This window comes from Panthera uncia, assembly GCF_023721935.1.
Source record: "Panthera uncia isolate 11264 chromosome C1 unlocalized genomic scaffold, Puncia_PCG_1.0 HiC_scaffold_4, whole genome shotgun sequence".
NCBI lineage: Eukaryota > Metazoa > Chordata > Mammalia > Carnivora > Felidae > Panthera > Panthera uncia.
This window is the reverse complement of record NW_026057585.1, coordinates 12,034,069-12,106,157: the sequence shown is the minus strand read 5'-3', so window position 1 is coordinate 12,106,157 and position 72,089 is coordinate 12,034,069. Positions and strand designations below refer to the sequence as shown.

General features: G+C 45.2%; 1 protein-coding gene across 1 annotated transcript; it reads right to left on the bottom strand.

The window, feature by feature from the left end:
- Positions 1-40,660: 40,660 nt before the first annotated feature.
- On the bottom strand, positions 40,661-61,956 carry KCNA3 (potassium voltage-gated channel subfamily A member 3). The gene is made up of 2 exons (XM_049616605.1): positions 58,443-61,956; positions 40,661-45,852 (listed from the first exon to the last, which is right to left on the bottom strand). Exon 1 carries the CDS (start codon positions 61,790-61,792, stop codon positions 60,047-60,049), a length of 1,746 nt encoding a protein of 581 aa, XP_049472562.1. The 5' UTR covers positions 61,793-61,956; the 3' UTR covers positions 40,661-45,852; positions 58,443-60,046.
- Between the last annotated feature and the right edge of the window lie 10,133 nt (positions 61,957-72,089).

Here is a 72,089-nt window from a genome sequence, read left to right as displayed (position 1 = left end):
CACTTCCTGGTCTTAGGGGCAGGGATCCCACCCAGCAGACCTTCTAGACCCTTAGGACATAGCCATGTATTCTGCGGAGGTTGCCCAACCTGCCAGGATGTCTGTTTTGGAAGCTTGTTGGTGGAGCCAAGACAGCAGTACAAGATTCAGGACCTGAAGTTTCCCCTCTGCACCTTTGCCTGGAGCAGCTCGACTCATGGCTGTCACATCTGCAGGGCACAGGGCTAAGCCTCCCTCACCCCAGAGCTTTAGTCTTAGCATGCAGAGCTGTGTGACCCAAAGTCACTGGCTTGACCTTTCTGTGCTGTGGTTTACTCGTAAGATAGGAAGGGTAGCATTTGTCCCTGGCTCCCCTTGCTTTGTAGGGTTTAAAGAGAGAGTGGAAGGAAGGAAAAAAAGAAGGAAGGAAATTAGCATTCATTTTTAGTGTGTATTAAAAATCTCAATTGTTAGCATCAGAGGAGAGTTGATGTGAATGTGCTTGGAAAAGCAGAAAGCCTGGTCTGTGTGGAAGAGGACACTGGTCCCGTCACCATTGCTGCTGTTGTCATGATTGTGCCCTGCCCGTGTGCATTATGTCTGACGTCCGAGGACTTCCCCTGGAAAGTAGAAGGAGCATCGTTCCAGTGCCCTACTTACCTAAGCGCTGCCTCCTGCAGGAAGCCTTCTGTGATTAACTCCCCGCTGCCTCCAAGGAACTCCTGTAAGGAGGCCTGGGCCTTGGCTCCTGTACTGCGAAGTTTGGCCACATAAAAGAGTATACTAAGGAATGGGTGAAGGGGGTGGACCTTCCTTCCCCTTTTGGGGCCACTCCTCTGGGTCAGGCATCATGCTGGTGGTCTCACCCTCTCGTCCGTGCCGTTAGCACCCAAAGGCAGAATGGCGTCACGCTTGAGGTACAACCGCTCGTGCCAGCAGGTGTAGGACCCAATCCCCGGCCTGCCATGTTTTAGCCCTGTGACTCAGCTCCTCACCTGTAAACTTTCATTGTGTGGTAGGGATGTAAAACAGAACAGTGCCTATCCCGTAGCACACACTAAGTGATACTTTTGGCAGACCACCCTCAGCATTGCAATCACCTTTTTCCTCTCTGTTTGGAATAGAAGTGGGCGAGGTTGATGGGGGGCCGTGACATGGATGCCTTGGGTGTTCCAAACCACATCCCCTGGACCATCTGTGATTTCAGCTGCCTGTGGAGCTCTTTCTTTCTTTCTTTCTATGCTTTTTTTTTAATGTTTATTCATTTTTGAGAGAGAGAGAGAGAGAGAGAGAGAGAGAGATGGAGTGTGAGCAGGAGAGGGACAGAGAGAGGGAGACAGAATCCGAAGCAGGCTCCAGGCTCTCAGCTGTCAGCACAGAGCCTGACGTGGGGCTCGAACCCACGAACCGCGAGATCATGACCTGAGCTGAAGTCGGATGCTTACCCGACGAGCCCCCCAGGCGCCCCTGGAGCTGCCTATTTCTGAGCACGCTGGCGGTGTCCCCATCAGTCACTGTGTCTCTTGGCTTTTCTGGCTCCAGACTCTTTCTGAGGCCGTGGTGGCCTGCCCAGGTGGCCTGGGGTGGCCCGGATATTGGTGGGTGGGGGTGGGGGTGCAGCTCTGAATGTCCCAGCCTCCCATGTGTTCAGAGCCCCGATGGCTCACAGAGGTAATCAGCTCCATCACGTGAGCCAGCTGGCCTGGGTTAGGTCAAGGTCCTGACCACCCACCTCCTTGGGCCTGTGCTCCAGGCAGCCCTGCCCACAGCTGGCTCCCTGTGCGTTCTGTCATCAGCCCAGGCCTGTCTCCGAAGCCTCACTTCCCAGGACTGCGTCTCCCTCGCACTCCCCTGATTTGGAGAAAGCCCACCTTTTACTCCGTCGCCCAAACCAGAAACCTGGGAGCCTTATTGGCTCTCTTTGCTTCCCCCACCCCAATATCCCCTGCACGCAGTCCCTCACTTGGCCTTGGTAGCTCTTCACTTCTCTCCGATTCCCTCTCCGTCTCCTGCTACCCTGGTCTCAGCCACCAGCAGGGGGGTCTGAGCCACTATGGTTCAGGCTAGCTCTCCCTGGTCCCTTCTCCCCACAGTCGCCACAGTGATCTTCTGAAAGAGCAAATCCCGTCATGTCACTTACCTCTTAACCCGTCTTTGGCTGCCTATTGCTGTGACCCAGACAACGTGTTCTTTTTTTTTTTTAATTTTTTAAATGTTTTTATTTATTTTTGAAGGAGAGAGAGAGAGAGAGAGACAGAGCATGAGCAGGGGAGGGGCAGAGAGAGAGGGAGACACAGAATCCGAAGCAGGCTCCAGGCTCTGAGATGTTCGCACAGAGCCCGATGTGGGGCTCGAACCCACAAACTGTGAGATCATGACCTGAGCCAAAGCCGGACGCTCAACCGACTGAGCCCCCCAGGCGCCCCCCAGACTACGTGTTCTGAAAGACAAGCAGAGCCCTTCGTGATCTGGTGTTCCCCCACCCTTCCTCTGTGCCCATCTTAAAAGTCTATGCTGGCATTAGGCCAAACGGTCTTGATAGCTCTACCTGGCTTAATACAGACACATTAAATGAAGTCCTACAGTCAGACAGACTTGGCGTCGAGTCTTGGCTCTGCTGCTTGCCGCTCACGTGACCTCAGCTGGGGTATTTTCCCTCTCTGAGTTCCAATCTGTAAAATGGGACTAACGCCTAATGCTTATTCTGAGGACCTAAGGAGATAATGTGCACAGGGTGTTTATCTCGGTCGCTCCCCTGCAGGATGGGCTCAAAAATACGAACTTCCAGATGGTTCCAGGTCTTCCTGCTTTGGCTTGCAGCCTCTCACCCAGAACACCCTGCCCCCCGCCCCTCATTCCCCCAGTGACTCCTAACATTCAACTCATGTCACATCCTCCACGAAGCCTTTCTGGACCCTCTCCCTGGTCTCCACTCATCCATGCAATGCCTGTACGCTGCCCAGGAAACAGGCCCATCACACTGAGTTCTGGGAGTCTGTCTCTGTCCCCATGCTCTCTTCCCCTGGGCAGGGGGCATCCTGAGGGCAGGTGCTGGTGTCTCCCACCTGCAACTGCATGTCTGGTCCAGGCCAGGCCCAGAGCTGTATTTGTGAGCTGGCAGATGTTGGCAGATGTGTGGAAGGCTCCTGCTTCTGAAGAACCCTCAGTCACCCCAGGACCGGCTAGGACCTGTTCCCGACTCTTGCCTAATCCACAGAGAGGGTCCAAGAAGGACGGCCGGTCACACAGCAGCCACTACCCCGGGGGGAACACACCTGGGCAGCCCCTGTGCCAGAGGATGACAGAGGGGGTAGAATGGTTCCCCCTAGGGGGGTGGCTCCCTGTCTATTTCACAGAGAAGCTAGATAGCTTGCTCAAGGTCACACAGCTAAACCAAGTAAGAGCCAGGGTTTGAACTCAGGCTCCAGGATTCATGCCCTTTGCCCTTCTGCTGTGCTGTCTCACAGCTTGAGCGTCCGGGCATCCTGTGGGCTGGACTAGATCTTGTCCCCCGGTCACTCTGTGCGTTAAGCTCTGCAAGGATTCCTAAGGACCCTTTGGCTCATGCTTCCCCACCTATGGCTGTTACACGCCATCAGGGACCGGGGCTTACTGCACCGGGACACCGTGAGTCCCACCACGGTCATTCCAACGTTTTCACTGCCTTGTGTCCACCCCTGAACCTTCCTTCCTGAAGTCTTAACTCAGAGGTCTCCATTCCACCTGTGGCCATAGAGCACGATGCCCCACCCCCACGCCCAGCACACTCCAGCATTTCACACAGTTGCAGAGAGAAGCCAGGAACCCTACAACCTCTCTTCTTTGAGGCCATCATCCCCAGGCCCTCTGTTCTCCTTAACACCTCATGCCATTCTCTGAAAATTTCTCCAACTTCTTTTTAAACTTATTTATTTTTTGAGAGACAGAGAGAGAGGAGGGGAGGGGCGGGGGGGGGGGAGAGAAAGAATCCCAAGCAGGCTCCACACTGTTAGTGCAGACAGAGCCCGACACGGGGCTCGAATCCATGAACCGTGAGATCATGACCTGAGCCAAAACCAAGAGTCGGATGCTTAACTGACTGAGCCACCCAGGTGCCCCAATTACTCCAACTTTTAAGTGTGTCTCACTCGGAGGTCCCCAGAGAAGAGCCCTTTGGCCCGGGTGTGGCCCAATCAGCCCAGAGGTAGGGGCACCAGCACGGCTCTTATCACATGAACACAGCACACACTGACCCTTCGTGTCCATGTCCTGTGACTGTTTGGTCTGGGCCTGATTGTTACTCTGACCCCTGTGTCCTCCTTTTCACCTCTTTACTGCCTAGTCCATACGCAAGTGGACTAGAGCAGACAAACGAGTGGAAACCTGATATGGAAAGTCCGCCAGCCTGGCAGTTGCGGCCCCGGCTTTGCCACTGCCTGGGTGACCTTGAGGTGTGTGACCTTGGGTAAACCACGTGTCTTCTTTGTGCCTCAGCCCCTTCATCTGTAAAATGGGAAAGCTGGACAACACGATCTATATGACCTCATCTTGCTCTAGGACTAGTTCTTTGACTTCACCGAGCCAAGGAATGGGAGCCCCGTGCAAACAAATGCATGTATCTCATTAGCTCGTATCATCAGTGCTCCTATTAGAACTACTTTGCTTTGAGGACCCTGAGCCTCAGAGAGGCGTGTGACCTGCTCAAGGTCACAAGGCTCACTCTAGGGAGTGGCAGAACTGGGACTCGGGCCCAGGCCCCTCTGACCCCCAAGTCAGCAGCCCCCATCACATATCAGTGCCTGTTTTAAAAAGGGAGGAAGGAATTTTGGAGATGCTAAATCACTGTGAAATGAGTCCTGAAAAAAATTCAAAACAGTGCAAACTTGATGCTCAGCGCATCTTAATGATGTTCTCTGAATCCAAGAAGGGTCATTACAAGGGGAACTCTGGGATTCTTCAGCTCTGAGACCCTACGGAGAGAAGACAGGCTGATACCTCAGCAAGAGAGCTCGCGTAGATGGTGGGGCAGGGGGGTGGGGAGTGGCAGAGGGATAATGATGGAAACTATGGGACATTTGATGAACTATGAGACCCAAGGACATCTTAAAGAACACGGCCTGACTGTCACACACCTCTTAGGTATGGCCTTCCCCAGAATGCTAAGAGTCAGGTGAGTCAGGTGAGTTCAAGACTGGGTAGGGAAGTATCAGGTGGCAGATAATGTGTTTGTGGAACGGAATGAGCTGTGGTCTGGAGAGGCAGCAGGGCCTTGTCTGGGGAGCTCAGATCTGAGGTTCTGGATGACTCAGCCTCTCTGACCCAACTTTGAATTAGGGAAAAGGGAAGACAGAGAATGGAGGTGATGGAGCCATCTTGGCAACTTTCCCTGTGTTGCAGAGCCAAGATGCGCCCGGAAAAATGAAGGGAAGCCGACAAAGGCCCAGGGAGATGAGGGAGGGCCAGACAGAGGGACAGAGAGTTGGAACCGGTGTTTTTCCCTGCCCCTGCACACTCCCAGCGGCGACTTGGCTTGCCTGATGGTCCCCAGCTTAAAATTCCGGGATCATTCAACAGTGCCACCCAGTGGCCATGTGGGAGAGGTGCAGAGAGGTGCCCAGGGAAGCTGAAATTAGATGGAAGAGGAAAAGAACCCAGCCGTGCAGAAAAAGAGAAAGCTCTGCGTTTCTTCCTGCCTTGAGGATATGGTGCAGGGCTCCCCACAGGTCTCTGGGTCTAGGAAGAGCTGTAGTGGTCCACACCCCCCAAAGGACTGCCTGTCTCCTATCAGCCGGGGCACTTGGAATCTGCTGGGTTCAGCCCACATTCCTCTAATCTGGAGGCCCCAGGACCTGAAGAGACAGGGATGTCTGTAGCCCTTCCCCCAGCCCCACTTTCTTGGATGAGGAAGGGCCAGCTGGCCCTCCCCTTGGGTTGATCTGGTCATGGTCAAGGTCATAGTCGCAGTGAGGTTAGCACAGTGCGATCTCTAGGGCAGCAGGGGAGGGGGCTGCAAATCACTTCCCAGCAGACTGCATTCCACTTCTCTTCTCGTGCACCCTCCCTGGGGTCCTGAGCTTTTAAGAAAGAGACAGAAGCTCTTCCTCTAAGAAACGTGGGACCCCAGAGTTGGGTTGTGAAGAAGGTGGCACAATTCCTGAGAAAAACACAATAGAATCTGGGAATGAGGGTCTCCTTGAAACTCTCCTGCCCAAGAGTATGTGATAAGGACAATACCTAACGGAGGCAGGTCCTATTTTCATTCTCATTCTACAGATACAGAAACCAAACCAAAGCTTAGTGAGGGTGAGTAACGCTGGTGGCCGCATGGCCAGTAAGCAGGTGCGAGGGGCAGGAGCTGGACTGTGGTCTGTCCGACTCAGCAGCCCCAGCTCCAGACGGGGCCCGAGTCCAGCCAGGAGGAGGTTCTCAACAAAGTGGATCCTTCCCTGGAGCTGGAGAGGGAAGCAAGTTGTCAGTAACTGACTCTGACTCGAGGCAGAATGAAATGGCTTCAGCTGACGAATAAAGTACAAAAGTGCATGAGACAAGGGAAGCCTTCATAAAAGACGGGGTGTTTGAGAGGTGGCGTTAAGAAGAATGTCCAAAGGCCGTAAAAGGTCTGTGGAGGGTTGGGGCTTTCTGCATGGGGTCTCTGCATACCTGCATTCACTCCCTGCATCCCAAGCAGCGACCCCCTCCCTGCACCTTATCCTGCTGTATTTCTCTTTAGAGCACTTATCTCTACCTGTCACTTTGCTATTTACATATTTGTTCGTTCTCTTATTCCCTGTTGCTAGAATACAAATTCCATGGGGAAGGATTTTGAGGATTTTACTCTTTCTTATACCCCCAGTGCCTGGGGTGTTAAGGGTAGTCAACACATATTTGTAAAATAGATGTCTAAATGCATGAGTGGATTCCAGGATACGGGGACAAGAGGGACAGGGCACAGAAGCAGTGTCGCCTGCCCCAGGAATACCGAGTCATACAGCAGGACTGGAGCGGGCTGCCTGGAAGGACACAGTGAGACAGGAAAGGTTGTTCAGGAAGATTGGGGAAGGCCTCGAATGCCATGCGGAAGAGTTCGATTTATTTTGTCCTATAGATGAGAGTGAACCTTTGAGGGTTTTGTGGAAGAGAGAGACAGGATCCAACTAGATTTTAGAAAGATAACTTAGGAAGGTAATATGATTTGTAATGAAATTTGTCATGAAAACGTAGCGTGAGGGATGATCTGAGGTGGCTCCTCCTGGTGAGAGGTGACAGGCAGGAAGAGACCAAGAGATGGTCCCGGTAGTAAGAAGAAAAGATCAACAGGGAGCCGCAAAGGGGGAGTCAACAGGACTCAGTGGTCAGTGAGATGGGCAAGGGGGAGAAAGGACCGCGGTGCCTTTGGCCAAGCAAGGGATTCAGGAAGGTGTCAGGTGGGTGTGCGCCTGCATATGTGAGCCTATGTGGGTGTTGGGGGATTGAGCCCACGGGAGGGCAGTTCTGGCAGAGAGGGGGGTTGTGGGGCTGCTACGGCCAGGCTGTCCTTGTCATCTAGGCAGGTGACAATGCTGGCCTGATGCTCAGGAGAGAGGCCAGGGGCTGGGGCTGGGGTATTTGGAGCCACGGGGGAGAACGAGATCCTCCAAGATGAGAGTTAGATGGAATGACAAGAGAACAACCCACTTTATGGGGAAAGGAAGACAGTGGAGCGGAAGGAGCCAGTGGAGTCATGGTCAGAGGGGCCGGAGGGCCTGAGAGCAGTGTCCCAGACAGCCGCATCTGGGCCAGGGCCTCGCTGACACATTCACGTCCCCCACTGATGGGACTTCCATGGCATCTGAGCCCCATGGCCCCCTCCCTCGTTCCCACACAGAAGCACAGGGCATGGCAGGGTCTGATATCCCAGGGTCCCTACTTAGGGTCAATGTTCGCGCTACATTGGGGCCAACAATTCTTCAGAAGGAAGAAATACTTTATTAGTGGTATCTGTGGAGCTAAACGTAAGATAGTTTTGGTTTTTTTTTTAATTTTTTTAACGTTTATTTATTTTTGAGACAGACAGAGCATGAACAGGGGAGGGTCAGAAAGAGAGGGAGACACAGAATCCGAAACAGGCTCCAGGCTTTGCTGTCAGCACAGAGCCCGATGCGGGGCTCGAACTCATGGACCGCGAGATCGTGACCTGAGCCGAAGTCAGACGCTCAACCGACTGAGCCACCCAGGCACCCCAAGACAGTTTTTTAAAAACACTGGCAAAGCTCATTAGAGTTTTCTCCAAAGTAGCCTTGTCCTTCCCATTCATTTGTTGGGAAAGGTAGACTGCGGTCTAGAGATAGGACCCAGTGCCCAGATGTGGGCTCTGGGGAAGGGGAGCCAGAGGAGTTTGGAGCAGGCTTTGTGACCTGGAAATACCTGGGGGGCAGGGTCGGGCACTGTGCCTTCTAGGAGACGCGGTGGCCGCCTCCTTCATGTGGCTCACTGATTGCAGGGGAGACAGACTTGCAGATGTCGGGTGATGGGAGCCATGGGACCCACGGGAGACCACTCTGCCAGGTGGCTGTAGGGGTGGGGACTTGGGACAGAGAGGATTTGGGACTTGGCCCTGGAACCCAGGGTCCCACCTGCTCCCTGCTGGGGTGCACAGATCCACACTCCCGTAGTAGGATGAGCCCAGCCACCCCAAGAGAGACCTGTCAGCTAATTATTTTTTGGCGGATCCGAGGAGCCCAGAATCCCAAGCTTTTCTCTGACTTTGCCATTTAGTTGAGACGTGGCCCCGGAAGATCGGCAATGCCTGTTGTTCTTTCTGTTTGGAATAACTGCTCTGGGTGGACTTTCCTTCTGGGAGGAGGCGAGGGGGATGTGTGACCCTCCGGTGAGAAAGAGACCCAGGAGGGTGATGGAAGAAACATAAGGAGAGGACAAGAAGGATAGAGAGCCTTGCTCAGGTAACCTGACATCGTTACTTAGACGTCCAACAGGCAGCTCAAACTTAGTATGTCCAAACGGACTTCTCCTTTCTGCTCCCCTCACCCCCAAACCTGGTCCTGAACCACGTCAGCGCTCACCCAATTGTTCAGGCCCAAACCCTGGGAGACAGCCTTCTACGAAGCCATCAGCGAATCCTATTGTCTTACCTTCAAAATGTATTCTAAATCTGGCTCAGATTCCTCCAAGGAGCAAGGCAGGTACTGGATACTCGCATCTCTCACCTGGGCTCCCAACAGGTCTCTCTGCTCTTCCCCATGGTCCCAGAGAAGCCAGAGTGATTTTTTTTTTAATGTGAATCAGGTTGTATCATGCCCTTGTTCAAACTCCAATAGCTGTTTACCGGCCTTAGAACTAAACCTCCAGCTCTTCTGTGGCCTGGAAGGCTCCGCACCATCTGTGCCCCCGATACCTTTCTGACCTCATTTCCAACCACCCCCCACCCCCGCCCGTGCTCACTCAGCTGGGCCAGCTGCCTCCTCGCCTGTCCCCAAACCCAGCAAGCCCATCCCTGCTGCAGGGCCTGTGCGTTGACTGTCGCCACCCCCTGGAAGACTGACCCGGAGCATTCTCAATATTCGCTTCCTTTCTGGGGTCTCTGCTTACACATGGTCTCCTAGGAGGTGCCTGGCACGTAGGAAGAACTTAATAACCAGCATGGAATAATAGCCTGGCCAAAGCTCTCTTGTCTTGGCCATGAAATCCGCCCCCACCCTCGGCGGTTCCACTGGACCTACGCTGAGAAGATGCGATCAGCCCCGCGGAAAGCACCAGATGCATGCACTGTCCATGGCCGCCAGAGGGCGCCACAGGCAGCTTCAAGGGCACACTGCGGCACACGCTGCCACTGCAGCAGCCTGGGGACGTTGGAGCCACCCTGCCCCAGTCCCCCAGGCCCCTAACCCTCCCCCAGCACGGGAGAGATGGGAAGTAGGCATTCCGAACCAGCACCTGGCTCCCCGCATACCTGCTAACTGAGGCCTTCTTAGAAAACAGGCAGGTGAGACCTTGCCGATTAAAAATGGGTTTTCCCTCCACTTATTTGTCAAACGCCAAGCCCCACCGTCTCCTGTTACCGGAGGTCATGTTGCTGACAGCAGTGCCCCCCCCCCCCAATCTCCCTTCTGCAAATACAGAACCCAGAAACTGGAGCTTTAGTGTGGTTAAGGAACACAAACCCCTCTGCCCAACCAACCCGTTTAAGCAGCCAGGCCTCTGGGGACAGCATTTGCAGCTTTTCCAGGCTGACTCGGGCCTAATCTTCTCCCAGGAGGTCACCGGTCCCTGTGGACATCTCCCACTGCAAGTGCTGCTCTGAACTGTAGTTGTGGGAGCTTCCTGAGAAAGAGAGAGAGAGAGAGAGAGAGAGAGAGAGAGAGAGAAAGGGAGAGGGGGGTAGACAGAAAAAGAGAGAGACAGGAAGAGGGAGAGAGGGATTAAGCACTCACTTGGTGAGGACCCAGAGCCAGTAGGCTACCAGACTTCTCAGCCCCCAGACCGAATTTGACATCTGTAGCATCCAGACCCACGCCTTGTCCTCACGCATCACGGTCTCTCCTCCAGACCCTCCCGTCCCCTCCGGGCCAATCCCGTGCGGGCAGGTGAGCCCTCAGTGTAACGGTGTCTTGGAGGTTACCTCACCACCTCACCACTTCTTGGGCACCTCCAGCATGCTGGGAACCCACCGCTTACTACCCCCATCCCCATTTCCAGGTCCTCAGGTGTGGTTGGGCCCACGGGGACCGATGGAATGTCTTCTGGATGGTAAGCAAACTCTCTCTCCCGGGCACGGCCGCTCATGGGGCTTGCCCGTCTGTCCCGAGGCTCCTTCTCAGGGGCTGGATGTGATGCCATTGACAATGGGGCTTTCGCTCGGCAGAGGGCCAGCGAGTGGGAGTGGGAAGGCAGGACAGGGAGGGAGGGAGGCGGTGAGCTGCTGGTCTAACCAAATGACGTCCCGAGGACAGGATGTGGGTGGAAGCTGAGTACAGGATCAGGGCTGAGCTGCACCTGAGGTGGGAATGGTCAGCCTGTCTTCCACGCGGCTCCTCTTTGTGGTCATTCCCACCGAAAATTCCTTTTAAAATATCCTCCCCACTCCCCACCCCCCCAGGAGCCCCGTGTGTGAGATCATTTTGCCTGAGAAACAAACTGCCTGTATTATGTAACGATGAGTGTGAGTATCCACTGTTAGCAACGTGAACATTTGTAACAGCCAGCATAGCTCCTGGCCCGCATGGGAGGCTGCCGACTGCCTCGCTCAAGGGTGAGGATTCAGCCCAAAGTAAAGCCACGTGACATTCTGCTTTGCTTGGGCAGCCCTGTTACAGGGAAAGGTGTGACTTTTCCTCAGGCTTTTTGCAGTTCTAACTAGAGTGCCACAGTCTTGCCCCTGGGACGCCAAGTCTCTGGAGAGTCCTGAATGTGGACACTGGCTTCGGTTTTGTCCTTCACATGAACGGACTGCACCGTTCAGAGTCCCACTCCTTAGAATGCTGTTCTTTCCTGGATGAAGAAGGCTGCATTAGCTAGTTTTTTTTTTATAAGTTTCCATGAAAAAAAATGGGCTACTAGGCTAATTTTGACTATAGCCCTTCCAGGTAGCAAAATGCTTTAGCCCGATAAAATAAAAGTGTCTCTGGAACATAAAATTATAACTTCGTTTAAAAAAAAAACCAAAACTGGTGAGATTTCCAGCTCTGGCAGAGTGAGGACTCTGGCAAATCCTCTCATCCAAAAATAATGCTCAACTGGACAGAATTGTCAAAATCACTCCAGGGCTCTGAAAATCAATCAAATACGAACTAACACACTGAGAAATGTTTACTCATTAAAAAATTGTTGGGGTGCCTGGGTGGCTTGGTCGGTTAAGTGGCCAACTTCGGCTCAGGTCATGATCTCGCGGTCCGTGAGTTTGAGCCCCGTGTCCAGCTCAGAGCCTGGAGCCTGTTTCAGATTCTGTGTCTCCTTCTCTCTGACCCTCCCCCATTCATGCTTTGTCTCTCTCTGTCTCAAAAATAAATAAACATTAAAAAAAATTTAAAAAAAATAAAAATAAAAAATTGTCGAACTTCTGGCCTGCACAATGGGAATCTGTGGAGTTAGTGCACAGAGCTTCCCTCTTACCCCCCAAGCTTGGGAGAGGGAGAGCTACCAGAGGGTGTCTGGCTATGAAAACCAACAGCTTCACTGCTGGAGAAGGCTCTCTTGTTTTGGAGAGTAGGACAAAAGGCCCACGTTCAGGAGAGTTTTCAGTAAAAGTAGCAAACATGGAATGAAACAAATGGGAAAGCCCACAGCCCTGCTTGCTTGATGCTTCATGTCGCTTGGGGTGGACAGCAGACCAGTAGCGTATTCAGAAATGTAACAGAAACATCTGGAAATAAGATAGTCATAGAAGGACTAGATAAGTTCTCCACACATTTCTGTTTGACTGGGAGGCTGAGCTCATGCAGAGGCAAGTTCCGGGTGGAAAATACAAGCTGACTTTAAAACTTGCCCGAACTTGGAATGCACTCCCTGCCTACACTCAGATCCATGGGTAGAGGGTGGATGCTTTACTGGCTCAAGGTGCTTGGGTACAATCTCCGGCCAATCATTGGCTGATCATTAAGCTATCAGACCAGAGGCAACCCCTCTAAAGACAGGCTGAAAAAGAAAAAGGGAGTAAGGGGGTAAGAATAAGCAGGCACATCAGTGAGGCACGTTGCAGAGAGACAAATAACCACAGATTAAACCCAGGCAAGAGGGGCGCCTGGGTGGCTCAGTCGGTTAAGCGGCCGACTTGGGCTCAGGTCATGATCTCGCGGTCCGTGAGTTCGAGCCCCGCGTCGGGCTCTGTGCTGACAGCTCAGAGCCTGGAGCCCGTTTCAGATTCTGTGTCTCCCTCTCTCTGACCCTCCCCTGTTCATGCTCTGTCTCTCTCTGTCTCAAAAATAAATAAACGTTAAAAAAAAAAAATTAAAAAAAAAAAAAACCCAGGCAAGTTACTCAAAAGACAAAACCCAACCAAACAAGAGCAGCAAAAAATTTCAGAGGGGAAAAAAAAATCAGAACCTAGAGTTGCTACAAAATATTATCTAAAAATTTCCAATTTTCAACAAATTATAAGACATTCAAAGAAATAGGAAAATGTACTCCATACTCAGAAAAACAGCAGTTAAAAATGGTCCTCAGTGGGCCCAGATTTTGGATTTAGCAGAAAAAGATTTCAAAGTAGTTATTATAAATGTTTAAAGAAATAAGCATGTTTAAGGAATTAAAGAAAAGTATTAGGAAAATGGCTCAACAAGTAGGGAATCTAAAAGAATGAATGGAAACTCTAAAAAGAGGACCACATGTCAATTCTAGAATTGAGAAGTATAATAGCTGAAATGGAAAATTCACTAAATGGGCTTAACAGCATGTTTGAGATGTCAGAAAAAAAGAAAAGAATTGGTTAACTTGAATGCAAATCAATAGAAACCATAAGCTATGAAGATCAAAGAGAAAAAAAATGGAAGAAAAATGAACAGGCTCTGATATCTTTCGTATTATGCCAAATGTGCCCCACAAATGTGTCATGAGACTCTCAGAAGGAAAGGAGAGAAAAGAGCAGAAAAAAATATTTGAACAAAAAGTGGCTGAAAACCTCTCAAATTTGATTAAAAAACCCATGAATCTGTGTATCTGACAAGCCCAACGAACCCAAAATAAGGTGAACACAGAGAGATCTGCACCTAGACACGCCATAGTCAAACTGTTGAAAGCTAAAATGAAGAGAAAATCTTGAGAGCAGCAAGAGAAAAATACCTCATCACACACAGGGGAAGAAGCATGTGGTTAAGAGCTGACTCCTCCTGAGAAAAAAAATGGAGGCCCCAAGGCAGTAAAATGATGTAAAGTGAAAAAAAAAAAAAAAAAAAAAGCAAGGGGAAAACAGCATATTTAGTATGCTACCTTTTGAATACCGAAGTCAAGGGAATACAAATACACATGTGTGTGTGTTCATATCTGCACAAAGAAATACTGGAAGGATACAGAAGAAATTAAACTCAGTGGTTACCTCTAGGGCTTATAAAATGGGGCGGTCAGGGCAGAATGAGAAGAGACATATCAATGTGTATCTTTATTATTTTGATTTTTGATCTATACAAAACATTGCCCTTCAAAACAACAAGAACAACAACAACAAAACCCTATTTTCAAAGGTTGCTATTAGTGGATATTAAAGATCCTAAGCCTGAACTTAAGAGACTCAGTTTTCCGGCTTTATCTCCCCCTCAGCACTGCCCAGGGCTCAGGCTCCAGCCAAACCAGGTTCTCTGGAACCTGAATCTTGTTCTTTCACCTCCTTGCATGGAATGCCATTTCCTTTCAATCAATAATGTCTAGGGCCCTCTCCCACTTCCCTGGGAGGCTTTAATAAGAAGAAGAATGTAACAGGATAAGGATGATGATGATCATCATCATGGTGACGATGATGATGATGGTGACGATGATGGTGATGATGAGGATGATGGTAAGTGAGGGTGATGATGATGGTGACGATGATGGTGACAATCATGGTGATGATGATGGTGACAATCATGGTGATGATGATGGTGATGATGATGATGGTGAGGATGATGGTGAGGATGATGGTGATGATGATGATGATGGTGGTGATAATGATGATGGTGTGATGGTGAGGATGGTGATGATGATGGTGATGATGATGGTGACGATGATGGTGATGATGATGAGGATGATAGGGTGATGATGGTGACAATGATGGTGACAATGATGGTGACGATGATGGTGACGATGATGGTGATGATGATGGTGGTGATAATGATGATGGTGATGATGGTGAGGATGATGATGATGATGATAATGGTGATGATGATGATGGTGATAATGACGATGGTGGTGATGATGATGGTGATGATGGTGAGGATGGTGATGATGATGGTGACGATGATGGTGATGATGTTGAGGATGATAGGGTGATGATGATGGTGATGATGATGGTGATGATGTTGGTGATGATGATGATGATGATGGTGACGGTGATGAGGATAGTGATGATGATGGTGATGATGATGGTGTTGACCACTGTTTACCAGGAGCCTTCTGTGTTGGCACTGCAGTAGGTGGTTGGTTGCATGTCTTTTAATCTTCCCGCCAACTGTGTGAAGGAGGAATTGCTATGTCACACACAGGAAACCCTTCCCAGAGATGGCTCAGCTCAGTGACCCAACCTTGATGTCTGGGGTCACATAGGTCCAGGCTTAGACTCCCAACTAAGCTCCTTCCCAGTTCTGTGATTTTGGAAAGCTACCTTATCTACAGAAGCCTTAATGTATTCATTAGTAAAATGGGAATAATAAAAATTCCTACTTCAAGAAGTTACTAAGGATTAAATGAGACACTGGGAAGGAGACACTCCACACATAGCTCGGCACATAGTAAGTGTTTAGTTAATGTCCAGGCACAAAGTCTTTGTAGTTCCAGATTCTATCCACTCCCCCATGTACAGTCTCTGTCCCTTGAAATGTGAAGTCCCAGCCCCCTGAGCTTCTTGGTGTTACCAGCAGCACTATGCCAGCTAATGCCATGTTATCTCTATCCACCTCCATGTGTCCTTAGTTAGACGGCAAGGGCTCAGGACCAGGACTAGCTTTGCCTTTCTCTGTATGGATACCCCATGATTGAACCTGGCACTTAATGGATTCTCAATAAAAATTTAATGATTAATTAAGTCTGAAGGAAGACAGTGGGGAAGGGGAAGAAAGGTAGAAGAAGAAAACTAAAATAAAATTAGGGACATCTTAAAGACTAGTTTAAGGGGTGCCTGGCCAGCTCCATTGGTTGAGTGTCAGACTCTTGGTTTTGGCTCAGGTCATGATCTCATGGTTTCATGGGTTTGAGCTCTGCGTCGGACTCAGCACTGCTTGGGATTCTCTCTCTCTCTCTCCTTCTCCCTCTTCCCCTTCCCCTCTCATGCTGTATCTCTCTCTCAAAATAAATAAACTTAAGAAAAAAGGGATGAGTTCAATTAAAGGAAACGTTAGTGCCAGACTTGATTTCAGGAGGAAGTGAGAGAGGCAGGAACCTCTATGGGGTGGACAGGAAGTGAAATATCAAGGATAGGAATGGGAAACGAGGTATTGAAAGTAGTGCCGTGCATTGAGGAAACATTTATATTAGAGAGGTTGCTATTGGGCAATGATGAGTTCCCCTTTTCTTGAATTCAATAAGATATAGATGATTGAAGTGCAATGCAAAAGCCACTGCTAGTTCCCAAGTGCCTTACCCAATAAAGCCTTGTTGTTTCCAGATGATGGTGGTGGTTGACAAGGCTTTTCAGCGATCACAGGCTGCTGGTGTGCCCTGATGTGGGGAGAAGGTGGTGTGCCCCTGGGAGCATTAGTGAGCATGGGTCATGCGAGGCCCAGAAGCAAGCCTCAACTCTATCCTCCACCCTGGGCATGTCCTGAGTCGAGCAGAATAAGTGAGGACTGAGACATTTTCCCCTTCTTCCATGTTCACCCTCAGAAATCCTACCCATGTTTTAAGGTTGGCTGTGAAGGATCCTTCTAGATGTCAGAGCTGACCTGACCACCCTCCGTGTTCCACAGCACTGGTTTCTACTCAGTGACGGGTCCACCCCAAGCTGTTTCATATGAGAGGAAGAAGAGGGGAAGACTGTTCACCCCAGCCTGTGAGCTCCTTGAGGGCAGGTATTTATCTTATTCATCCCTGTCCTGTCTCAGGGGCCACATACACTGCCTGGCACCTGCTGTCTGATAATATAACAGATGCCCCGGACATTTTTATTGGGCAAGTTCTCTCTGCAGAGGGTTGGAAAAGAGCAGATGACATAAAGGGCGGGAGTCCGGATTAGATACCCCATCAAAGTGCCCCCATGGTGCCCTGGACATCCTGCACCTTAGCAACCATACATGAGTCTCTCGTATGTTTTAGACCCATCTCCCCTCAGCCAGATCCTTGGGAGCAGAGATGGACTGACTTGTGCTCAAAGCAGGTACAAAGTGAGCATGAAATGATTGTGAAATGGTGGACACAACCTCACAATGTTGTTCGTTGACTTAGAGCCCAGCAGAGCCATCTCCTCTGGGAGTCATGGCTGTGCCCTTCAAACCCAGGAGCTGGTCCCTGGCTCCCAAATGTGGCGGCACATTAGAATCTCCTGGGGGAGTTAAAAAAAATTCCTGGTGTCCAGGCTGCCTTTCAGAATGTCTGGGATGGGTAAAAGCCTGGCATCAGTGATTTGCAAAGATCCCCAGGCGATCCCAAGGGCCACTAAGTTTTGGAACCACTTGTTTGGGAGGTATTCCAATAAACTAGTAAATTAAAGTAAGGAGGGCACCCATACCTTTGACACAACATAAATGGGTTTTAACCATCATAGGACTTTTTCAAAGTGCAAAGGATCTGCTGGGACAGCCAGAATTTGGCCAGATGCTGCTTACATTTACAGATCACCCCAAGAAAGAGGCTCAGTTAAGTACCTCAGCCTTGTTGCCCTCTCTTTCCTCTGTGTGCTTATTCAGTATTGTGATTATTTGTTGCCATGTTTTTGTCCCCACTAGCCTGTGAGCAACCCGAGAACAGGAACCGTGTTTTCATAAGCACACTAAGTGTCTGACCCACAGTGGATGGGTGACACATGTTTGTGCAATACTTGTGTCCATGAATTCTTTCTTTCTTTCTTTCTTTCTTTCTTTCTTTCTTTCTTTCATTTATGCAGGGATGCATTCAACAAATGATAATAAGGATAGAAGGGATAATATTGGCAGAAAAGAAGAATAAATTAGGAAGAGAGAGGAAAAAAAATATGGATTCCATGAGGAGACAGAATCCAAAGTAGGGGAGTAAAAACCAAAGAAGAAAAGAGTATTCATTCACGTCATGCAGAAGAATGTGAGTCAGGCTGGAAGAGGCATATGTATTTTTTATTAAAAGCACTCGAAAGTTAGTTAATATCTGTAAGTATTCTGTATCTCTTCTCCTTTTTAGTGTATGAATCACAATAAAATCAATTAATTACTAAGGTACTATATGCACAATGTCTTTTTTCCTCTTCCAGGCCTTTAGCTCTAGGAAGGCAGACCTTACCCCTGGCATTCACCTCCACATCCCCAGTGCCTAGCACAGCACGACATACAATGGTGCTCAGTAAGTATTTACCCAGTAACTCAGAGGATTGCCCATGGCTTCAGTTCCTTCTTTTATTAAAAAAAATCATAATATACTCATTCAGGGTTGCTATAAGGAATAATTTAGATAATAATATATATATAAGTACCTGGTGCATGGTAGGCATTCAACAACTGTTAATTCATTATTACTATTAAAAAGAAAATGCCTACTCTGCCAGCCTCTATGCTACATAAGGGCCCAAAAGAGGCAACGGAAAGAGCAAAGAAACTGCACCTTTTACAAAGAGTAAGGATTTGAGAACCCCAGTGTCAGCACCTCCCACCTCAACGCTCCCGGAAGAGTCTCAGTCTACTCCCAACACCCTCCCTGGCCACATCCCGCCATGGTGAGTCCTGGACCGACCAAGACCGGTCGTCCACTCCACCACCACCAGATGGCAGCACAGAGCTCTCTGGCTGCTTGGCCTAAGTAAGGTCGGCAGGTCAATGCCCTGTGCAGTGCAGGGTCTCTGAAACCCTGGAGAAGGAGGGGACTAACCCTTGCCCCTCTGGTCTTGGTGTGCTGTTTGGGAGTCACAACTGGTGCTTTGATTTTGGCCTCTTCCTTTCAATTTTCAATCAACAGATTCCAGCCTCTTGCCCCGGGGTCATCTTACACCTGCAGGGTACTTGTTCAGAATCCTTCCCAGAGCACCTTCCCTTCACCTTCACTCCATTTCAGACCCCCATGTTGCTTTTTGTGAAGGTTCAGAATCCCGTTGGGCCCTTAAGATGTGTCCCCATCAAAGTTCACCGTCTTATGCCTGTCACTGCTCGGCATGGCCCGCGAGGCATCTCCCATTCTGTCTTTGCTCACATCATTCCTGTCTGTTAATACCCACCCATCGATGCTCATATCTGCTGCCCCTCTATTTCTCTCAGCCTCTTGAAGACCCAGCCCAAAGTTCTTCTCAGGAAGTCTTCACTGGTTTGGCACCAGATGAAGGCTCACTCTACTGAGTACCCCATCAACATTTCCTTTCTTGGTAAGTGCTCTCTGGGTTTCAGGTTTGGTGGTTGACCTGTTTTCATGATGCTTTATCAACAATCTTCAGGTGTTTCCTGTCACCCTAGCAAGGGAGGGCAAGAGTAAGTCTTTCTCTTCAAAGGAAAACAAGTCCTTTTTCCCTACTCTGGTCTGTGCCCTGCATTCATTGAGCCCTTAATCATTACTGGTGAGCCAAAGGGAGTGAGGAGGAGGTCCCCACACAATGGTGTGTGGGGACGAGGGCAGAGGGTGCCCTGGAGAGCAGCTCGGATGAAACAATCCAGATCCCCTATGTCCCCAAGGCTCCTTGTTGAACAGGATGGGAAGGACACTGTAAAAGGCAAAAGTCCCAGAAAAATTAGATTTTTAGTCTTCTTGGAAGTCTAGTGCCTTCTGAGGCTTACTGAGAAAATGCGACCTCTCTGTTCACTCATTCATTCATTTATTCAGAACAATGTGTTGAGCATTGACTGGACTGTGGGTACTAGGAACATACAGATAGACCCAATGCCAGTCCTCAAAACCCCCAAGGTCTAATGGGGACACAGGCTAGTGAACAGCCTATTACTGTGGTGCAGGAGAAGTGCCACGAGGGAGGAAAGTGCAGGGCTCTGTGGGAGCACAGAGAGGGAGGGGCTGGAGGAGGCCATGGAAGGTTCCAGAATCAGTGACTAAGAGTTGAGCACTGAAGGGCCAGTGGGAATTAGCCATGTGAAGAACTAGGAAGAGGAACCAGCACTTGTGAAAGCATGAAGGGAAGACAACATGGAAGGCCAAGGGATTTATAAGGAATTCATTATGACGGGGCCGCCTGAGCAGGAGATCCAGGAGAGGTGCGTGAAGAGGGTGGCAGGAGCCAGATCTTGTAGTGTCTGTGCAGCAGGTTCTGCAAAGGCTATTTGGACCTTTTGTTGGAGGTAGAGAGCCTGGAAGGCTTTCAAGCATAGGGGTGACATGATTGGATTTTCCTGTTAGGGGTGATCACTCTGCCTGCTGAGGGACGGAATGGGAACAAGTGACGCAGAAGGTGAGGAGGCCAGAGGGAAAGATACTGCTTGTCCCAGCTGACACAATGTGGGTATGAACTGGTAAGAGATACTTTGGGGTACAGTCACAGGCTCAGTGACCGGGGTGGACCTTGCAGGCTCTGAGGGGTCCATGGCAGACCTGAGTGGGTAATGCAGGAGGATTTAGATGTTGCCTGGAGTTCAGGAGACAGGCTGGGGCTGGGTCTCCAAGGAGATCTGGAGTCTGCATGGATGAGGCCTCCAACATAGAGGAGATGACACTAGGGGCAGGGGAGCAGAAGAGGGGAAAGCGGGGACATCTAGGGACCTAGAAGAGAAGGAGGAGCCACAAGGGGAATGGAGAAGGCAGGGTCATAGATAGAGAAGGTAAGTTGGGGGCAGGGATGGCATAGAAGCCCCAGTGGCGGCAGGTGGCAGAGTCAAAGGCAGCTGAGCTCAGGCATTTGGAGTCAGCAACACTGGGGTGATGCTTTCAATGGGACGGTGTGGGGCAGAGGCTGAGGCCATAGGCAGAAGGAGGAGTGGGAAATGAGACAGGAAAAAGACTCAGGGCTGCCCTTTGAAGGAATCTGAATATAAAGGAATTAATGAAAAGGGGTGGTGGTAGAAGGGAATGTCAGATTAAAGAAGTGTCTCGTTTGAGACTTTTTGGTTTGGGATGGAAGAAATGTATGGAGGGAAATGGGTCCAGCATGAGTAGTTAGGGATGTAGGGGAAATAAGAGAAGAGAATTCAGAGAGGGAGGACATCAGAGTACAGGTGGAGGGAGAGCCATGAGGTAAGGCCTGGGGCCCTTACTTGATGAGAGAGAAGGAGATGGGGTTTGTTGAGAGCCAGACTGGTGGAGTCAGGGCTCTGGAGCCTGGACCAGAAAGAAGGCCACTGAGGCAGACTGAGCTCTGTCCAGAGTGTGGTAAGAAAGAAGGATGGGGCAGTGCTCCTGTCCTCGTGGCTCTGTGATCTTCTCCATCAAGACTCTACTGTCTGGGGAAAGGAGCAAGGAGGCCACCGTAGTCTCCAACCCGATCTGGGGTGTGATTTGCTGGAGAGGGAGCTGGAGAGTGATAGCAGTATAGTAAGGGTTCTTGGAGCTGAGAATTTAGCCAGAAAGTACTCAAGGCAACAGTCCAGGGCTCTGGGCAACCTCTTGGCAGGAGTGAAGACAGGACGAGGTGGATAGGCTGGGGGAGAAGAAAGTGATCGAAGGTGGAAGGTGTTGCTAAGTTATCAGAGCCCCGCAGGGGGATTTGGGAGAGCTTGAGGGCTGGGTGAGATGGGGTGTTGGAGTCTTTAACATTCCCAAGAAGCGGCAGGTTTTATCAAAGTCCTGGATGTGACCTTGGGTGGGGAGCCCAAGTGGAGCCCGGATGTGGGATCCTGGAGCGGAAGAGGTAGAGGTGCTGGTGCTGGATGGACAGAGCACAGGAGCCTGACATTACGGTGATGAAAGAGCTGCAGACTAAGTGACTGCAGGGGAGGGTGAGGTCTCCTTAAGGCGACAAGAGTTGGTGGCACTGGACCTAGCCCTCCCCTCAGGCCCGCCGAGATACAGTGGCTTGCCTGAGTACAGGCAACTAGAAAGTGGCTGAGAAAAATTAAAATTACTCTCATGTGTGGATTCTCTTACTCCTACCTGCGCGAGCTGCCCATTTGGACGGACGTTTCGGTTCACTGAAAGCTTGGTCTGCAAGCCCTTTTATGCTGGCTGAATTTGTAATATGTAGTCACTGTGTGACTTAGGGAAACGCACGGCATGTTCTGCGAGCCTCTGTGCAATGAGGGGTTGAACCGTGGGTTTTCGACCATGTCAAGTGGAGTCCGAGTGACTCCCTGGAAGAGGCTAAGGCCCCCCCGCCCCAGGGGCAGGACTGAGGGGAGTCTGAGTGGGGACGGGCTCCTGGTTGCCACCCTGAGAAGCTGTTTTTGGATCTGAGTACTGCAGTTCTGCAGGAGATTTTGGGCGGAGCGAGGATTCAGCTGTCCAAAGCAACGTTAAAATTGGTCTTGCCCAGGGCCGCCTGGGTAACTCAGTTGGTTAAGTGTCTGACTTCAGCTCAGGTCACGATCTCACAGTTCATGGGTTCGAGCCCCATGTCGGGCTCTGTGCTGACAGCTCAGAGCAGGGAGCCTGCTGCGGATTCTGTGTCTCCTTCTATCTCTGCCCCTCCCCCACTTGTGCTCTGTCTCTCTCACACAAGAATAAGTAAGCATTAAAAAAAAAATTCGGTCTTGCCTGGCCCTTACCCTGCACGAGCCTTTTGCTGTTGTGTGCTGTAGGGCATGTCCCTGGTGGTGCGTCCTTATCTGCGGACCCTTGTCAGTTTGAATGTTAGGCACTTGGCGGGCAACTGGGCAGCTCCAGAGCCCTGCCCTGAGCCCACTGAAAAGCCAGTGCTCTTCTGAGGTGGTCATGGTGCCCTTCCAGAAATCGAATTTTACTAAAGTGGTTTTGATGGGCTGAGGGCTTGGGTGCTCAGTAACCTCGAAGATGGATTACATCCTGAGTCTAGCAAGTGGGACAGACAGGTCCTGTAGCCAAGGGATAAAGCCCAGACCTGTTCTTCGTCACCTAGCACCAGCTGGAATCTCTTGTCCCTGGGCTGGCAGCTGTGAGGGATCACTTGGCCACCAGGCAACCTTCCCAGCTGGGACCTTCGTGAGAGTCTGTGCCAGAGAAACGACATCTGTGAGTCACTGCTCAGGGGAAAACCCAGCTGCTCTGCTCAGTCCCGGGCCCTGTGGCCGTGGGGAAGGGCCAGCAGGCAGAGCAAGAGTCGAAGATAGGCTACTTTGTTTTTCTCAGTTTCTATAGCAGCTTTCCAGATTTGCATTTCCTGATTTCAGAAGGGAAGTTAGGAGGTGGGACTGGAACCAAAGAGGCAGATGGAAGGCCCACAGCTACGGAGTGTGGAGGGCTTGAGCTGAGCTGTTGGACCTATTCCTCAGACCCACTGGGTTCTCACCTTTGTCCCCCCACTTTGCTTCTGACCCACAGGTGGTGACAGCCAGGCTTTTAGTCTCCACGTGGTATGCTTGGGGCAGTGAGTGTCAGGAAATGGGGGTGACTCTTGCGTGGGCAAGATGAATCAGGGGAAAGTCTCCCCAAATACTGGGAGAGAGGAACTGGGGAGGAGGGTGAGGTTTGTTTCACAACACAGAAGGATGGATCCTTGGTGCCGTGTGCAAATTCTCTTCACTGAAGGGAATGTCATCCAGGTGTGGGCCTGACAGCCATACATGTTAGTGGGCTAGCCCTGGAGCAGTCCCTGCGAGGACTGGGGTGATTACTTGGGACCATGGTGGGAAGGGCTGGTGGCTGAGGATGTCATTCCTCACGACAGTGAAATCACCTCGGAGACTGAGAAGCCCTTCACTGGGGAGAGGGACCAGAATCTCTTCACTTAACCTGAGCTCGCAGTAAGCCAAGTGTCTTTGAGCTCCATGGTTGGTTGAGTCTTAGTGGGTCAGGGAGCCTGCCTTGCTCTGTGTGACACAGATAAACCTCAAGTGTATGGCTCAGTTTCCAGCAGTGGGTTTGGGGAGTGATGTGAGCAGGTGGGAGTGTGTGTGGGGCTTGCCTGGAGTAGCAGCCAGTATGGCAAAAGTCCTACAAACCAACCAGGAAGGGAATGCTTGAGGCCGTTGGGGATATTTAGTCTAGAGAAGAGAACAGGAGAGTGTTTTGGAACACTTCTTGCTCCAGATGGCGGAACTGGGGCCAGCAGACGGAAATAACAGGAAGAAAAACTGCAAACCGCCAGAGATACACCTGTCTGATCATTTTAACACAACAGAACCTGGTGGTTAACATCCTGGGCTCTAGAGGAGCGTTACAATGGGCGTAGTCACAAACCTGCTCACAGATGTGGTTACGAGACCTGTTCGGTGTTCGCTTGCACCACGATTTTTAAAAATTCCATCAGTAAACAATACAAATTGAGAAATTATGCTTATACATCTGTATTTATAACCTCTCTTGAAAAACGTGAAGGGCTGATCACTCAGGTTCATGTTCTGTCATGGAACAATAAACGGTACCAGGATGGCAGCTGCCCCCTCCCAGGTCATCACAGATGCCACTCTCCTCCACCTTTCTTACACCGGCATGGCTTTCACTGATTCACAGGTACCCAGCCCTTTGGAGGGATTGCAGTTTGCAACTCTGTTCTAGTTAAGAGCTCAGGGTTTGAGTCCTGGCTTTGCCACTTTCAAGCAACCGTGATCTTAGGCAAGTGAGTCAACGTCTCCAAGCCACAATTTCCTTTTCTGAATATGGGATTTATAACAATACTGACCTGGTGGGGTTAGAGAACTCATGGATAGTGGCTAACGCAGAGTGGGGCACTTGACCAGAGCTCACCAACTATTAGCTGCCCGGGGAGCTGTCCAACAGTGGAAAGGGCGTTCTCACAAAGTCTTGGGGCTCCATCACCAACATCAGACCTGCAGAAGTCGAGGACTGAAGAAGAGAAAAGCCACCAAAGATCTCTGAAATAAAGGGGTCATGTGCCAGTTCTCCATGGACCATCCCCAATGACCAAGTCAAAGGTGTCGGTTTAGGGTTGCCCTTGATGTTCATTAAAATCAGATTTTGTCTAAAAGGGACTGTGAGGAGCCAGAAAGAATGTGTTACTTTGAGTAACCTGCACCTTCTTGGGAAGCTGTTGCATGCTCAGAGTGGGGTGGGGCTCCAGCTCTACCTGCCACTTCCTTTTCTGCTGCAGGATTACTTTGAGTTCACTGGTAGCATTTCCTCCCTCACTAGCTGGCATAGGGTCATCAGTCAGCTCTGCAGACTGAGCAGCCCCGGGGCAGCCAAACCCATCCCTATTCCTTAGCCCTGTGATAGAGCCTTCGGTATGTCAGGACCTGTCTGGGACCTGGGTCTCCCTCTGGGTGGGGTCTGAGCAGTATGGGTGCCCTTCGGGAGGTCTGATGAAAGATACTTTGACAGCTGATTCCCACCAGGCCCTGAGACGTCCCCTGCTGAAACAGGTGACTGAAAGATTTGTTTCCGTATCCTAAGCCTTCATGCATTTCCTGACTCTAGAAGCTGAGCCTGCTTTACGTACTTGGGATGCTGAGCTAAGAGTGGACATATCCTTGCTCAGGGAGGTATCAGAGGAGAGGAGAGAGTGAAACTCCAGTTCATGAGCACAGAAGGACAAGGGAAATAGTCCATGTGTGCCACACATGCCTGGGCAGAAGCTTGGGGGAGGTGGGGGGCAGACCCCCCAAGTCTGGAGCCACAGGAAGGCAGCCTGTGGGGATCAGAGGATGATGGCTGTAGACATGGGTACAAAGGATGGCAGGTGAAGTGGGGTGAGTGGAATGAGCAGGGGATTCACTCTGAGTCTCTTTCCCTTGTTGCTTCTCCGCTCCTCCATTTTTCCTCCCTTCTCCTCTTTGGCATTCGCTGTGGCCCCAACACCTACATAGTGTTACAGCCGGAGAGCGGCTGTCAGGCACCTGCCCACTTGCTTCAGCCCTAGGTGGCACTTCACATGCGTGGATCTCCCTTTTGGCTGGCCTGAATAGCACAGAGCGGTAAGAAGCTGATGTTGGTCCAGAACCTGGCTGCCTGCAGAATCTTGAGGCCAAGCCCTGACCTGCAGCCTGACTTATCCAGATGTCAGGGCCCAAGCTCTCGTTCCTGTGTTTGAGCTAATTGGTCTGTTTAGAGAAGCATTTTTGCCTCTGCCCTTCGGGCACCTGTTCCTGGGAAGCTGTCCCTCATTTAGTGTTGGCCTTTGCACTGGGCCTCTATAGCTGCTGAGTCTTCATCTGACGTCATCTGGCGTCATCATCTGACGCCATGTCTCATGGCCTCTGGCTTGAATCTGGGGGGCTGGAAACTTGTTCAGGCAGTAGAGTGTAAATTAAATATTAGATCTAAGAGGATTTCACATACTTCACAGCATGACCTAGTTGGGATATTTATTTGCTGTTCTCCTGGTTCTCCCAAATTAATAATTGAGTAAAGTCGTGTTTTGACATTCAGAGCTGATTTGCTTACATTTTGCTGAACAGCACCTGCTTTGTAAGAGAGTGGGTGTGAGTCGGGAGGCTGGGAGAAGTGGGGGCAGACAACAGAAGCTTTAACAGAGATGCGTGGATTGAACATTTTATACATGAAAATACAATTCAGCCCTCAAATTGTGGGTCATAAACTATGTGACAAGCCCGGGAGTAGACTCCAGTGGCAGAATAAAGTCATGGATGGTACTGGCTTCTCTTAGCAAGTTTGTGTTGGGGAAATCATAGCAAATACACAAGCACCAGCTGAACAGCAGAGTACGAAGACAGACACGCGTCCCCCTTTCCACTGCACATACACTCCTGATCAGATGCCCATCTGTACATATCTGGCCACACACGAAAGACCCATCCAGGTTTTGAGATTTTGGCCATCCAAACCTACAAGTAAAATCTCCCCACTTTGAATCTGCATTTCATCGTAGCATTGTGGTCTGACATGGGCTCTGGAGCCAGAGATTTGGGTGAGAATCTGGCTCCTTTCGTACTAGCTGTTGGAATGTATACAAGCCACATAACCTCTCTGTGCTTCAATGTCCTCATCTGTAAAATAGAGATACTTTACAGGATTTCTTAGCGGTTTAAAGAAGTTAAAACGGGTGCCTGCTTAGAATGGTGCATGACACATGGGAGGGTTCAATAGTCGTGGCCATTATTCCTAAGATCTCACCACTCACAGAGGGAGATGGCAGTCATTCAGGCCATAGGGGGAACAGGAGGCTCATTTGTAGGATGAGAAAGTAGGACAATTAAAAGAATATGTGCTTGGATTTAGGAGAGGAGAAGGTCCTGGCAACTTGGTTCTTCCCTTACAGCCACTGAGCCCCGACTCCATTCCATTCATCAAGGATACAAGAGAATCTGCCACTCACACATCATGTAAGGGTTATGGGAAAACAGAGATCCTTGAGGCATGGAATCCACAGTGTGCTTCAGGAGGTGAAACAAATAGAGAAAAACAAAGAGTCTTAGAGCATGAAAAACACCACCAAAACTTAAGACTCATTAAGTTGTGGGTAGGAAGGTCAGAAAAGACTTGTGTGTTTTGGAGGAGAAGGTGTCACAGGTGTCAGGAACAGTATGGATCAGAGCAGGGAAGCAGGAAAGCTTCGCCTTTATGTGAGAACAGGGCAGGGTCTAATTTGGTTGGGGCAAACTAGGATAAGAAGGGTTGCTTTGAGCTACCAATGGAGAGAGGAAATGAAAAACGAAAGTGAGACTTGGCACGTTGTCGACAGGCAACAGAGGGTCACTAAAGGTACCTAAATGGGGATATTGGAGGTCAAATCTTGTTTTATTTTAAAGCTAAGAGAATCTAGTGGGTAAGGAAGACAGAGGAGTCCAAGATTACAGCACATTTTTCTACCTGGGTGACCGAGGACATGGTGATATTTGCCAGAAATAGGCAAGTCAGAAAAAGGGACTGGTTCAGTAACAGAAATTGCTCTGCCGGGACAGTTTTGGTGGCAAATGTCAGTGAGTCATCCCAGTGGCAGTGACCTGCCAGCTGTTGGAAATGGAGGTGCCAAAGAGAGAGGCTGAGGACAGGGATATGGATTAGGAGCTAGCTCCAAAGACAGTCATAGAATGGGAATGTATCATGGCACAGGAAGGGACTGAGGGAGAAGGGAAGAGGGCTAAGGCTAGACCTTGGCAACAGAACACTGATGGGAAAGACGGAAGAAGAGGAGCCTGAGGAAGGCTAAAGAGGAATAATTACTAATGAGGAGAAGTAAGGCAGTTCCGTGTCATGGAAACCAACAAAAATGGAGATGTCAAGAGGGTAAGACCCAAGAAAAGCCAGTGACCTCGGAGAGGCGTCCGCATATAGGTCCGGGATGATGCCATATTGCCGGGTCCAAATAATTTTTGAATTATATGGAAAAAAAACCCCAGACTGTGTGAGGACCACACATTTAAGAATAAGGGAAAATAAGGAGTGAGAGAGTAAGGTAGTGCAAGGAGGAGGTGGCTCAAAGAGTTATGGGAAACCCGAGGTGCTTTGTAGAATGAAGGGAAAGATGTGCTGTGAGCTCACTCAGTCCCGCCTACCTTCCTAATGCAAGAAACTAAGATCAGAAAAGAGAACAAGAGAAGGAGGCTGGATGGTTTGCCGGATACCAGAATATGAAGAAATTGATGTGAGTGGCAGAAACGGGGAGTGGGAGAAGGCATATATAAACTCATCACTGAGAAAACAAAGATTAATTACAAAGTAGAATCAGTTGATTATGAACTGAATACTGAACCAGTTAAGATAGCTTAACAGAAAACATTTATTCTTAAGGCACGCAACTTAGATGAAATTAAATATATTTAAAATGCTGGGGAGGCAAAGGGGAAGCAGGTCATATTTCTCCAACCCAGTCCTTGATCAGTGCTGTGACTTTCCGGGAGTTCCTGACCCCTCTCCGTCTCAGAGTCTCACCTGCATAGTAGGGATGGTAATACTTCCCAAGGTTGTTGCATTGTCCTAAGGACTGGATGAGACATTCAGGAACCTGAATGCATGAGAGCTGTTATCCCAGCGTTTTCCACGTTGTAAGCAGGTGCTCAGTAAATACTGGTTACCATTGCTATAAGCTTTTCTCGGCTGTGTGTTAGTGCAGTCTCGGGGGAAGTCGTTTGGCAACTGGGGCCCCGGGACTTAGCTGGACAAATGCTAACACTGGCCCTGGATAGATAAGTGCAGCTAATATAAAAAAGGATAATTGTATGTGACTTTCCAAAAGAGAAAAGGGAAGAGAAGGGGGAGACTAGAGAAATAGTGTGTGTGTGTGTGTGTGTGTGTGTGTGTGTATGGTACAACTAGGGAAAGACAGCACTCGATGACTGGTAGAAATGGGCGTCACTGAGCCACTGCACAGTTGGCTTCAGTACCGGAAACCCAACCTAGTTGTGGCTTCCCAGTTTGCGCTTGTGAATGTTGGTGCCCCTTTTCAACTCCCCAGGCAAGGCTGCAAACATATAGTCTAGATTCTCTCTCATTTCGACTTTGTAGCAATGCCCTTCTAATCAATGCCTACCGATTCTCCTCCTGCCTGCCCCCTACCTCAAGAAATGAGAGGACTACTGAGAGCATCAGCCCCAAAGATTTGGTGTTCGGCTCAAATTCATGATCTACCTTCTCCAAGTGTCAGCTTTCTCCTCTCTGATGATGACCTACTATGCACCATTTTGACTGTCTATGGACTTACAGAACTTACCTCTCCAAGCGGGTGCTCTTCTGGGGTATTGTGATCAAGTATGCATTGATCTCACCCAGAACCTTCCCTCTTTTGCATTATGCTTTTTCCAGTCCAAGGACGCCTTCACCCTGCCTCATGAGGCAGCTTCTCTTTGGCACCACTCCTCCCTTCAGCCACGATGTCGGAGTTCCTGAGCCCTGCCTCGTGTGCATGAGGTCTGACCGGTGGGGAGGCGGGCAGAGTGAACGCTGAACCCCAGGTGTCACGCGGCATGGCTCGCAGTGCTGCAAGGTGAGCTGTGGGTCATCTGGGGCCAGCTTTGAATCCCAGACTACTTTCCCCCTAACTACCTTCCCCTTGCTATCTCTTTCAGAGTGCGTGGGGGTGGAAATGCAATCTCATTGAAAAATTAACTGAAACAGCTGCTGGCAAGCTCCGCTACAAAGTAACTTCATGCATTTCAGTCTTCAAAATGACTTTTGGACAATCTTTTGTTTATCTCTAGCATTGCTCTTCTCCATTAGCAGAAAGATACACACGCATTAGCTTGTGTGTATCTACAGGGAAGTCTCCCTCTCTCTCCCCCTACTCTTTCCACTCTCCCCACCCCCAAAAGCTGACGTGTTAATTAGTGGGGATGGTGCATTGTTCAAACTGTCACAATGTGTGAAGACGCCAGACTGAAGATGAGGTAGGCCATCAGCATGAATTCCGTTCTCCAGGAGAGATGGGAAATTCTTGCGTGCGGGAGAGAGTAATCACTTTATTTCAGTCTCAGCTGCATACCGGGTTTCGTCGGCTACTGTAAGGTTGAGTAATCCCAGATTGCTGGGGCTGCTCTCCCATGCATTAAATGAGAGAATATGCAAATACTAGGTAACCTGTAAGTGCTGAATAAAGGTTATCCTTTTATCCTAGTTTTCCTCAATAATATATTTTGAATTTGTTACATGGGAATTTATCTAATGTCAAATAAGTCGGTGGAGTTCTGGACCATCTTGATCTTTCCTGATCTGCCTGGAGTCAATCAACAATCCTGGGGTAACGGGTGGGGATGAAACATGGGGGTCCCAGAGCCAATACCTAAAAATACGCACAGAGGTCATGGGGGATAGCTCCTGGGAGGATGCCAGGAGAATTCCTGCTTCTTCGTGAGAGATACTCATTTATCCATAAATCGTTTGTCCACGGCCTTGTTGCTTGGTGACCTGTGTGGCTGAGCCATGCGGTAAAGGTGGTGACAAAGATCTACCTCTACCAGGCTCCTTGCACTTGGAGGAAGGACATCTCCTCGTGAGGCCCACCCTCTGCCTCCCAGCTCGTCAGTCAGTCTGAAATTTGTCCCTCTGATTGTCTCATTCCATTTGTGATCACGTGTCACCTGGTTCCTTTTCTCTATTTACTATTCCTTAGGCTTCTCTGCTCTTTGAAAACTGAGGGAGGGTTGAGTTGCCGTGGCAACCCCCTACCCCCACCTCTCTTCTGTTTCTCAACAATTTTTCTACATTTTAATAAAATCACTATTTATAGTGTGCAAAGCTTCATTCCCCTCCACCGCAGCTCTGCAAGGGAGATTTCCTGTCTGACCAGAATACTAATGACTAAAACATGGCTTTCCAGTGAGGCAGCGGGGCGGGGGCCCTCCAGGGCAAGCACGTTGCTAGACATATGTGTTCGGGACCAGGGTTTGACCTGTATACATGAAGAACCACAGTGGACAGGGCTGAATCCCCAGCCTTGTAAAATATGCCGTGCTAAATACAGATAAAATATACATGTTGAATTCGGCTGGAGGGGGGAAGGCATGAGATAAGGCGTTCTTACCTTTGTTACACTGACAGAAGGAACTGAAGTCCTGGGCTCTGATCGTACCAGGCTGAGATGTAGCCAGCCTGCCAGGAATAGTTGGGATTTGCAACACTGAAGGTGGCTCAAAGCCGGCATGGAATCATGGTGGGGCTGGGGGTAGGGGAACACAGAGGCTTCATCGTTTGCTGGCTCGGAGACCTCAGTGTTCTCAACTGTATACTGTCTACCTTGTAGGGCTGCTGTGAGGGGCAGAGATATCGTACTCCAGGCATTTGGTGGTAATATGGCCTCACGGTTAAGCCTCTGGGCTCTGGAGTAGGCTTCGGATCCTGGCTCTGCCAACCTCTAGTTTTATGACTTGAGGCAAGGCACTCAACTTCTCTATCAATCACCTTTCTCATCTTTAAAATGGGGGCAATAATAATAGAGCCTGCCTTTCAGGGTGGTTTCCAGAATTCGACAAGTTAATACGGTACAGGCTTAGAACAGTGCCTGGTAAAATGGCTATTGTCATTGATTATTGGCATTTAGTACGTGAAAGCTACTATTTCCCCAGTTTATCGACACTCATGAAGACTAGTCCAAACCTGGGGCTTTACCAAGGGCTGTATAGCTATTGAGGGATGGTCACTTCTCAATTCTTAGTGTTCGTGGGTAACAACATGCATTCTTTGCTAAACAAACTTATATGGAATCAAGGTGGATTATTTTAGCTTAAGTCTGATTTGAATTTAAGATATTATTTATCCACTCTGATGGCTCACAGGTGAGTGAGGTGATGTAGTGGCACTCTGATAGCAGTGCTTCTCATTTTCCTTTTTTAAATGCTTATTTATTTTTGAGAGAGAGAGAGAGAGAGCGCAAGTGAGCGCACACGCACAAGTGGGGCAGGGGCAGAGAGAGAGGGAAACCTAGAATCCCAAGCAGGCTCCAGGCTCCGAGCTGTCAGCACAGAGCCCAACGCGGGGCTTGAACTCACAAACTGTGAGATTGTGACCTGAGCCGAAGTCAACGCTGAACCAACCGAGCTACCCAGACGCCCCAGCAGGGTTTCTCAAACCTTCATGTGCCTATGAGTCACTTCGAGATTTTATTAAAATTCAGATTCTAATTCGGTAGGTTTGGGGTGGAGTCTGAGATTATGCATTTCTGGCAAGCTCTTAGGTAATGCTGATGCCGCTGGTCCTTGGGGACCAGTAAGTAGCGAGATTATGAGGTTTTTGAATACAGCTCTTCCCGAAGATGCCTTTGCATAGAAGTGTGGGTTTAGAGGAAGGGGTTCCTCCCATTTCCTACCCACATACAAAGCTGGAATCACCCGATATTAGTAGAGCTGGGCTCTTGCGAGGGAATGAGATTAAGAATGATCAGTGAAAGCTAGACACTTCTTTCCCCCCACCGTCCCCTGAGGTCTTTTTGACAAAGGAAGTTAAGTAAAGCTGTATGCAATCGTCTGGCTTTTGGCCAGAAAGCTCAGAGGTGTCTGACTGCATTATATAAGGGTTTTCCTCTTGCTTTACGAGTGTGATTATTCACTTTGGTTTGTTCTTCAAGTGTTTTCAGAACCCAATAAAAAGCCCATCATTTTTAGGGTGGCATTTTAGAATGGGGGGGAGACACTGATTTACCCAGAATATTTTCAAGAGAGGATTGTTGGACTGAAATCCAAGTGAAATTGGGCCAAAGACATAATTATTAAAATATTAACTCGAAATTTCGACTCCTGCTTACCTAAAAGCACTGCTTTCCTACTACAAATCTCTGGCAATCTCTGATTTCACTTGAAGCTTTCTTTTTTGTTTTTGTTTTTTGTTTGTTTGTTTGTTTTTTTGAAAACACCTCTAAACTCTTGACATGTTTTTAACAACGAACAATAGTGGTGCTATAAAGCAGCTGCAAATCACTTCTGAATTACCAGTGGAGGGATTAAAGGTCCGTGTTATAAAATGAGAGGGTTAGCTACTTTAGAAGATGAATCAGCCAATGACTCACAATTACCAGTTTTGTGACTTAAAAATCCCAGTGATTGTGAGCTTCTCCTTGGAGAACGGGCATTCTTTGAAGAAATACGTGACATGAGAGAAAGGAACGCGAAAATGTGAAGTATAGTTCTTTAAATTCTGGATCGCCATGATTCAAAAGAGCATGGTAAGAACATGTCTGTGCATTCTACTAAGAAGATCATCTCAACTGGATTTAGGCTTTTAGCGATGTGATCTACCCCCTTTGTTGCGAGGCAGTATTGTGTGGTCATCTCTACTAGCTTATTAAACAAGATCTGCATCATCTCTCAAAAAGGCCCGAGGATCAAGATACGTTGATGCCAGCTAGGAAGGAACCGCCCCTCAAGGTGCTTTCGTTTGGTATTAAGTTTCTGACAGGTTGAACCATGTATTCCTTTTTGCCAAGTAGTATCCATCGTGTGAACGTACTATGATTTTGTTTATCCATCCCGTTATACATTGGTTTCCGGTTTTTGGAAAACAAATAAAGCTGTGAGGGACATTTGCATCCAAGTGTTTTGTGGCTTCCGGCTGTGTGGTATGGGAGTACCGAACATGTTCTCTTATCCTCACTCGCCATCCGTATATTCTCGGAAAAGGTTTTGTACATTTAAATCAGGTTGGCTCTTTATTTTGAATAGAACTGGTGTTTTGCAAATGTTTAAAAAAAAAAAAAAAGGAGGGAAGTGTCCCTTTAATGTCAGATTTAACCCTTGTAGACGCGGACAAGGTCAGCTCATAACAACCCAGGTAGGAGACAGGAAAATATGGACAGATATGGACAACAATCTATATTTCAAAATACAAAGTTTTTCCAGAGCGTTATATGTTAAAAGTCTTTTCAAGTGGAGACCACGCAAATAGGATTCCAGATGAAAGTCTCTTCAGTTGGTGTGTACAACCGTTGGGAAAGATGAAATGACATGTATCTGAGAATTGCTATTATGACCCTTCCTTAAAACAGAAGAGCTTTGTTCCTTCTGAGCCAGTGGGAACCTGTTATAGTAGCAGCCTTATAATTTGTCACTGAGTAAATCACCAACACCAAGTTACATTAATTATATCTTACTCTTTGGTTCCCTAAATTCCCCTTTAATAGGCCCGAAGGAGTTGCAATGAATAACATGGATTGAGACCCATTTGCAACCCTTAGGCTTAGTTTTTCTTTTCCAGTAAATATATGTTCTTTTGCTGTTATTGCAAGGAGGAAAATCCATATTTGAAGTTTTGTTAAGAAGTGTGCTTGGCATTATCAGTAGCTAAACTCTTGCTTTAAGTGAATGGTTCTTAGTGACTGCAATGATTTAAGTTTGGTGCCTTCTGCAGGCTTGCTTCCGGCAGATTCCACACAGATAAGAGGATGTGTAGGTAATTTTGAGCTGGGAATCATTTTGACTGAGGGTTCGTAGAGATACGAACAGGCAAATTCTGTACAGTTTAAGCACAAGAGCTCTTGTCCAAGTGGAACACTTCCAAGGATCGGAGATTGAAGTAGCCCTCTGATGAAGTCTAGAAACTACTGGAAATGTTTAAGTGCTGAGGTTAAAATTACACTTGAGATAAAATCTGATTTCCTGTTTCTAAGTCTGCAAGCTTACAATAAGGACCTTGAAGGTTCCTGGAATAATAAACAGATCTTCTAAAACAGCAAGTGAATGAGGTAAGTGTGGTTGACTTGAAAGCACAGATTAACTTCCTCAACACGACTCATGTGTTTCAAAATTAAGAGGGAAAATTTCCAAGAGAGGGACATATTTGGGGTTTTATTGAATCCAAAATATTTGTAAGCACTGCAAAAGTTTGACATGTTATTTTAGGGCTTTCCACTGCTAAGTCAACTATCCAGTTTCCTTGGAGTGCATTTGTTTTACGAATCTAGAGTTGAGAGCCTCTGAACAGAGGTACCTCAAAGTGTCACGGCTTTTGCAACTTGTGGAGGACAACCAACCTGGTCTGGGCTGCAGGATGCTGAAAACACCCTTCCCCTCCTCATTTGCTGCACTCGGTTCTTTCTACATACTTGTCAAGACTGAATTTCTGCCTCAGTCGGTTAAGTGTCCGACTTCAGCTCAGGTCACGATCTCCCGGTTCGTGGGTTGGAGCCCTGCGTCGGGCTCTGTGCTGACAGCTCGGAGCCTGGAGCCTGCTTCGGATTCTGTGTCTCCCTCTCTCTCTCTGGCCATCCCCCGTTCATGCTCTGTCTCTCTCTGTCTCAAAAATAAATAAACGTTAAAAAAAAATTAAAAAAAAAAAGAAGGATACTTCCCAGAGATCTTCGAGGGGAAAGACCAGCTAAAGTAAGTCTTGAAAGTAACTAGTGATGCTCCAGCTGAGGAGAAGAGGGTGGATGGGTGGAGTGGGGCAGAAAAAAGGCGTGGGCAGAGGGAGCAGCAAATGTGAAGGAGTAGAGAGAGCATATTACATGCAAGGAGTTCATAGTAACTGAGGGTGATGGAAGCAGACAGCACCTGTTAGAGAGGGATAAAGAATGAGGTTAGAAAGGTCAACAGGGGCTAGATGATGAAGGGCCTTGGATGTCATGCTAGAAAGTTTGGGCTTTGTTCTCAAAGGATAAAGGGCAAGTCACTGAAGTATTTTAGCCAGGAGAGTCATTAGCATATTTGTGGTTTCCAGACATCACTGGGGCTGTAGCATGAAAAATGTACGAGGCTACTGCAGCAAAATAGGCAAGAAATTATAAGATACGGCAACTACTCGGAGGTGGAGCGGGTGGTGGACGTTGTGGCGAGAATTTATTGGCTGTAAAAAGCGAGGGAGAAGGAGAAGTCTGAGATTAGATGATCCTCAGACTTCCAAACAGGAGGATTAAGGAGAAGTGGTTCCATTCCCCAAATTATGAAATACGGTTAGGGTGTGATGTGGTTCTGAGTGCAGGAAATGAGTCACTCTGGGTCGGACATGTTGAGTGTGAGGTCCCTTGGATAGTTTGGAGACCATCTAATAAGATATTTCTAGCAAAGAGATTGGTATACACAAGAGAGATCATCTGTGTGTGGATCAGAAAACTCCATAAGGCTGGCTAACAAAATCCTGGCTTACTGGAAGGTTGTAGAAGAATCTCATTAAACTCAGGGGCAGGAGGTAGAGTTGGGAAATTTACATACTGGAAATTTGTCAGTAGCTACTATCTCTCACGGAAGCAGTATGATTGTTTTGTTTCATGTCCATTTCATTCTCTTTGCTTCTCTTCTAGGCTTAGTTACGGCTCTACCAGAATATGGATTACATGGATTTAGGGTCATCAAGAGACTGACCTTAGCTCAATTCTACAAGACTTAGATCTCTGCTTAATTGTCTCTAGGTCTTCAAGTCTCAATGACAAATTCTAGGGAGAGAGAAATCTAATTGGCTCAGTGAGGGTCAGTGAGGTGACCGCTGGTGGGTAGAGAAGGAGTTTATGTGGGTTCTAGGGCTCTCCCTTCTAGGCTGGTGGGTAGCAGGTTCTCTAAGGATGGAATGTGAGCAGAAAGAAATGTACCTCCTGAGAAAACAACTGTACCTGGACTACAGTATGAATAGCACTCAGGAGATAGATCTGGGCCGGAGAGAAGGATTTGGGGAAGCAGTTAAATCTAAGATGTTGGCTGAGATAACCCAGGGAGAGTTTAGATGCTGAGAGAAGGTCATGGCTCAGATCAGAACCTTGGGGAGCAGCAGGATTTAAGAAGTGACAGAAGGAAGGCAGGTCAGTGAACGTGACTGGGAACAGATGGAAAGAAAGGTAAGAAGAAGGATAGCATCACAAAAATGGAGAAGGAGGGAGCGGTCAAAGGGCATCATATTCCACAGAGAGTGGGTAGGATGAGAACTAAAGGCTGACAAGGAAACCAGGAGTGAGGGACTATTCAGTGAGGAGAGGGAGACAGAAGCCGGATGATGGTGGGATGCGGTGAAGTAGAATATCAAATACATGAGGGGTCAGGGAGCAGAGACAACTTCTGTCTAAAAAGCTTGACTTTGAATGGAAAGGGGCAAATAGAGCTAAAGATGGACCCATGGTGGAGGAAGCATTTACTTAGTAATCAAAGATTCCAGGGTGGGGAAGGGCGCCTGGGTGGCTCAATCAGTTGGGCGTCAGCCTCTCAGTTTCCGCTCAGGTCATGGCCTCAGTTTTGTGAGTTCAGGCCCCGAGTCGGGCTCCGCGCCGACAGTGTGGAGCCTGCTTGGGCTTCTCTCTCTCTCTCTCTCTCTCTCTCTCTCTGTCTCTCTTCCTCTCTCTCTGCCCCTCCCCTGCTCATGCTGTCTCTGTCCCTCTCCAAATAAATAAATAAACTTGAAAGAAAAAAAAAAAGATTCCAGGGTGGGAAGATATTGAGTACATGGCCAAGACAGATAATATTTGGTGAAGCCAAGTTTGGGAGAAGGTTGAACAGCATGAACCAGAGCTCCAGAGATGGGGACACTGTTTCCACTGAAGCAAGAGGGAGAAATGTAAGAGGCACCAAATAAATATTTGTGAATAACAAATGAATCGACTCATGGAGGGGTGATGGAGCCAATTTGCAGAACTGAGGTCTCTATAGCCCTTGGGGTCTCACTTTAAGGCAAGAGGGCTTCCTGATCGCACCACCTTAAATCGCACAACTATGCGTGTAGTTTCTTCATTTGTGCAAAGTGTGTGAGGGTACCTCCTCTGCCGATTTTACAGATTACAGATTTTACAGATTGTTTTTAAATAAATATATGTGATATATATGCTCTATCTATTCTTAAAATATCATAAATATTGTAAAGGCCCCTTAATTCATACACCAGGCATTCCAGAGATGTGGGCTGCCTGTGCAGTGTGCCCCGTGGAGCTGTCTAATCCTGTCTGACTGCACATACATGCACAGCATGGCCTCGGAGTACTGTTTGCTAGGTTCCTTCTGGGGGTACTACACATGATGAGAGCTTGGCCTGAGCGCAGAGCATTCCCGCGGGCACAGACAGTGCCTGCAGGGAGAGGCATATTAAAATCACAAACTCATTACTTTCTCAAGACTAGACATATAAAGTTCAAACAGCTTTATAAATTGCCCCCAGAGATTGCCCCTCTCTCTCCAAATTACTTCCGTCTCCATCACCACAAACCAGAAGGCAACACAAGCATTTTCCTCTGCAGAGTTCCTCAGCTTCTCTGGAGAAACCAAATGAACACTGAAGACATCAGGTGCGGTTAACATCATTTAGCTCGGCTTCCTGATCCCTCTCCAGTCCTCTGACTAACTTCCCTCACGCGGTGCCTGATTGCTTTCAGACTCAGGTCATGCGGAAATGTTTGTTTTCATGGCTAGCAGAATAGGTATAAATTAAACCAGGACTACCTGGCATCTACGTCTCACCAACATCGTAAAGGCTAATGAGATGGTGCCCATGAATCAACCTGTGTTCTTTATCTTCATCTGAAGGCGTTTATTTTGCCAAATTGGACCAGACACGGGTGAGGGACGGTCCACACACACTCATTTCCCTGACAGTGGTGCGCTTTGAAATCAGATTTCTGGGTTATTTGCTTTGTCCCTCCTCTTGTGGCTTCATTTCCAGAACAATGATTTCACTGACCTTAGATTTTAAAAGACAATACTGTCCCCAGAGGACGGAGTTCTCCATTTGGCTTTTTCTCCTCTCATGACTCAAGTTATCAGGTATCATGCAGAGTGAATCCAGAAGGATTGAAAAATAATAATAATGTGCCCCATCTGGCTGCGATTAATGGAACTTCTAAATACATGATCAATGGGCCTAAGGGAGAGAAAGGCACAATATTGATAAAGGTTCTAATATAAAAGAAAGTACAGAAGGGTGAGCTGAGGATTGAGTGGGCCCATACATACCCCACAGCCCATAGAAGGCGTGCAGCAGTGAGAATTATGTACTAATTTGTTTCTGCTAAGTCCAACAGAATTCTCTTGGAGGAATAGAATTCTCTTGCAGGAAGGCATGGTTCTAAGAGGCTATTTGTAATCCCGTATCTCTTAATTCATTCTGTAAATGTTCGCAAAGGATTTAAAGATTTAGTTCCTAAACATGAAATACAAATTATGGCTCGTGGAATCTACCACCAAATTTGCATGACCAGAAAACTTAGAAACAGGTATTTCTTGTATCAACCGGAGGCTTAGAAAAATATGTTTTGTTCTAATTACTACAGGTAGAAGGCAGCCTAAATCTGCACTTTTTTTTTTTTTTTTCTTTTTAGACGAAGTAAAATTCCAGATGGAAACAAGAGGGCCTCTGTTTTGGTGATGCAGCATGTGCTGACATTCCAAAAGCACAAACACATTTGAGTAACTAGCTGCTATTAGGAAAAAGAATTAGGATCCACACTGCTGAGCACAAAATAAGAACAATGGGTATGTACGGGCTGATTAGTAGAAATTACAGTCTGTCCCGGGACAAAAAAATATTGGACATAATAGAGAATACATACGGAAAACAAAATGCCCTTATTTAACACTTGACTCTTCTGGGTCTAATAATGAGAATTCTACCCTCCCCTGTTGTTAGACTATAAGCTCTCTGAGAGCAGGGTCATCTTTGTATCAACCTTCAGACATTTGCTTTGCTTCAATTTTCCCATATAACTGACACCAAGTATGAAGGTACATACTTATTACACATAATTTTCTTCTTCCTTGGGATTTTTCTGGACCCTCAACAACGTAAGAGAGGGAGCAATGGAAGAAACCTGGGCAATGTTGGCATCCAAAAGACTTGCCAAGTCATGTAGGAAGACACAGAACAGTCTGCAAAGATAGGTGATACTTAAGCTGTTAACAACAGCTCGGGTGTTGATGTTTCCTGTTTTGCAAAACCAAAACGAGAAAAGGCAGGTGGAGAGAGAAAAGAAAGAAGTTGGAGCTAATTAATAGGAGTAACAGGATTTTGGGGGGTATTTTATTGAATTCTGCACATAACATTTGCCATGAAAATACTTTAGATACAATGACAAATTTTAAAAAATGGGTCAGATAAAAATATCACATAATCAACTCACAGGTATTTACTGTATTTACTTAACAGAAGGCTCGAATGTATTATGACAAGAACATCCAAGAACACGGCATAAAAACTTATTTAAACTTTACATTAATAAGTGATAAGTGAACACAATTCAATGTCAAAGGAAGACGAATATAGAAAAGAAGTTTTGACTTTACATTCTATTCAGAATTCCATTATTTGTTACTACGTCATTATTTGAGAATGATTATTTCATTCCATACAAAATAATACTTGATTGACTTATCTGTTTGATAAAGAGAACTAAATTTAAGGTTAGCAAAATTTAAATTCTGATATAATATAGCATATGTTCCACTTAATTATGCACAGTAACATTGCATTACTAGTGAGTAAAAGTACAGAACGTATCACAGACTGTTGATTTACAAGGGAAAGCAGTTAACAGTGCCTCTCTGTTGTTTAAAAAGAAAGAATAAAAATGTTGTATTATGTCATGAATTAACACATGAATCTTCTCTATATTCAAACTGAGCAGTCATCAGATTTTAATTTTATCAGGGAAATTACCTACTTTTTAAATATGGGGATAAACTTTACCATGTATTTGAACATGTATTAGAATGCAGGTATTAATCCTGTAGTCTAATATTTGATAACCAATTCTTTTTGAATAGTTAGAATAAGGAGTTTTCTTAAAATGAAGACAGTTTTTCTATCCTCTCCTCCTTCCCTGTCCTCTGCTAATCACAGCATACATGTGACGAAAGACAGTGGGCTGAAAATTGGTTACAGTGGTTGGTCTGACGGTACGTTTTCTCTGAATCAGAATGTTGGCCATTTCTTGGGTTATTGCTTCTTTCAACTGTTCAGAAGTCAGTTACTATGGTAGACTTTTTTTTTTTTTTTTTTAAAAAAGGAAATTAGAAAGCTAGGGAAGAAGATAACTTGTCTAGGGAAATTAGGGAAGAAGATAACTTGTCTAGGGAAATTAGAAAGCTAGGGAAGAAGATAACATTATGACAACACGTGGATTTGGTGTCTATGATCAGGGTTGGTGGAGTTAATTATGTTCTAGATGGAAAATGTTTGGCTATCACCCTGTGGGAGGACTCTCTTTTGGAAGTATCTAACAAGGTCTGTTAATAGCAAAAAATGCCTCGTTCTCCAACTCTGAAATTTCCCAACATATCATGTAGAATTAGATTTCAGCTGAAGTTTTACAGCTAATGGCAAAATAACATAAGGGAGAACAGTGTAAAGAAAATGAGATTTGGAGCCATTTGATGGCCATATGGTCTTGAACAAGTCACTTGATCTTTCCACTGGTTGGTTAATCTCTAAACTTCAGATGCTATTATTACTTCATATGGATATTTTAAAGATTAAATAAGATGTGAATGATCTTTGCAAAGTATGAGATAAACAAATGTTAGACGTTCCTATGAAAAAATTGTATTTGGATGTCTGCATAATTACTATCTGTATACGATTTCAGAAATGGATTATTGTTATTATTACATTTAACATACTACATGGAAATACTACATACACTGTTTGCTTTCCCTTGTATACATATAGAGGAACTTTTTACCCCAAATTATGCCATTGTATGGGGTAGTTCCAAAAATGGTCTACACTGAACAAAAGAAGAGTATATTCCTATTTGGTTTATAGTCCTACAGTTTTAAAAACACTTTGACAATTAGTTTTAAGTCAACTAAATACTTAACTTCCCGCCCCAAACCCAGCATTAAGAGATCACACCATGGATACAATTCACCAGAAGAGATACTACTATGGTTTGTTTCTGTATGGTCAGTTCACAAATTGTTGCAAGATACAATATGAACACAATTTGATAGAATCACCATTGAGCAAATTTCGTCAACTTTAAAAAAAATGGATAAAGTTACTTTTCACAAATATCACTAACACGAATATATAAGAGACTCAATTACACCTAAAGTGAAAATTCAGATTCACAAGACCAAAAATTATCAGATTAAATGTTTTAATGAATTGCTCGGCTAGTCAAAATATACATTTCCTATTGTGATAGAGGCCTTTAAAAACTGCCCCCTTTTCTGAATGGAAGGATAGAAGACTAAACCTCTGGACAAATAATCTCGTTATGACAAAATATTTCTAGATTATTCAAATGGACTGCTATCATTTTAACAATTTCCCTAGTGTCCATATTTTAGCATCTTTCTATCCTAATCTCTTTCTACCATAAAACCAGCAACCAGAATATACTCTTGGTTTTCAATGGGTATAATTATCTCTTATCTATGTTGTACAAAAGCTATAACCCTTCTTTTTCCAACTGTCCACAAAAGCCAAACAGAAGCGTTTGGGTTATCCCTGAATTTCGTTTCTCACTCCTGAGCGAAACTAATTACAACATGGCTCCATCAGGCCTCTTTTGTATTCACAAAAGTTTACAACATTTTGTGAATATTATTTCAAATTATAGTCATTTGAATTCTGGGACCAAAAACGGCGTTACCTTTTTAATGTGACAAAAACGCACCTTGCAGTCTGCTACAGTTCACTGGCAAGCATAATATATTTAATTCTGGTTTGCTAAGTGTTTATTAAACTACAAAGATTTAAACGGAAGATTCACTTGCACAGAAATTTTGTTTATATAGTAACTAACCCACCATTCAAGGATGAAATGATAAGTCATAATAGTTAAGCCATGGTCCAAATTAAAAGTTACATTTTTTAATGTCTTGCTGAGGTCAATTAGAAATATGAACGTTTGGATTTGTAGTCTGTTCAGTCATATGAACAGAGATCTGTGGCATCTTAGTGCCTGGAGAGGAGCAACATGTATGTGCATATCAGAATATTCTGGAAACATTATAGAATTTTCAAAGATATAAAGAAACGTACAGATTACTAAATTTAAAGTCTTCACTGCACAAATAAAGAAACTAGGGCTCAGAGAAGTCAAAGGGACTTTCCTAGGGCACATAAATTATTAGCAGAGCCAGCACTAAAGCAAAGACACTTGCTTAAGCTCTACCAAACTGCTTCTTGTGGGGAAAAAAAAATCAAGAGATCATAAGGCAAACATCCCCATCCTTCCAACCTTCTCCCACTTTCTAGTCCAGGGTTATAATGTTGAGTGTGCAGTACAGCTCTGGAACTGTTTTTAGCATTTCATATGTAATTTCAAATCACATTAAGTTCTAATTAAATTGAACAAATAACCTCCTCTTCCTTTGCAGCTATTTCATTAATCTGTTTCCATTCTGCACAGTGGGTTTTCTACTTTTTCATGATCCCATTACGGGCCAGTGACAATTCTTAGAGGAGAAAAAACATCCTATTTCCTCTTCTCACAATCAATTTGAAGAATGGTATATTTATGACACTTTAAAGGTTTAAATCTTATTTCAATTTACTCTTTCCTTTGGAGATGCGTAAGAAAAATCTGAGTACTTTAAGTATTCTTCAAAGACTTTTCAAATGTGTATAAATGAGGATTTGGGGGCTGAGAATGGGCTTTGGGGATTATTTAACCCAGCACAACCACCTTGCAACTTAGGAAACTGTAGCCTAGCAACAGTAAGTGACTTATCTAGGGTCCCACAGGTAGAAAGTGGGTAAGAACTCTGGTTTCATGATATCTAGATCAATACTGTATTTTTACTATACATTTGGTGAACCATATCAGATATGACAGTTTACTCATCTGGTGCCATTCTGTGCTTTTATCTCAAAGTCCAGGTTTTGTCTTTATTTGAAACCGCGGCCTGTAATAATAATGCAGATATGATATTAAGTATACATGATACTTAAAGTTGTGTCATTGGTGTTTCCTGAAGGTAGTACCTGTGTCTATTTTTGTAATGCCTACCGATCCTTACTAAAACATGTGAATGTCTAAAACCCCTTATAGGACATTTAATTGGTTTGTTTCAATCATCCCAATAGTTGATGTGAATTACTTTAACTGCTGACAAGTCTGTGAACATCAGTTATGAGTATTAGGTGGCTGGAATGGATTGACAGTTCTCTGGGCCAGCGTCTCTTCTATGTGTGCTAACAGAACAAAAACATGGTGGTGGCTTTGGCTATGTTTTCACTTTAATTACAAATCATTCAGTTGGGAGGTTCACATAGCTCAAATCTGAGATACTTAGCAGTCACTTACTTCACTTTTCCCGAGAGTGATCTGGTCTCAAAATTTTGACCACAGAAGAATTATCAGCAGATTGTGCAAAATTCGTTGTAGGCATTGACTCAAAGAAAATTACCTGGATTTTATCTCCTACATCCTTTGCTGCTAACAGGTATAAGATTGTTTAGTTATCGATTCTTATATATTAACAATGAAACTCATCACCTGTATTTCCTTTTACATGGCATCAAAAAGTATTATCATCTTGGCTTTGCTACTGAAATATTTTGATGTAATTAAAATTCTACAAGCACTCTTATTAGAACAGCGTCGCTATGCATTTGAGTAACAGGAAATTGGTTATTTACGCATTTGCTCAGGTATGTTTCAAAAATAAAATATGAAAGTGAAAAAAAGTCTTCATTATACCAAATGTTCACAGTTTGACTTTCCATAAGGCTTATTAAATAATATACAAATAGCTACCATTCTGCTGAAATGTCACAGTAAATACATTAATAATGGCACAGAAGTGAAATGTCCCCAAATGGGAAATCATCTTCATGACCTCCTAAATCTCTTTTCCAACTAAAACTTTGCTTATTTTATTGAAAAAAGTTCCATTTCTAAAGGAATAACTTATAAAAATAGAGGATGAGTCAAGAAACCTTTTACAGGTACAATTTTGAAGGAAATTCTATACATTAGATGAAATATTATAATATATCTTCAAGAATGTGCTTTGTCTCACCACACCAAACATCATACGAAAACTAAACTGAGTGATTATAATATCTATGAACTGCTGAAAACTATAACCAAATATTAAAATTTTAGCTGAAATAGACAACTTAAACATAAGTACTAATATACTTTTAAATTTATGCTCAGCTAAAACCTACCTACGAGACAAATTTGCAAATCTATCATTTTGAGTCAAAAAAATAAAAGGATGTTGAATCAAGCAAGGCACATTTCTTTTAGGCCAGTCTGTCTTGAACACCATTCATCTGGGCACAGTGTAGATTTCACTTATTTATGTGTAAATGGGCCAATCTACGTAGGAGAGCCTTTGGTACAAAACACGCCTTCACAAATAAGGTTGCACATAAGCCAGAACACAGAAGATAACGTTACTATATCTCATGATTCAACACAGTCCAGTGATTAACTGAAAGAAGAAAACAGTACCAGTTGGCTTGTTGGAAACAAACATTTAGGTTTTCTTTATCAGCAGTACTGACTAGTTTTTGAGTGATTCAATTTCACCAAAATGTCAAAAGGTTGAAATGATCCCTTAATATTTTCGAATGTTCTTCTTCATCTATCACTATCTTTAGTATTGCACACAATTCGAAGAGAATCCTCCAGCTTTAGAGCTGTTTCCTTTATATAAAGCATTTATTAGAGACATGTTATTTAATGTCAACTGAAACAAAAATATGCACTGGCAGACAGATCACTGCCCATCAGCGACAGGACCAACACAGGGTTCTTGATGTAGGCAATTTAAAAATGAGGATCCTACTGGTCCGTGCAGCAATACAGTTCTCTATGTGGGACTCTTCAGGTATCTGTTGGACAGAGTAAGCACAATAATTTACTGTGTATTTAGTTTTTAAAAAAATTATAGACTTTATGTCAATATAAAATACTCTATTCATTATACTTTTCAAAATTTGGGGGTTTTTTTTTTGCAGGTACCCTGAAAAGTTCAACCAATTTAATTTTCTAAACTTATCAAAAGCACTTAATTTATAAATTAGAAGAAGTTTCAGAGTATGCTGAAATTATGAGCTTTTTGTCCTTACATCTATCTATCTATCTATCTATCTATCTATCATCTCTCTCTCTCTCTCTCTCTCTCTGTCTCTCTTTCTATCATCTATGAGAGAGAGCGTGTGTGCGAGGAAGAAGCTGAGGGAGAGAGAGGCTTAAATAGGCTCCGTGCCCAGATCAGAGCCCAATGTAGAGGTGGCGGGGGCTCAATCTCACGACCATGAGATCATGACCTGAGCCAAAATCAAGAGTTCAAGAGTAGGATGCTTAACCCAGGCACCCTTTCCCCCCTTTTATCCTTATTAATACCCACTTCGAAATGTAGTCTAAACCAATGTGATTGTTTGCTTTTTCTTTTTTTTTTTTTTAATTTATTTTTGGGACAGAGAGAGACAGAGCATGAACGGGGGAGGGGCAGAGAGAGAGGGAGACACAGAATCGGAAACAGGCTCCAGGCTCCGAGCCATCAGCCCAGAGCCTGACGCGGGGCTCGAACTCGCGGACCACGAGATTGTGACCTGGCTGAAGTCGGACGCTCAACCGACTGCGCCACCCAGGCGCCCCTGCTTTTTCAACATAAAAATTTATCTTCACCTTTACAACCATCTGAAAGGTTCTGAGTGCCTGTTTTTATTTTTATTTATTTATTTTTATTTATTTATTTATTTAAAAATTTTTTTTAAACGTTTATTCATTTTTGAGACAGAGAGAGACAGAGCATGAATGGGGGAAGGTCAGAGAGAGAGGGAGACACAGAATCTGAAACAGGCTCTAGGCTCTGAGGTGTCAGCACAGAGCCTGACGCGGGGCTTGAACTCACGGACCGCGAGATCATGACCTGAGCCGAAGTCAGACACCCAACCCACTGAGCCACCCAGGCACCCCCTGAGTGCCTGTTTTTAAAGAAAATATATGTATTAATTTTCTCAATGTACTTCCAAGGGTTTGTTTCTTTCCTGGCTGTATATCCCACTGTTGTAACCTAAGATGAGAACTCTTTTAAAGTGAATGGAAATCCCATGCTCAGGGTTCTGGAAAGGGGGTGGAGGAGTGAGGGTAGCAGCGGGAGGGAGGGAAGGAGAAGATTATTTCCCATACATACTCCTGGTTTTAGCAGGTATCTGAAATCCAGTGGCAAATGCCTACAAGTGTTGATCTGGAACTTGAATGTGCTTTTTGTGGAAGAATCATCAACTCACAAAACCCAATATCATATGCCTACTGTGTACTTGGCAATCATTTAATGAAAAGTTTTCTTTATTGGCCTGGATTATACTGGATCATCCTTCATGAAAGAGAGAACTTCTTGACACTAATCTTTGGCCAAATAGCAAGAGTACACTCTTGCATCACAGTATTCTTAATTTTCATTATGAGCGTTTGAAAATTACAATGGTCTAATAGCTAGTAATGACTACCAATTACAAGAAATTACAAGTAACATGAATGATCTGGCATCCATTTCATTTCCTAAGTGCCTAGTTTCTGCTCAATGCTACTGTAGCTTTCATTATCTTGAGATGGTTCTATTAAGCTAGTCTTGTCTTGCTACTATTTACATCCTTTTTATATGAAAGGTTCAGCCTTTTTTTTTTTTTTTTTAACCTCATGTGTCAGTGCCTGCCTCAAGGCTCTTGGGACTATTAAATAAGTAAGGTATAGCTCGGCATCCTAATAGACTGTAGGGGTGGAGGGAGTTGCAATTTAACAGAAACAAGAAATCAAAGTGATATTTGGATGCTAATCATGTTTACATTAGTGGCTAAGAAATGGGTTGAAGGGCTTACTTAGGTATCGAAATCAACTCTACAAAAACAGGGAAAGGAAGTATAACAGAAAATGGTGACTTATAATTGATGATATTTGACCAAATAAATCATTTAACATAAGAAGCAAGAGGGGCGCCTGGGTGGCTCAGTCAGTTGGGCATCTGACTTCGACTCAAGTCATGATCTCACGGTTTGTGAGTTCGAGCTCCGCATTGGGCTCTGTGCTGACAGCTCAGAGCCTGGAGCCTGCTTCGGATTCTGTGTCTCATTCTCTCTCTGCCCTTTCCCCACTTGTGCTCTCTCTCTGTCTCTCAAAAATAAATGTAAAAAAATTTTTTAAAAAAAGAAGCAAGAAAAGAGGATAAGAACAGTCAAATTTCTATAATTATCAAGCTTGTGAAAAAGTAATTAATACCTTCACCAAGGCCTAAACAAAAGAGATACAGAAACCCAACTTACCTAACTGCTAGCCTTACTAATTTGTATTTCATGAGGAAAGGGTTACAATCATTCTATTTTACAGGAACTTTGTTTTTATGTGTTTATACTTTGACATCTATTAAATAACTTAGAGTTGGCTGCACACCAACAAGCTCTATGAATTCTGCCAACCAAATGGTAATGATTTAGCCAAAGGACTAGAAAATTTTCTTGTTCAATTATGCATAATTCTCTGATTGGCCTCTTGGAAATTATGTACTCTTGGCAAACAAAAAAAGTTTAAACTCAGTCATTAGAGTTGCTAATGTGTTAAGACATGAGCTTTGATGGGGCACCTGGGTGGCTCAGTTGGTTAAGTGTCTGACTTCGGCTCAGGTTATGGTCTCGTGGTTTGTGAGTTTGAGCCCTGCGTCCGGCTCTGTGCTGCCGGCTTGGAGCCTGGAGCCTCTCTGGATTCTGTGTCTCTCTGTCTCTGTCTGCCCCTCCCCAACTTGTGCTCTCTCTCTCTCAAAAATAAATATTAAAAAAATTTGAAAAAGACATGAGCTTTGTCAAAAATCTGCAAAGTCATGGGAAAATGAGCTGTGAGGTGTAATCACAGCAATATTTAGGTCTGCTAATAATAAATATCCTTAAATCACATTGTGGCCTAGTAAAATAAATTGATTTTTAGAATAAGTTAAAATGGTTGCAGGTAAAAGATTTATAGAATACAGGTGTAAAGCAATTCAAACACAGTTCTTCCCTGGAGAAACTATTTTTGCCTGTGGTTTTTAGTCACCCACTACCTTTTGAAATCCAGGACAGTGTCACTCTAACATACTTTTTATTATAATTTCTTACAGAGGTAATCTGTTGGTGAATACCTGAATTTTTTTTGTCCTATAGTCATACATGAGGTAAATGTAAAATGTAATGGTATGTGAGGCTGCCGCTTATAATTTCTAATACCTTGGCCATTCCAGCTTTTAACAGAAAATCCAGTAAAAACCCATACTAGGTTAGTATTATATAATAATATATAATATTATAATATATAATTATACGTAATAATATATTATATATAAGATAATATAAAATAATATAATATATAATAATATTATACAATATATAATATATATTATATATTATATAATATATATAATATTAACTTAGTATTATATTAACCTGTACAGGTTAATATACACTAGGTTACTATATATACTATATATATATATATATATCAACAATAATTCTTCAAACCAGAAAAAAACATGAAAAAATAAGAAATGAAAATTACTCATTCCAATCCTCTATTTTGTGTCATTCCTTTAAAAAGTCCTGACAACGTGCCCTCAGAAAAGAAATGATCTCTGTCCTATGTGAGCTTCATTATATAAAGTGATGGAGGCAAACAGAGTTTCTGTCTTCTGTTGGTCTCCATATGTAATCTGAAGCGTATACGTCAGTTTTCTTTAATTTAGGGACATGTTTCGTGAGGAAATTGTTCCATGTAGAGGTACAGAGGCAACACCTAGTCAAGTTCCGGTCGGATGTGCCTGAGAAATCCAGGGAGAGCAAATCCAGGAGCAGCATGGAAAAAGTTCCCTTCTATTCATATCTGGAGAGTCCCCATTTCCTACTACACAGGGAAGTGCCTCTGTTACAAGATTACCTAAAATCCCACAATACTATTACCTCAACTCTGCGGTACTCCTTTACAGCAATGCTTTCATTTAGACTCAGTAATTCCATACTACACACCTTGGTTTTCCAAAGCTTCTAAGAATTTCCCAGTACCAACATGTACTACTACTGATGCCTCTCACCTATTTTATTTAGAAATGACCTATGTTTTGCCACTGTAAAAGTCACTCTGAGGGGCGCCTGGGTGGCTCAGTCGGTTGAGCGTTCGACTTCGGCTCAGGTCATGATCTCACGGTCTGTGAGTTCCAGCCCCATGTCAGGCGCTGTGCTGAGCTCAGAGCCTGGAGCTTCGGATTCTGTATCTCCCTCTCTCTCTCTGCCCCTCCCCCACTCATGCTCTGTCTCTGTCTCAAAAATTAATATAAACATTAAAAAAAAATAACAGTCACTCAGAGAATCTGCTCTTACTGCTCTTGGATTCAATGTCCCCATCTTCTCTTTCATATATGAAAAAGTCCCTTTAAAAAAATAACCAATTTTTGTGAGCCTACCATATAACTTGACAATTACATCAAAATTTACTTTGTAAAAGCAATTATTTTACTCAGTAAGGTCACAACTACAGTAATGTAATTCTTCAAGGTGATTCATTGATGAAATATCTAATGCCTTATTTAATCAGCTTCCAGAGTAATGGAAATCCCATGGATATATTAAGACTCACCATTAACTGAAAGCAAGAGTGAACTTACAGAAAGGTTTCTTAGAATGTTGGCTAGACAGGTAAGTTCCTATAGATATCACTTACGTGTTCTGATTTTTGCTATACTATGTAAGCCAATCAGTCAACAAATATATATTGAGTATCATTTATAAACAGCATTTTATTACCGTCTAGGGTAGGAAACACAGTCTCTGTGAAGCATTCCAACTCTAGGTAGCCATGGTGATTACGAGCGATATCTCTTATAATGTTATATTTAAATTATTTATGTTAAGGAACTCTACCGCCACAATTGGGTAGTACTTTGTGGGTAAAACCTGCTGGAGCATGTTCTACCAAATGGAAGCCCTCCCCAGTGAACCAATTATTAGAAATTCTATCCAAAAGAGCACGGTGAGGGGGCGCCTGGGTGGCTCAGTCAGTTAAGTGTCTGACTTCAGCTCAGGTCATGATCTTGAGGTTCGTGAGTTAAAGCCCCGTGTCAGGCTCTGTGCTGACAGTTCAGAGCCTGGAGCCTGCTTCGAGTTCTGTCGTGCGCTCTCTCTCTCTCTCTCTCTCTCTCTTTGCCCCTTCCCCACTTGTTCTCTGTCTCTGTCTCTCTCAAAAATAAAATAAATGTTAAAAAATAAAAAACAAAAAAGCATAAGGGGTATAAGCCTCACAGTGATAGACTGAAGCACAGATACACAACATGAAAATTTTGCTTATAGTTTAAAAACACTCAAATTGGAATTTCCTTCCTCTCATCCCTTCCTTGAACAAAGACTTATTAAGCACCAACTTTATTCCAGGCAATATTCCAGATCCTGGGGGATATAGTAGCAATGAAAGACAAAGGTCACTTATGCTCATGGAAGGGAAAGGAAGATGGACAACAAACAAAAAGCAAGTAAGATATCTAGTATGTTAGAGGAGGGAATATACAAGGCAGAGAAAGGCTAAAGGAGAGTGCTGTGGGGGCTGCAAGTTTAAACAGAGTGGCTGGGGAAGGCTTCACTGAGGCAGTGACAGCTACGGAGCTGATGGAGCCAGCCACGCAGAGATCAGATGTTAGAGCGTTCCAGGCAGTGGAACAGTGGTACAAAGACCCGAGGCGGAGCGTGCCTGGTGTGTTTGAGGAAGGGCAAGGAGGCCAGCACAGCTGCTGTAGAGGATCAAAGGGGAGAAGAGTCAGAAATGAGGTGAGAAGGGTGAGGGTAAGACGAGGTAGAAAAGGTAGGGCCTTGCAGGCCACGTGAGGGCTTTTAGTGTGTAGTCTGCGGGAAATGGAGAGCCAGATGGGAGTTTTGCCACCAAGAAGTGACATGATCTGACAAATGTTTTAAAAGGTTCTCTGGCTGCTACATTGAGAACAGACTCCAGCAGGGGAAAGGATGAAGGATGGGGTACAGTCAGGAGGGTACTCTAAAAATCCAGGTGAGGGGCACCTGGGTGGCTCAGTCAGTTAAGCGTCTGACTTCAGCTCAGGTCATGATCTCGCAGTTACTGAGTTCGAGCCCCGTGTCCGGCTCTATGCTGTCAGTGCAGAGCCTGGAGCCTGCTTCGGATTCTGTGTCTCCCTCTCTCTCTGCCCATCCCCTGACTGCGCTCTCTCCTTCTCTCAGAAATAATAAATGAATAAACTGGAAAAAAAAAAAAACCCAGGTGAGAGATAATGATGGTTTAGAATAGGTGGCTGCAGAAGTAAGACTCCAGAAACATTTTAAGAGAGGAGCCAACAGGATTTGCCAATAGCTTGCAAAAGCGGTATGACAGAAAGAGAGGAATCTACAATAATTCCAAGGATTTTTTTTAGCTTGAATAATGGGAAGATTGAAGTTATAGTCACAGAGAGGGGGAAAAGGGCAAGAGACAGGATTGGTGGCAAGGGTGGTGCAAGACAGGGAAGCTCAGTTTTGGACATACTAAGTTTGAGAGATCAGATGTCTAAGTAAAGATGTCAAGTAGAGAGCTGGAAATGCAATCTGAAGTTCAGGGGAACGGTCCGGGGGGGGTGGGGGGAGAGAGAAATTTACATATAGATAGTCTAAAGCTATGAGAGTAAGACGGGATATAGAAAGAAAAGAAGTCTAAGGACTAAGCTGTGGCCCACGGGGCTCTCAAACATTAAGACTCAGGGGAGATGAGAAAGAACCAGCAAAAGAGATTAAAAAGGAGAGAGAAGAGAGGTAGTGAGAAAACACATAGTGTTGGGTCCTAAAGTCAAATGAAGCAATTCTTTGCAGGAGGAAAGAAGTATTCCACAGTGCCAAAGGCTTCTGATGAGTCAAATGAAACAAGCACTGAGAAATGACCATTGGGTTTAGCTATCAGAGGTCACCAATGACCTTGAAAAGTACACTTTCAGAAGTGACAGGGGTGAAAGTGTTTGGAGCAGATTTGGGAGCGAATGGTAAGGGATTCCATGATGAACGAAGAGTGATACAGTCCCTGCTCTCATAGAAGAGATAGATTAATCATATAACACAAATAAATATAAAGTGACAGCCATGCCAAGAACACATCGTATATTCAATTAATTCTAAGACACACTTTTTCAGATTTGAGAACCTATGAAATCAGGATGTACCTTAAAATCACTGGTACTTTCCCTCATAATTGGCAGTTCTTTTTTTAATGGCACATAGAATAGTGGTGGTTCTTAAGGGACCTTAAATTTGATGAAGGGTACCCTAAATGGGGAATTGATAAAACCAGAGTCATGAGAGATAACTTGGAAGTATTGAAGTAAAAATAGAAGTTAAGAAAGTGAGGAGGGGGCTAGCAGTGGGAACATCTGCAAAGATCCCCATAGATGAAGGGGGAAAGGGAACCAATCCCATAAGTGGATGAAGATCAGGGCTGAGAGAGATCATGTGTGGCCATGAAAGCTATGTGAAACCTTTGGATCTCTATCCCCAAAACAAGAAAAAGACCTTCAAAGGATTCTAAGTAGGGGCAGGTGATGTAATCGGATTTGAGTCTCAAAAAGATTCTTCTGGCTACCAGGGGGAGAATGGTCAGACTGGCCACAGGACATGTAAGGAGGCCAGTCAAGAGACCTTGGCACTTACCCAGGATAGAGAGGAGAGTAGTGTGGATTAAAGTGGTGGTGACAGTGATGCAGAAAAGTAGATTATTTTTAGGGGTATTTAGGAAGTGAAATGATTAAACTCAGTGACAGACTGAATGTATTTACTTATATGAATCTACTATTACATTAATAAACACATTGAGAACACTAGGCAATAAATCTGCCTCTTAAGCAAGGCTATAAAAAAATAAAAATGCTTTGTAAATGTGAATGAATGAAAACCAGTATTTTGGAAATTCACCAATTTTATATGGTTTAGATTTCTGGACAGAAAGTAAATATATCTTAGGACAGAAAATAACAGGTGAGGTGTGTGTGTGTGTGTGTGTGTGTGTATATAACAAATTACCCTTACTGGATTCTTTTCCAAATTAAATCATATGTTTAATTTAAGGAACATGTTTAAATGTATAAAAATAAGAACTTTAGGATTCAGAGAGAATTTCCATAAAGAACAGGAGTTTAAAATAAACTTGACAACAAAACCAATGCTGATTGACATGTAACACACAAGTGCAATGCTAGCTTTCATTCTAGAAATTTAGTGGGAATCTCAAAAGAGATTCCCAAGAGCCTTTGTGCTCTGATGGAAGGGGTAAGGGTGAGGCTGGGGGCTCACTGAAAAAGAAAAAGCTCTTCTCCACTCCTAACCTCCATGCTGGGGGCATGATCTGCAGAGTCAGAGCCCTGCATGCCCATATTTATTCATGATGTTCTCCAGACATGATGAAACATCATTTTTCGTGCATTTAAGTGCCATCTTTCTCACAACCAGGATCCCAGGATTTACTTTTCAGGCTAGAGCTCCTATTCTGCATGCTTTAGGTTGCAGCAATAATAAAATGGCTCCCAAGAAAATGATGGAGCCTCTTTTCCAGATCTCCTCTTTAATGTATTTGATGGTTTATGGTGCAAAATTTGAAATGCAAGGAAAAACACATCCAGTACAAAAAAGGGGGGAAAAAGAGGGAAACCACAAAAACGTTTCTCTGTAAAATGTTTTTTCTTTACAGTTCTGAAGACAAAATTAGTTTGCGGCATCACTGAAGACGAAGACAGATATTTGAGAACTTCCTGACCTCTCTGAGTCGGTTAAATGAAATTTGCAAGGTGGATGTGAGTATATAAAGAATATTATTATCATGTACTCTATAGCAATGGCCATTTTCTGGCAGGAGGTTAGGAGCTGAGTCATGATAGCCCAGGGTTTGGGCTCTGCATGGCTTCCCCTCCCTTCTTCCTGCCTTTTCTGATTTGCCCTCTCTCGAAGGTTTTCAAGTACTCCCTGCAAGTTAGGGAAAACAAGTGACTTCAGGGACTTCATTAATATATATAAAACAAAATACAGAAAATTAGTAGCACCAAAGCAACAGTCTTACCCTCCTTCATTCAAAAGGTGAAATAATTAAAAGAAAAAAAAAGAAAAAGAAAAAGAAAAAGGAAAAAAAGCCCCACCCTAAAATGCAATCCCTAAATATCCTCTGTCTCATTCTTGTGCTCCTCACATCTATCTCACAGTGTTTCCATAAGTCTTCGAATTGATGGGGGAGGGGCAGGTGTACTTCTCTGCATTTCTTAGTGGGAGGGGTTATTCACAGCTGAGAGGTGGGAAGGACTTGGAACTGCTATAGAAAGTGTTGAAATTTTAAATGTATAGAAGTCATTAAGTTATAGTTATGGTTCTCAAAGGAATAGATGATTGGTATTTTATATTGAATTTAGATACAATCGCTCAAGCAGTTGCTTGAGTACATTTTATGCCAAAGAGGTAAACACCAGTTTCATATAAACAAACCATGACTTTAAATTGCTTCATACTCGGCATTTAAAATTTCAATCCCAGAAATTTTATTTCAAAATTCAGAAATAACTGATAGAACGCCTCCTCATATTTGTAGCTGTTTGTTATAATAGTTGGTGGGCACTAAAATTTGGTATAATGTCAGCTTAAAAGCACCATAAAGGAAATAAATAGCAATGCTGTTATTTTCATCTCTGGATTCACCAGCTGTGGGGTATGTACATTTTTCCCAGGGTGTTGATGGATGTGCCCTGTTCCAGTCACACCTCCTCTCATGAATCTTTTGTACACACAGACATATGTATACTTTTCAACATCTAAGACGTGCACTGAGCTCAACAGTGAAGCCTGTGGTTTGGCAAAGCTGACTGATATATGTGGACTTAGACTCATTTGCATTTTGCTGTAAGCCCAAATCACTATCCATTTTCATTTTCTAAATGATTTAGGACCTTAGAGAAGGGGCTACAGCTATTATGTGGGCCAAAATTATATTCTATTGTTTCTTTGAGCACAGATGCTCTTAAAGATCCATGGAGTTATTAGGTAAGGCAATCATGTCACAAATTTCAATGAGCTCGCAATCTCCTTGTGCTTTCAATCCTTTTGTTCTAAGTAATTTCTCCTTTCTCAAGAGAGAGTCAAAATATTTATACTACTTGCTGCCATCGTTCTTCAGTAACCTAGGCAAAATATGAGGAGATGGAAAAAATAACACTTTGCATAGTACTATCGATTGTAGATTAAAGCACATGAAAATAGAAAATTAATCTTAAAACTGAAAAATATCTATTGCCCTAGCAGGTATCACTACTATGACTAATTATACTTTCTGAGTATAATATTAAATCCAGACAAATCAATAATATAAGAAAGTGATCTTTTATTACTAGAAAAGTCAATCTCTTTGTTCAATTTAAATACCTGATACTTGATCCCTATGGTTAAAAGTATCTGATGTTTAGAAAGGGTTAATTTTCAATATACTGCATAAAATAGGTTTCTGGAGATATATTCTTTACAGAAATTCATTAATTAGTAACATGGGCTGAAGTCAAACCTAAAAGCATAAGAAATTTATTTTCTCAATCTCTTTCAATTCACCCAATAAAAGGAATATGGGTTTGGGGGCCAGAAGGACCTGGCTTTAATCATAGCTGGGTTTCTGGCTAGCTGGGAAGTCTTTGGGAAATCACTTAACCATAGCCATCTAGTTTTTCCCCTCCTAGAGTGGGGTGAATACCACTTACCTTGCAGAGCTGAGAGCATCCAGGACATGGTAATTAAATGGTAATTACTATTGTTACACAGAAAGTAAATAGGAAGACACTGATTATTTATGTATGTCATATCATTTGCAAACCTCAGTAGTAATTATACAATGCTTGTAAGTAACAATCACAATAATAATGTAATCTCTTGGCAAAATCTCTGCTGCATGCCATGCAATTATTTTTTTCTAAGTATCATGCCTGTATCAACATTTAATATTCACAATTCTACGAGGTACCATTTCTTATCCTCAGTTTACAAATAAGGAAACTGAGGCACAGAGAGGTTAAGTAATTTGCTCAGTGTCACACAGCATAGTCAGGATTCAAACCCTAGCAGTCTGACTGCAGAGCTTATGCTTTAAATCACTTCATTAAAAACCTTAAAATAACCTTAACGTAAGATTAGAGCCATTCACTCATCAAATATGTACTGAATACATAGAAAGTGCTACATTTTGTGGTAGGCACTAGTATCCAAAACTTTGTCAAGATACAGAACCTATACCTTTTAAGGAGCTTTTAGTTTGGCAACTAGAACATAATTATACTATGTCAAAGTTATGATTCAAAAAGCCATATTTCTCTGGATTGAAGAAAAAGGTCTTCTTCATATTACTATTAATAATCATACAATTCTAAAAATTATGGTACAACCATAATTTACTCACACAACAAAGCAAGGTTTCTATATTTTCAAATAAAAAAACGAATAAAGGGTCACTGCACTTTGTTCATCTTCACGTCCAGATCTTTTAAGAACAGACACAAAAATTATTCTTACGTTATTACTATAGTGTGTCTAACAGTTTACCACCAAAATGGGTCACAAAAAGAATGTCTGGTCATTAAGAACACCAAGAGTTTGATCAAAAGGTAGATCAGTGGTGAAAGCAACTCTAACAAGTAGCAAAGGAAACTAGATAAAGGAGTCCTATTTGCATGCACGTACAGAGAAAGCAATGAACATGCATATACTTTTCCTGCCTCTATTATTTGTCTGTTCCTTCCTCTTCCCCCTCATACAGTCTTCATTCTTTTTCACTGTCTTAAATACACAAACAATAAAGTAAGTAGGCTTCTGACTACCTGAAAATATGAGTTTTAGACTCAGGGTTACTCTAATTTACTCTAAGATAGAATAGTTAGTCATACCCTATCAATATCAATACATATAATACATATAATGTATATAAACTAAAATGGTTTTGTTAAAATACATTAAACACATTTGTTACCCTTATTGTAACCTTAACCACTTTTTATTGAAAAGAACCGTACTGCTGCGTATGACTAATTGTGTATGTTAAAATTGGGCCAATAATCTAACAGCAGTAGGTTCTGCCTTTTATCCTTTTTTAAGGGGAAACAGGTTGTGCAGAAGCCAAGAGGGTTAGTAGAAGGAATGGAATCATTTTCATTTCAGTTTGGGTGAAGGTTATTCTGTAGAGCGATGACTTCCCCCCTGCCATCCGTTTGCCACAGACAACAGAAACCAAAGGACAGTTAACAAAAGGGAAATCAAATGGAAAAGATGTTGTAACTGATCATTAAAAGGCACTTGCACGTAATTAATATGAAACTACTGGGTTTGCAAGTAGCACCAACCCAAACAGGAACAGCATTTCCCTGGTTCCCTGTACAAAGAGGGAGAGCTCTCAGTACCCCCACAGTGCTCACCTGATTCTCTGTGTGTCTTCTGGCAACCCTGGTGTGTGGCTGAAACTTGCAGGTATTTCCCCAAGATTTGGTTACTTCCCATCCGTCTTTTTTATTGATTGTCTGCAATTCCCTCAGTTAAAAAGCGTGCATCCTTTATATTTTTAAAGTTTACTTAGCTTTTCAAGTGCTCTTGTGGGATCTGGAGTTTTTTTTTTTTTTTTTAAGAGGAAGTCTCAAGGTCCCTTGCAGTAAGGTTTCAGGTACACTGATTGGATCTTTCATATGCTTATGTACAGAACGCTTTTACATTTGCTTTTAAATTTCATCTGTTGGCTTGAAACTTCCTGGAGGAAGAAAACAGCATCCTTTTAAATTATTGCCTAATTGTCGGCATTGAATTCAAATCATGCCTCATTGTGGTGTATATCTAACATTCCAAAGGCAGTATTTTCCTTCTCGATTCAATCATTATGAGATGATATCAATGATTTTCTGTAGTAAAAAAATAACGCATTTTGTGATTCATTTCACCACCCTCAGATTCTCAGACATAACTTTATTTGTGCGGTTTATTCAAACAGTGGTTTTCCTTCCGACATCCTGTAAGTAGGAACCATCTGGAAAGGTTACTGTGGAAACGGCAGGGGCTAGGGGGTGGGGCTACAGAGCAAGAGATGCCATGACAACCTTTTTCGGGTTTCCCAGGAAACATGGGTTGCTATGGGAACTGCATCAGTCAGATCCGAATTAGTAACTTCCGCTGGAAGGAGTGTCTGCCACTTTAATCTTCTTGTGATACTGCAGAAGCTTATCTCGCAGACGCGTTAGGAATTTTGTTTGTTTCTCTCAGCAGCGCTGAAAACATCTGTTTCTACACTTTGGTAGATGTTGCTTGGAACACACACACAGAAGTTCAGAGGAATCTGTTAGTCTACCCCTTTCGAAATGCTCAACAAGCCCCAAAGAGTTGCAACCGATTAGTCAGATCAGGACATCTCAGGCATTTCCCTTCGTTCAAAGTTGTATATATCTTTAAAATTCCGGGAGGGGTTCCGAATAGAAGAAATCCCAGTCAAAAACCAAAGAAACTCACGGTGGGTTTACAAGTCATTCTTCTAATCAGACTTCTCATCCACACATCCACAGCGTAGGCAATTGAACTAAATACTCAATAATGTTGAACAGTCCATCACACTGAAGCATCCTTTAAGTACGTGCCAGCTTTACTTAGTAAAGAAACAAGTGTCTTTTAATTCTGAGGTTAGGCGGTTACTCTAACTGTTCTTTAATTTCATTTCCTCCCAGGATGTACAGCTGCTTTTTGTTTGTTTGTTTGTTTTAGAGGGTGTGTACTAGAAATCAAGTTTAAAGTAAGTTTGTTCTTTGCAATATTAGAGAGAGGGGGAGAAAACAATGGAGAGCTGAGAGAATGCAGCCCACTTGCAAAACAGACACCTGTTTCAGTATGAAGCAGTAGGGAGAGGGAAAATGAAGTGTGCGTTCCACTTCTTCATGTCCTTTCCTTGATGAATGGTCTGGAAATGTATAAAACAAGGGCATACACAGACCAAGGGGGCACGTTCCACACAATACTGAGCACAGCATGTCACTTGTATCATATATTAAACGTCAGTAAATATCTTTTTGATGTTGACACAGGAGTTGGGATTATTGTTCGTGGTGCAGGTGGCAGTGGAATTGCCCGTTTTGAAAGGGGTCTGGGGGAACGCGCTATGGTTCATGCCCCCCTCTTCGATCACCATATACTCCGACTTACTCAGAGTCGAGTTACTCCTTGCTTTTCGGAGCTCCTCCGCCGACGAGGAGAGGTGCTGGCAACTTCCCACGTGCATGTACTGGGCTTGTTCTTCCCCTTCTGTCTCCCGGTGGTAGAAGTAATTGAAGTTGGAAACAATCACAGGGACTGGCAAAGCAATGGTCAAGACACCAGCGATGGCACAGAGCGACCCCACAATCTTGCCCCCTATGGTCACCGGGTGCATGTCACCGTAACCTACTGTTGTCATGGTTACCACTGCCCACCAGAAGGCATCCGGGATACTGCTAAAACCTGAAGTGGGGTCGTCTGCCTCGGCAAAGTAGACCGCGCTGGAGAAAAGGATGACCCCGATAAAGAGGAAAAAGATAAGCAAGCCCAGCTCCCGCATGGAAGCCTTCAGCGTCTGGCCCAGGATCTGCAGCCCCTTGGAGTGCCGGGAGAGCTTGAAGATGCGGAAGACGCGCACCAGCCGGATGACCCTCAGGATGGCCAGGGACATGGCTTGCTGTCCATTGCCCTGTCGCTCAGCCAGCTCGGTGCCCAGAGTGATGAAATAAGGGATGATGGCCACGATGTCTATCAGGTTCATGATGTTTCGCGAGAAGGTGGCTTTGCTGGGGCAAGCGAAGAACCGCACCAGCAGCTCAAAGGAGAACCAGATGATGCACAGGGTCTCCACCACGAAGAAGGGATCCGAGAAGCTGGAGGCTCCGGCGGGCGCCCCCGACGTGCTGTTGCCGGCCGCCTCGAACTGCTCCTGCGACGACGCGGCGGGGTAGTCCTTCTCGTCGCGGAACTCGGGCAGCGTCTCCAGGCAGAAGATGACAATGGAGATGAGGATGACGAGCACGGACACGATGGCGATGCCCCGCGCCGGCCCGGAGCTCTCCGGGTACTCGAAGAGCAGCCACACCTGGCGCTGGAAGTCGTGGCGGGGCAGGGGCCGCTCCTCCTCCCGCAGGAAGCCCTCGTCCTCGCGGAACTTCTCCATGGCCTCCTCGCCCAGCTGGTAGAAGCGGATCTCCTCGGAGAAGATGTCGATGGGCACGTTGACCGGCCGGCGGATGCGGCCGCCCGACTGGTAGTAGTAGAGGATGGCGTCGAAGCTGGGCCGGTTGCGGTCGAAGAAGTACTCGTTGCGGAGCGGGTCGAAGTACCTCATGCGCCGCTTGGGGTCGCCCAGCAGCGTCTCCGGGAACTGGCAGAGGGTCTTGAGCTGCGTCTCGAAGCGCAGCCCGGAGATGTTGATCACCACGCGCTCCCCGCAGCAGTCCTGCTCGCCGGCGGCCGGCAGCGCGGGCGGCAGCGGCTCGTAGCGGTCGCGGTCGCAGCCTCCGCCGCCGCCGCAGCCGCCCTGCGGTGGGCCCCCGCCGCCGTCGGCCGCCTCCGGCTCCAGCAGGTGGTCCCCGGGCACCACCGTCATGTCGGGCGGCAGCTCGGGGCCTGTGGCGGGCTCGGCGTAGCCGGGGTTCACCAGGGTGTGGGCGCCGCCGCCGCCGCCGCCGCTCGCGGGGCTCTGGGGAGGGTGGGCGCGGTGGCGGGCGGAGGGCGGCGGCGGTGAGCGCAGCAGGCTGAGGTGCTCGTCCATGCGGCGGGAAGAGGCGGCGGCGCGGGCCGCGTCGCTCCTCCTCGCGCTCCCCGCCCCTCCGCCGCCTCCGCCCCCGAGCCGGGCCCGCCGCCTGTTGCTGCTGCTGCCGCTGCTGCTGCCGCCGCCGCCACCGCCGCTGCTGCCGCCGTGAGGCTCAGTATGACTCTGGCGCGGTCCGCCCGGCTCCTCCGGGAGAAGCCTCCTCCTCCTCCCCCGCCTCCGCGCTCCCCCCGCCCCTCCCCGGCCCCTCCCCCGCGGGGCGCGCGCCCGCCTCCGCGGCCCCTCAGGATGCCCGCCCACCGCGCGGGCGCGCGCCCCGCTCCCACCCCGCGCCGCGGCCGCGGGCCCGGCCCCTCTCCACCCGCCGCCTCACCGCTTGTGGCCGCCCGTGGCCTTCGCTTTGCGCCTCCGCGTGCCCTCGAGCCCCCGGCGGGCCGAGGCGGCCTTCGGGGAATCCGGCCCCCGGTCAGTGCTCCCCTCGCGTCCGGCCCGCGAGGCTTCTCGGCCGGCCTGGGCCACCCCGCCGCCCCGCGAGCGGCGGCCTTCTCGTCCTGCACGCGCCGCCTGGGCCCGCCCGGGGAGGAGGGCCCCGTGGGGCCGGGGCGGGCGAGGAGGGAGGACGGAGATGCGCCCCGGGCCCGGAGCGTGGTGGACCTAGGGAGAGACAGGCCCGGTGGGCGCCCTGGGGGAAGAGGCCAGTCTGCTGCCCACACCCTGAGCCCACTGAAGCTGGAAGACCGCCAGGCCTGGAGCGCTCTGAACAGTTTAGGTCCTCTGTGCATGAGAAGCCCAACGGAGTAATAGGTGCTGATGAGTTTCGCACCCGGAGTCTGAAGAAAATGAGTCATTAAAGGCATTCAGGGACTTTGCTGTGTAGGGAGAGACTAGTTCTCACTAATGGTAATGGCTGAGATTTCAGCCCTTGGGAAAAATCAAGGACCAAGTTCCTGGTTGCGATTGGCGAGGGCAGAGAGGTCTTTAAAGAAGAGCAAGGTTTCCTGTCGGTGGGCACAGGAGAGGAAGAGAAGAGAAATTCACATCTCGTCCGAAGTCTGTCGTGGGAAGGACTGGAGCAAGATGGGTACCTAGACCCCTCAACTTAATGTTCCACTTGCTGGCTTTGTGGTAGGGTTTGCCACGCTCTAGTTGTTACACTGGGAGAACATTCAGCCTGCAATTTGTATCTCTGTTGCTTGATTTTGGCCTGGGGACAACAGTTTTATCCCCTTTGAACCTAAACTCTTTCTTGAGATTGTTGTTTCTAGACATTTTAGCAACTCCAACTTAGAGTTGACCCTAGGCTTTAGAATGCATTTTCTACTGTATCATTCGAGATATTTACAAAAGGGAACTGTTTGGACTACTCCCTCACCCATCATACCTTAGCTAATAATTCTACCGCCAGTAACTGTGATTTGTGGTCACTACTTCCCACCACCGCTTGCAACCCAGGCTCTCTAGGGCAGAGACGAAGTCTTACCCAGTTCATATCCCTAGCAACTACCAAAGTGCCTGATAAATACTAGGAACTCCGTATGTTTGTTGAACTTCGCAATAAGCAATTTCTTTGCATTTCTGTCTGCTCTGGAGTATCAACATTTCTCCTTTCTGAACCCAGGTCCACTGGGATTCCTGGGATGAAGAGTGACGGGAAACAGCTCACGAGGTGTACATTACTCGGTTATTTCACCGAGTAATAGAGAATCTACCGAGCTGTAGATTCCACCTCTGCCTCTTCTGGGTACAACAAGCATTTATGTTCTTTACTGGCCTTTTATCTTTGACTTCACCTCTAGGTCAGTACTAGGCACTGCAGATGGTGACATGTGTTGTAAGATGGTAAAAGGAGACAACTATGTAAAACAGTCTCACAAAACTAGAACACTGTTTTTGAGCTGGTGATTAGGGTAGCGGTATAATCAATCATTCATATATTTAAAGCTAAGAATAAGACAGCCGGCTTGCTGCAAGGTTGGCTCGTAGAGAGGCAAGGACCCTATTTTTAAAGACCAAATGTTTCATGCACTTCTGTGTCTGACCTAGAAAGTGATTTATTTCTCCATTTGCAGTAATCAGTACTGGAATTAATATTAATCAATGGCAAAGGGAGACCAGAACAGAGGATGGTCCTGTGATGGATGGTCACAAGCTTCTCCCTGCTGTGAAGTATCTTTCCTTCAGAAACGACTCTTTCCATTCCTTTCATGTATTTGCCTTCTCTGGAAGACTCATTATGAGCTTCTTAGGACAGCCTTTACTTTGTATTGGAGGCCCAGAGAAGTCAGGCAATTTGTTCAAGCCCGCACAGCTAGTTAGGGGCAGAGCCGAGCCTAAAATCTTGGGCCATTTCCAAATCCAGTGTTCGCCCTACTGTATCACACTGTGAAACTCTTGAGTTGATCACTGTGAGTGCTTAATAAATATTAGATTTCTAACAGCAGCCTATTTGCTTCTGATTGCTGACTAGTTCACTTCAATTCATATTTATTTGAACCGAAAACCACTGCCTTCTGACAGCTGGTCTATTGTTTATAGGAAATGAGTTGGTGGGCGAATTCCAGCCCTGTTGGACAGCAGAACCCATCACAACAAATCAATGTCAAAAATAGCACTTCAGGAGGAATACATGCCACTTATTTAGTACCCCCAGTGGAGTAGCTCAAAGTGATTTGAAAATGTCTCATTAATCCACATGACACCCCTGCGGGATAATAATAATATTATTCTAATGTTTAAGCATAGAAATGTGGCAAAGCCAACAGCGTCTCTGAGCATGTGCAGATTTTCCTCATATTTCAAGTCCTCAATAGTAGACCCTAAATAAAACCATCAGGTTTGCAAACACCAAGGGTGAATCTTGGTTTGGGCTTTCTGTGTTGCTCTGGACATAGCTTGAGTTTCTTACTGGTCACAACAGTACTAGGAGTAGCTCGCCGACGGTCTGCCAGATGGTTAGCAGCTTCTGGAATTAGTCCAGAAGTGTTGGAGAGTGGGGCAAGGCAGGTCTAGAAGTTACCACTAATTACAATGATAGATAAATGAATGAAAAAGAAACCCCGCCTGCTATGTGCAAGGCATCGGAGTAGGGAGTTTGAATGAGGAGCTTGCCCTCAAAGGACTTACATGGACTTGGAAAGACAGGATACAAGTTTGTGAAATCTTTACAACAGCATTGTGCCAGAAATGTCACAAGCTGCCCTGTGACTATTTGGTCCCTTCTAGCCAAGCTGCTACTGGCTGTTTCTCATTCGTACTAAACTGGTTCCTACCTCAAGGGACTTTGTACTTGTTCTTCCCTCTGCCAGAAACACTCTGCAGGTTTTCGCATGGCTTTTCTCCATTACTTTTGGTCTCCATGTAAAATATCTTGGGGCGCCTGTGTGGCTCAGTCTGTTAAGTGTCCGACTTCAGCTCAGGTCATGTTCTTGCGGTTTTTGGGTTCCGGCCGCGCGTCGGGCGCGCGGACAGCTCAGAGCCTGGAGCCTGCTTCGGATTCTGTGTCTCCCTCTCTCTCTGCCCCTCCCTGCTTGTGCACTCTCTCTCTCTTTCTCAAAAATAAATAAAATTTAAATAAATAAATAAAAAATAAAAGAAAATGTCTCTTCATCAGGGATAATGTCCCAGACCACAACCGGCTGATTTCAAAGAGTTCCCCTTCCTTCCCCCCCTTGGTAACTTTCTAATCTCTTACCTGCTTTATTTTTCCTTACTCTATTTATTTCTTTGAATTTATATTTTCCATTTATTTGGTCACTTGCTTATTGACGATCTCCTGCACTAAAACATAAACTCCCCAATGGCAGGGTATTGACTTTTTTACTTGTATGTCACCAAAATCTAGACTAATACCTGACACACAAGAGGCGCTTAATCAGTATGTGATGAATGGTGGAAAGAAAGGTGCAGAGCGAACGCACGAGGCATAGTAAGGTCCAGTGAGTGAATCAGTTGGCTGGTATAGAGGGGTTATTTTGGAGAATTATCTGTCCAGTTCTGGTTCTCTCTCCCAGAACCAACTAGGCTGTGCAGATATGCATTAATTTGTTTTTTAAGTGTCACTTCCTCTTTCTCTACCCTCCTGGATGGGTCTGTCCTGAACTCTGGAATTTTATTCTAAACTGCCTACTTAGATATTCTTCCTGATGAGACCCCAAGCTTAATATTTATAGCACCGAACTCATTATCTTTCTCTCCAATGTTGTTCCTCTTCCTGTTTTTCATACTTCATGCTAGAATCCAAAGTCATCCCTCAATCTCTCCTCTGCCCCCCACATCCAGTTGGTCACTAAGTGCTTTCTCTTCTCCATCCAAGTCCCTCTCAGGTTCTGTCCTCACCTCTTCATTCTCACTGCCACTGTCCCAGTTCAGGCTCTCCATTTCATAACAAGCTCCCTGCTTCCAGTCTCTCTTTTATGTATTTCATCACCAGGAAGTAGCTGAGTTATTTCTGTAAAACATAGATTTGGTCACACTGCTCTCTAGTGCTGCCATGATGGCTGAACCCTGGTGCTGACCTGACCTTCTGGCAGCCATCTTCTGTGTTCTTTCCACACCACTTACTGGTCCTTGGACATGCCAGACACCCCCTTGCACACAGCCATGCATCTGCTCATGCTCTAGCTCACTGGACACCCTTTCCACCTTTTACCCACTGGCGAATTCAGTCTTCAAGGCCCAGCTTAGATGTCAACTCTTCTGACACCTCCACCCTCCCAGTCAGCCATGTTTACCACCTCAAAGAAACTCAGCAAAAGTGATTATAAAGGAATTCATGATTTTCTTTCTCATCAGAAGTACTATCGCATTTTGTTCAGAGTTCCATAAGAGGGCTTTACTGTACTATATTTAGTGTGTATGTGATGATCTGTGTCCCTATGAGAGTGTGAACTCCTATTAATAGCTAACATATTGAGCAGTGAACACACAGTAATAAGCCAGGACTCTGCTAAGCACTTTATATGCAGTAATCTCCAACAGCCTGTGGGTAGGCAATATGACTGCTGTATCATTCTACACCTGGACAAATAGTGGAGGGTGGGAAAAGTCACTTCTGCAAGATCATACAGAATTAGGACATGGCAGAACCAGGATTTGAACGAAGTCCACATTCACAAGCCCATCCCTAGACCACCTTTGTGAGGGTTAGAGGGCTTGTCTCATTCATCTGTGTATTTCCAGTCTCCGATATTGTGCAGGTATACGATAAATGATTTTTGAATAATATAATTTAAGAAGAACAATCATGAAGCATAAATGCTTATTCACTAAAATCTGATGGATAGACCGTGACGAAGGTGTTAGTCCTGTACCTCAACACCAAGGCTATAAAATGCGCTTTCTTGAATTTGTACCATTTTTAAGAAGAAAGATGCTAGACACAGGGAAGGGGTTATTCTAGAAATAGATGCAGATACAGGTTCTGCCTGGGGTTAAGATGGCTCTCAGAATGAACCAGCAGTCTAGTCTGTGTTCTCACATGGCAGGGTGATTTTCAGAAAATAACTTCTATTCAGAGAAGACTGGAGTTCTGTCAGAAAGTATGGCAGCCGAAGAGATACAAGTATTACGTTAGGCCAAGCATTTAAATAAGTCCCGTGTTTCTTCTTAAGCTTCTGGGTAGGAGAGAGTACAGACACTGAAATACCTGCATGGCTTTTGCTCGTTCTGGTTAATGTATTGAAAAATCAGGCAGTCACACTCCTAATCATAGATGAGCTGTGCAATTAATGAGACAAGCAGTAGAGCCCTCTGTATGTACCAATTATTTGTTGGCAGATGGGAATCTTAACATTTGTAGAGACATTTGAATGGTTTTAGATCACTGCCAAACGTATTAACTTTCTTCTAGCAAGAGGTCCATTACACGTAATACTTTCACCGTGGTTTTTCTCAAAGTGGACGTGATGAAGAATGCTTATTTATTTATTTTTTAACGTTTTTTTAACATTTTTTTTGAGACAGGGAGAGACAGAGCATGAACAGGGGAGGGTCAGAGAGAGGGAGACACAGAATCTGAAACAGGCTCCAGGCTCTGAGCTGTCAGCACAGAGCCCGACGCGGGGCTCGAACTCACATACCGCGAGATCATGACCTGAGCCGAAGCCTGCCGCCCAACCGACTGAGCCACCCAGGCGCTCTGAAGAATGTTTAAAAATATCTAGAAAACTCCTTGTGTTTCCTCACGTTCTTTGTGTGAAGTCCTTGTTGTGAGGCTATGGGTGAACCACAATAAAATTAATTTGGAGAGATAAAAGGGGTGGTTTTAGTCACATGACTGAGTTGATATTAATGTGAACTGGTGACCATAAATTGACATGCAATTGTAAAACTTCAGCAGGCATTTACAGGAATCTACTGAAGTAGATCGAGGTTTTGAGCAAGGTTTTTTTTTTTTTTTTTTTTTTTTTTTTTTGTATTGCCAATCTGGTGAAAACCAAAGCATATTTTATTAATCTACAGACAAAATGTTACAGTGTGATTACTTTGTCATTGGTTTTGCAATGACTTTGACAGAGCAACTCAACATGTCTGTCGAATGGTATTACCATTTTATTGACTTTTCATGACAATGGTGATGATATTAATGAAAGCATATAAAGGCCCACGATGAACCAAATAATACTGAGTACTGTAATGACAAAAGAATATGAATGCAATTCTTTGGGGACTTCCTCATACCTAAGAAAATGCAATGGATATATTACTTGCTTATAAAACGAATGCAAATAAAACTAAAACATGTTGTGACGTGTCAGACTTTGCCGACCGAAACATAGCTGTAAGTATTGAAAATCTGTATTTATAGTCTCCACTCAGGATAACTCAGTTATTTCCCCCCCCCCCAACTAGACAATGTGACTTCTATATATTTTTTATTTTGGATCCAATTGCAACTTTTCAAAGAGTTAAAAGTGCCCTACAAAGAACTCTTATCTTAACCATTTGAAAATAAGTTGCCAAAATTATTTGCCAATAATTTTCAAAAATAAATTGCCTATCACCCTTGAATCCTTTAGTGTGTTTTGTGTGTATTCTTGTAGTAACCACGACGACGCCACTCTAGTTGGGAAACTAACATTTTGCATTGCTACCACCCAATCCTCAGGTCCCATTCAAGCTTACCGCTAGGGCAATTCAGTTCTTGAACCAATTCTAAGCAAACTTGTCAGAATATATTAGGAAATCTCACCCTTACCCTTACTCATGGTGGTGGGTCTAGAATCTACCTTGTTGTCCCAAGCCCCAGGCGAACGGGATGCCCCTCCCACCCCCATCCCCCCATTGCCTACACACCTTCAGCCTAGTTCTGGACCCTTGCTATATTTTGCATGACAATAGGATCAAGCCTCTACCTTAACTTGCTACTGTTCTCTCCACTTTGTTCTGTAAGACTGAAGCCCTACCCTGAAACCCAACTGGCTTGTTTAAGATTCTCTCTGTCCTTTTAGCCTTTAGTAGGCTCCCCAAAGTCTGAAACCTGCCAGAGGCTGGAATTCTTATTTATGCCATATGGGTTTCTTGGAACTTCATAGCTTCTCTGACAACCAGGATTGCCATCACCAGTCCGGTAGCCCTGCATCTTCCACTGGTTTGGACCCCGTGAATAATGAGGCTTCCCCAGCTTGTACCCAGATTTCATTCTTTCCCCTAGAACTTTATTATTTTATGAGTTGACCCCCCTCCTTTGGGACTTGTCCTAAAGCTGAATTTATTCCCCCAGCTTCAAATCCCATCATTCCTGGCTTCCCTTTATATCCTTACCAGTCTACTGAGGTCCTAGAAAGCCTCATGACTGAGCTACATACATTGGTATGCACAGCTAGAAATGCTAAAACAATTTCAACTGAAGCACACTGTTTATATAGTCACTCAAATGAACAGATGTATAATCACATATACTGTATATCAGTTTATTTACAGTTCATGTAAATGTAAATTGGGGATATATAATATAATGTAAATTAAGGTAAGATAATAGATAGATATAGATAGATAAAATGTCCTCATTTCCCACCCCCATCACACTCCATTTGAATTTAGGAATCCACATGTAGGAAACCGTCCTCAACATGCATGTGAACAGAACTTCCTGCCAAATGCTGTTGTCAAAGATTAGCTTTCAGAAAAAGCCTACTATCTGAGTGTGTTTATCCATTATGTTGTTCAGAACAAGCTAATGTTAAGATGTGCTGTAGTATAGCAGAAAGGGTTTTAGCCTGGGATTCAAACTATCTGGAGTTGAAGTGCCCTTGGGGCGCCTGGATGGCTCAGTCAGTTAAGCGTCCAACTTCAGCTTAGATCATGATCTCATGATCTCAGGTCATGTCATGGGCTGACAGCTCAGAGTCTGGAGCCTGCTTTAGATTCTGTGTCTCCTTCTCTCTATGCCCTGCCCCCACTCTCTCTCTCTCTGTCTCTGTCTCTCAAAAATAAATAAAAACATTAAAAAAAAATAGAGTGCCCTCGACAAAACCACTTGACCTCTGTCTCAGTTTCTCACCCATACAATAAAGAAAATAATATCTGAGTCACATGCTAGGAGAGTTAAGTGAGATTATATATGCAGAAAGTACTCAATTACTGGTCTTGCCTGGAGTAGGTTCTCCGTCGTTTGTTCACTCATACTTTCCACACAACACAAATGCACAAGAGGGGGGAGTGGGTGAGATGCACTAAAATGTTCATACTTCTGATTGCAAAAGGCCACATGTGATGCAAGTCTTTTATCTGTTGTATCTCAAAATAGGACAGGCTTCTCACTTCTGGCTTTAATTAAATGTGTCCCAATAGCATCCACACTTAGCAGGACTTACAAAACCAGTCAGAGAACAAAGGACATCCTTTAGAATCAGAATTCTGGTATTCCCTGGTTATTAGTACTATCGCATCTGTTTCTTCAAAACCCAGTGCATGGCACTTAGTAGTCACTCAAAAAAATATTTGTTGAAGTAAACATTAAAAAAAAGATTATCTGGACTAATACATTCATTTTACAGATAGAATGATAATATCTGTATCTCAAGGTATAAGGAACTTCCATCCAAAGTCCAGCATTTAGTGACAGAGTCAGAATAGAATTTAATGTTACTAATTTCCAGCCAAGTTCAAAGAACTTTCATCCATACTTTTCATCTTTTTCAATGTACTCATTCACTCAGCGCATCCCTCCTTTCCTTTCTGCGATATCTATACGTGCCACACATGGGCATCGAAGATGAACGGGATGTGTGTGCTGCTCTTATGTGCCTGTGACATCCTTCCTCACCTGACCTCTTTGGACTCACCCTCAGTCCTGCCTATACCGATAGCACCTGCTGGACCCTTTTTTTTTTTTTTTTTTTTTTTTTTTGCATTAGCCGACTTCTCTGCCTAGATCTTGGGTTCCCTTCCTTTTCTTTCAGCCTTTTCACTCCTACAAAGTTTCTGCAGTTTCCTGACTTATCAGTTCACCCAGGAAGCAGGATTTCTTACCCAGAACTCCTCTACTTTGGACCCCTCCCTAAATCCTCAGGCAGCGAGAGGCCAAGAGGAGCTTGAGAGCCTGCCCTTTTGGTGACACATCACCTGCTGGGGAGAACATGCCGACCTCTGCCTTTAACCGCCACATCGAACAGTCTACACTTGGCAAAATCAATGCTACGTGATTCTCAAACGCATTCCAATTGGGGCAGCCACCTCAACAATGCCAGTTTAATGGGACCTGAAGTAGGTCACAAACCCTAATTCTGGTATGACGTGGTGAGCCCTAATGTATCTGCGTGTGCACCAATGGCCGTCTGTCCCACTTCCTGTCCCGTCCTCCCACCATGCCCTACCGGCATCTACCACGCTTCTCCTTGAGAGACCAGCTCTGCTACCTGGGTCACCAACTGCTGCCTGAATCCTGCTGAGGGCCACCCTCCTAAAACCATGGCCTCATTGCCTAGCCAATGCCAAGCTGCCTGGATTTCCGCTGCTACATCAATCCCAGTGAGAATATGACTGGACATAGTTCTTCAAGCCACGGATGTAGCTGGTCCCTCTTTCTCTGCAACCACGTTGAGGACATGCCCTTTTAGGCCAGAGCCTAGCAGGATGACAGGCTTCAGAGATGGGCACAGGGAACATTGCTTTCTTGCAACAAGGAGAATAAAACAGCAAAATCCGAAAAGAGAGATTTAATTCCCGAGTATCAATATCTGAGAGAGGTAGGAAGTGAATGTGCTGTGGCAATACATATTATTAATGGATATAAGTGCCCAGAAAACACTGGCTCCTAGCTTTGGGAGATAATGCACTGCTCATCCTGACACCCTAC

Bases quoted from the DNA above. Each gene is read 5' to 3' on its own strand.
- KCNA3 (XM_049616605.1), bottom strand. From the start codon at position 61,792: ATGGACGAGCACCTCAGCCTGCTGCGCTCACCGCCGCCGCCCTCCGCC.